This window comes from Indicator indicator, chromosome 5, assembly GCF_027791375.1.
Source record: "Indicator indicator isolate 239-I01 chromosome 5, UM_Iind_1.1, whole genome shotgun sequence".
Taxonomy (NCBI): Eukaryota; Metazoa; Chordata; class Aves; order Piciformes; family Indicatoridae; genus Indicator; species Indicator indicator.
In genome coordinates this window covers 18,649,069-18,721,157 of record NC_072014.1, presented here as the reverse complement: position 1 = coordinate 18,721,157, position 72,089 = coordinate 18,649,069, and the positions used below count along the sequence as shown (strand labels likewise).

At 38.3% G+C, this 72,089-nt stretch overlaps 2 protein-coding genes across 11 annotated transcripts; one reads left to right on the top strand and one right to left on the bottom strand.

Moving 5' to 3' along the window:
- The first annotated feature begins 23,858 nt into the window (after positions 1-23,858).
- Positions 23,859-42,888, top strand: HNRNPA3 (heterogeneous nuclear ribonucleoprotein A3). Of its 7 annotated transcripts, none has more exons than XM_054381067.1 (13): positions 23,859-23,928; positions 27,820-27,931; positions 31,513-31,635; positions 31,727-31,873; positions 31,957-32,167; positions 32,410-32,499; positions 32,563-32,670; positions 32,758-32,838; positions 33,837-33,983; positions 34,861-34,986; positions 35,073-35,144; positions 38,195-38,269; positions 42,756-42,888. In XM_054381067.1, exons 2-11 carry the CDS (start codon positions 27,866-27,868, stop codon positions 35,123-35,125), a joined length of 1,152 nt encoding a protein of 383 aa, XP_054237042.1. In that variant the 5' UTR covers positions 23,859-23,928; positions 27,820-27,865; the 3' UTR covers positions 35,126-35,144; positions 38,195-38,269; positions 42,756-42,888. The 7 variants fall into 7 exon arrangements, with proteins under 7 accessions (XP_054237042.1, XP_054237043.1, XP_054237039.1 ...); XM_054381068.1 differs by lacking the exon at positions 42,756-42,888 and adding an exon at positions 40,488-41,071 and having other exon boundaries at positions 32,578-32,670; XM_054381064.1 differs by lacking the exon at positions 42,756-42,888 and adding an exon at positions 40,488-41,071.
- Positions 42,889-43,326: 438 nt separating this feature from the next.
- On the bottom strand, positions 43,327-68,837 carry NFE2L2 (NFE2 like bZIP transcription factor 2). Of its 4 annotated transcripts, none has more exons than XM_054381440.1 (6): positions 68,766-68,801; positions 52,275-52,328; positions 49,066-49,335; positions 48,798-48,884; positions 47,974-48,153; positions 43,327-45,986 (listed from the first exon to the last, which is right to left on the bottom strand). In XM_054381440.1, exons 3-6 carry the CDS (start codon positions 49,330-49,332, stop codon positions 44,781-44,783), a joined length of 1,740 nt encoding a protein of 579 aa, XP_054237415.1. In that variant the 5' UTR covers positions 49,333-49,335; positions 52,275-52,328; positions 68,766-68,801; the 3' UTR covers positions 43,327-44,780. The 4 variants fall into 4 exon arrangements, with proteins under 4 accessions (XP_054237415.1, XP_054237414.1, XP_054237413.1 ...); XM_054381439.1 differs by lacking the exon at positions 68,766-68,801 and adding an exon at positions 68,252-68,290; XM_054381438.1 differs by lacking the exon at positions 52,275-52,328 and having other exon boundaries at positions 68,766-68,837.
- Between the last annotated feature and the right edge of the window lie 3,252 nt (positions 68,838-72,089).

Here is a 72,089-nt window from a genome sequence, read left to right as displayed (position 1 = left end):
ATCCCTTGTGTCAGTGCCAATGTTTGCATAGCAGTATGTAGCATGAGAGCATAGTGTTGTGGAATCCTGACTCTAATTAAACAAAATAACAAACAAATAATAATTTAAATCTTTTAACCTGGCTAAAAACCATAATTAATCATTGCTTTTAAAATGTATCCTTTGCCTCAAGGTCCAGATTCTAAACTATATAAATGCCAAGAAAGATAACTGCCTTAGAAAGGTAACCATGATAAACCAGAGAATATAGACACTAGATTAAATGCACTGTAGTACAGAGATGAAAATAATTATAAATAACAGACACTCATGGTTAGATGAGGCTCACATTGTTAGGTTTGTCAGTTTCAGAATGACACAACAATTTTTTGTTCAGAAGTTTATATTTTATATTATTAGACATTCCGGCAATTTCAATACTCTTGAACACGACTGTTGCTAATTACTAATTAGGGTTACTGCTACTAAAATAATTTTTGTTTTTCTTAAACATCTTGAGCTGGAAACAGAACTAAAGGATCTTTTATGATGAATAAAACATGACTATGATGAATAGAACAAGGCAAAACACTAACAGAAGACACAAAATTTTTATTCTTTTTTGACAATACATACTGAAATTCATATATACAAACTCATTCTTCCAGTTGGAGTCCTTTCACCAGACCAGAGTTGATTCAACTTGACATAGGCCCATTCACTTCAAAAGAAGAGCAGTGGTTAACACTACCGAAGGGTACGGCCATCTTATTCTACAATGACGCTGATGCATTCAAGAAAATATTGTGAGCAGGATAAATCTCCCATTTTGGCATCAAATTTTGCTGGCTATTTTGTGAGGCATCCTAATTATCCATGCTTGTGCTTTTAATAACAGTGTGCTCGGAAGTGAATGTAATCTGATACATTCAATTTGGATACAGATGAAAGCTGACCGGGATACAGATCTACTGCAAAACTACTGCAAAATACAGTAGCTTGTTTGTTTTGTGCTAGTTTTCTGATTCTATTTTTGCTCCCTGTGATTTACCATCAGTATTCTCTGGGTGATAGCTAAGGAAACAGATGCTGGGAATCTCTGTCCCTCAAGTTCCTGAGAGGAGAGCTCTGACTCACATTTCTGCCTAGTCTCTGCTTTGTACTCACACATGCAAGGGTGGCTGTGTGAAACTTAAATTACTGTTTGATTTCCAGTTTCTCATTGCCAGTTTCCTCAAACTTTCCACTTATGTATTTTACAACTTTACCAGTTTCATTTGAGCAGAATTTTATTACACGTTTCCCCTTCCAAAACCTGAGCTGCATGTTCCCAGGATAAAGTTAAATTCTTTTATTTTGAAGTGCTCTATTTATTTGAGATTTTCCAGTGAAACTGGATAGAAAAAAATGTATAAATCTGGGACAAAGTTAAAATAAATTTTAAACAGATGTTTTAGTCTGAATTTTTCCTCTACCACTTTGAACCAATGCATATATAGAACATATATAGAACTACTGAACAGAAATAAATATAGCCTGTGCCTGTTTATAAGGCTATCATGGAACTTTCCATTGTCTCCACGACAGTATGAAAAGGTTTGCTGGCTTTCATTGATAGACTGCAGTACTTAATATGGTACAGGAAGAACGCTATCTCCAGGTGAGACAGCGGCAGTGTTCTTCCCTGGGTGAGAAAAAGCACACGTGATTATGACCTAAAATGCAATTGCTATTATTTTGAAAATGTTGTCCAAAGCACAGCTTTATGGTGATGAAGGAGTTAAATGACATATTTTATTTCATTCATAGAAGATTTCTATTTGACTAGAATTAAAATCATAGTACAGTTCAGAGAAGAAGTCCAGGGTTGTTTAGCAATGAGTTGGCCTGGTTGAGTTTCTAGGAGAAATAGTCACAATATAATTAATCTGGTGGAACAGCTGGATACACAGACTGCAATTAAGTTTGCTTTGAATATTAACATTTCCACAGCAGTTGAAAAGAAATTATATCAGTCAATAGATTTTTGAATTAAGGAGCTTATAGGCAATAAAGCAAATTATTGTTGATATTGTAAAACTTGTTTAAATCAAAGGAATGATTACAGTAAATCCATGTACTTAGTAAATCTGTACTAGTACCCATTTCCAGTATTATAGGGGCAAATAAAAAAAGAGACTCATATTTCAGCTTCTAACTGAAGAGGCAAGAAAAGTTCTAAAACCATCAGAGTACTTCACTCCTTAAACTGAACAAATATGGACTGTTTACTGCTTCCTTATTCAGCATGCAAACAGCATAGCAGCACAGTGCATAACTAATATCCATAAATCAGAAATTTGTTTCTTGATTATCCAGAGATATAAGCAGTATCTCTTTAACAGAGCTGGACTTCTAACCAGATGGACACTGCACAAGAAACAGTTGAACAGTGGCACCCAGAGGTGAAAAGAGTTCTTCTGTTTGTATCTATTTCTCATCTCTTCCTTCTGTCATTTCCATCTCCTCTTTTCCAAGCAACAAATGCCAGAAAAAAAAAATGCCGCAATTTGAAAAAACACAGTCTAGAGTGCAAAAAACAAAGCCCCTACTTTGTAACAACTATTACAGTTGGGAACACATTTTTAAAACACATTTTACCTACATTTTTTCTCTAACAAAGAAAAGGACCAATATAACCATGGAAAATAGAATATTTTCAGATGCATCTCTTTGGATGGAATTTTGAAGCCACAAAGCCTTGTATTCACACCAAATTCTCTAGCTGGATTTACTGTGCAGGATTATAACAGGAATTTGACAATCTCAACACAAAAAATGGTGGACTTCAGGAAAAAGTAAAATATAGAATTATAGTTGACACAAACTGTCCACACTATCTCAGATGTTTTGACTTCAGATATTTGTAAGACTTATTGTATCACTGTCCTAAAAGTACCAGGATGAGCACTACGCCTCTGTGATAACCTTCCCAGGGTCCTTGACCAGTACCTATTTTTACATATGTACAAATGCATATATGCATTATAGCAATGCCACTTATTTATTTCACAAAAAGTTTAACTAAATACAACGTGGTGGCTACAAAGGTGTGGCTACCAGGCACCAGTCTCAGCAAGGCCCACTAAAATGAGGCCATTGATTTTAATAGAGAAGGCCATACACACTTTTGCAATTTGCAATGAGTGCTTGGAGCTTTCAGTTACAGTGGGACTCTGTACCTGGACTGAGCTGCTGCACATCCACATCCACACTCAGCATCTTCCAAACAAACTCCCACTTAAGGAACTATAATAGGAAGGGCTTTTGCAAAGCATCTAATCAAAAGAAAGAGGAAAAAATAACAGCAGGTGTTTGTTTTGCTTTAATTTAAAGACAAAGTTTATTTCTGTGGGCTAAATATATGGATTGGGTCAGGTGTCCAGAGCATTTCTGATTATTTTCCCCCACAGTAAGTAATTTTTTTCTGATCTGCAATTCACACTGGTTGTTATGGTAGTATTATTATTACCATTGTTATTATAACTATTATTGATTATCATGTAAGGAGCAGTGTTACTGTGCTGGGGAAAAAAAAAAAATTGAAGTTCATTTTTCTATATCTGCATCTCCAGCCCAAGCATGATAAAAGAGTTTCCCTAAATTCCAGACAGACGAAAATGTTTCTAAATTCATCTCTATATCCAGTGTGTTCAAGATTGCACTAAAACTTCTGTTCATACAAAAGTCATCGACCGAGATCAATTTCCAACAGTTTATAGGGTAGAACATTCCTCCACATCTGTCTTTCAACTAGGATCTTAAACAAATATGTGAAAGCAAATAAGGAAAGGAATTATCGCTGTATGCAAATTCCTATCTTCCCCCGTTTCATTTTCCTATGTCATCATTAAGAGTGTTACTATGTTCAGAAAAGGCTTGCTGCAAAGGCTGCAAGGGTCGAATATTCCTAGAGTGGTGCCATGGAAGCGCGAGTGCAGCGCGCAGCTCCGCCGTGCGAGCCGAGCAGGCAGCAATGTCGCTCTCCCCATAGCGCTGCCATACTAGCGGCTGCCGACAATCGCGTTATCAGCGCTGTAGAAGATGCTCAGTGCAACACGTACCTCACCTCACACCAGCGGGGGCGGCCGCCCCAGGGCGGGGCGGAGCGGGCGGCGGCGCCCCCTGGTGGCTGTGGCGCGGAGAGAAGGCCCCGGGTGCGGGAGTACGGTACACGGTACGGTGCGGGGGTACGGTGCGGGTGTTCTCCGCCACTAAGAGCTGCACTACTAAGAGCTAGCTCCGAGTGGGACAGTTTCCACGTGTAACCTGCTGCTTGTGAGAAAGCCTGAATAAAGGCACCGTTCCAATTCCCAAGGAACATCCATAGCATAACAGCTCAACTCTTTCAAACACTTCACACAGAACGTATTAGATTTACTATAATGTGTTGCAACATACAGTTTTACCTCAGATATCCAGAAAGTATTTTAACGATGCTAATTACAACCATGTTTCACTGTTTCTGGTGTTCAGTTTATGCTCTTCTTGTACATAAAGACAGAGATTTGGCTACACTGTTTTTGATTTTTTTGGTTCTAGTTCCCAGAAAATGTCACCTTAAACGTGATCTATGCCTTTTGAAACAAAAGTTACTCAAATGCATGGCTGGAAATAAAGAACTTAACAACAATGTTTAGACCATAGTTCCTCTTCCAGGATTATGCCATAAAGAGGTACAAAACCAAATAGTATTTATCACCAGATAATAAATAAAGGCAACACCTTTTAATTCCATAAAAACACACTGAAAGGGGAGGAACATTCTGTGGAGGGTCAGAACAAAAAATCAGTCCTTATTTCCTGCTATCAAAAGTAGAGAATTTCCTACATTCTATAAAAGCACAGGTGTGCTATTTCAAAATATTGGTCCTATCCCTACCGATAAAAGACACTTGCAAGAGAATATTCTTGTTTCAACATCTGAACAAAGGTAAGTGCAGTGCAAGCGATGGGGATTCACCCTTTCATCACTTAATCTTTTAATTTATCAACATCCCCTAAAAAATGAAAGGGTTTTTAAAAATGTCTGAGAGGAAAAGACATTGTCTTAACCCTTACTGCCTTACTTGCAGCACCCAAGCTGATGAGGAACTCTTACTCAATCTGTCCCTGTCCATCACACTGTTAACTGAAGAGATCTTCTCATACTTAATTGCACATTATGCCTCATAGCCCAATCACACGTTTTTCTGTTTTGCAAGCACTGCAGTTTATTCTGCTTGGCCATGGAATACAAGGCAAAAACAGATATACAGCTTTGCCTTGTAGAATTAAACACTGAAAATTACTTTTGTGAAATTTCCCTTATAATCTTCCCTGCTGCTTATGTGTGGAGCCAGAAATAAAACATCAAGCAAGTGAGCAGCCCAAACTTCTACCATTGTCAATAAAAGCATTAACTGTCTAAATATATCACCAATATGAATATATGATACAGCTTTTTATCATTTCTGGCAAACTAAACCGCCAAAAATCTAATCAATGGTCTATTTATCTAACCTGCTTTTCTACCACTCCATGACTTTCTACAGGAGCTTCCCATGAAGTACAATTCTAGAAAAAGCTATCCACCTTCACACAGCAGTTGGCAAATTTCACCCAAAGTATGATGGATTGTATCCCAATTTAAAACACTAACATGACTGTAAATGTCATTATTCCTCTTGTTGGCTAATATCTTGTTTAAAGCTTGATACAGGAAGAAATTTATTTTTTCAATTAAAAACTGAATTATCTTCTGAGAAAACAGTTGATAAAATGGAATTCTGCAAGAGGACTAGCTCAGAGAAAATATCATACATCGCATATGCAGGGCACAGACCTGAACTGGCTGTGCTCTGTACATGCAGAAAGACCTTTTCCATTTATAACTTCAGTGACTCTATGATTAAAAGGTTACAGAACACCTGAACAAAATTATTTGACATAATTAAACTACACCAGCACCATACAAGCAAACGAAATGGATATATATAAGTTGTACAGTAAATAAGGCAATTTTACAGGTTTTGTTGCTATTAAGCAAAGATCATTACAAATTTGAATTTAAATCTACACTGGTACCTCCTCATCCTATGCATTATGTAAATGTATATAAGCACATTTACTTAGTAACATAAAGTGATAGTCTGCTGACCATCTGATTTTAAATAACCCATGCACTTATCAAAATGACAGTACTATTTTCATAGCTGCTTGGATGTTAAAATAAGTTCTATTTGATATATAATGTTTATATTAATCCTTTTAAACATTTGCTGCCTTTCACCCCATAGGTGATCCCTGCAAAACGTGTCGAGTGATTTATTAGGGTCTGACCCAGCAAAGTGCAGAGAAGCCTCACATCCCACTGGCTTCAGGAGCAATTAAGGGCTTCTCCATACACCTTTCAGGATAACGCTCCAAGGATCTGGCAATCCTTCTGCACTATGATTTTGTTCAAATTTTTGTATACTAACTTTATTTATCATGCTTTCATTGTGCACTGCTGTCACATTACAGGTCTATCCAAAAACCTTCCTACTGAGCAAAATTTTTACTTGAGTTAGTATGAGTTTGAGCAGGAAAGGAATGCAGGCATGAGTAAAAGGTTTGTCACAGCTAGCTGTAATATGGCATAGATTACTTATGAGGACTATAAAGATTTCACAGTCTAAACCTAAAAAAATTATAGTTATCTTAGCTAATAGGTATTAATTAGAATATAGCAAAAATATTTCCACTATAATGAGTAGTTTGTAGAACTGAAATATTCACCAGTCTTACCTGTGTTTCTTCTTGAAAATTTCACTCTACTACAGAACATGTAAATCAATGGAAAATATTGGAAAATATCAATAGTAGTTACTTTGCTACTAAAAAGAAAATCCATTATTCTAATTTTTCTTGTTTACTGTTTGCCTTTATACTCCAGAATTTTCTCTTTTCTCTTTGATATTTTAAAGCCTGCATTTAGGCAGTCTGTTAAGTGATAATTATAATGAAAATCCCCAAGGCATTTGAAAGGATCCAAAGGATTTATCTGCCTCTGATTGAACTGATTGACTAAGTAAAATAGTATATTTTTTTAAATATATACTGCCTTTTAGAACACAATGTAAGAGCAGGCAGTATTATAACAGGTAGTCTGTTTTGAACACTACTAAAAAGACAGCAGAGCATTCTTAAATTCCAGTTTAAAAAAGGTGTTGTTCTTTCAGTTGTGGCTTTGCTAACAATTTGGAAGCACCCATTGTATTACTACTGCAGTGTTATTGAGCTAGTTTTATTAAGGCAAATTTATAGCAATGTTAGAAATTAATACCACTCTTATTTCCTCCACTGCCTGGCTTTATTGAATGCCATGGGGCATATTAATCAGTAAAGCCAAGTAGTGCATGAAATAAAAGTATAAATTAACCTGTAACATGAATGTAAAAAGGGGCTTAATAAAATAGAAATAAATAACACTTTAATGATAATCAACCTGCCTGGCTTAACCAAGCACATAGTATAATAATGCAAAAAAAAAAAAAAAAAGTTTAAATCATGATGCAAACAACATCATTTACAAAGTAACACTTAATTCACTGTATCATTTAAACACACATAAGACTGCACCAAAAAAAAGCACCGTACCAGCCTGACATTTCTTCATTTAAAATTCCTGCCAAATCTGGGAGCAGGCCCAACACATGATGACTATGAATGGGAGAATTATTTCAAAGCAGTTTCATGTTTTAACAGAAAAACAGGCTTTTGCATAGTATACTTTATAGACACACAAAATGTATCTCCAAATATCAGCTATAACCAGAACAGCCTCTTCAAGCCTATTTCACACAGGTGATTTATTAAGGGCTTGACCTTGCAAGTATGTGAAGTCATTTTAACCCGTCCTTAAATTTATGTTGTAGTTTTTCTAAAGACAGTGTATTCTGTGGTATAATAGAAGGAGGAAAGTCTCTACTCTCCATGATACAAAAGTACTCTGTCCAAAGAATTACTCCCAGTACACAAATTGATAAATGCAAGTCTTTGTAAAATCAAACCTAATTTTGTCGTCATAAAACAACTGACAGCTCAGCTTTTCTCCACAGTTACTTCATTTCCAGAGCACAAAGATTTGGCCACGTTGTCCTGCATAATAACCACATATATGAAAATACAAATATTTGCAAAACCAGGGGAAAAATAGGTCAAAATCTGCAGTTACCATAAAAGGCCAATGTGCACGCTCCCTCTGCTGGCTCTGCTGCTGCAGTTAACTAAGAACACACCTGCTGTAACTGCTCTGTTGCTAACAGCACTGGCATACATGTGTTACACCTTTGTTAGCAATGCCAACAAGAAAGGTAAAATGGGAAATTATGCATGAGTGACTGCACACATAACAATATGGATATGATACTAAAGTAAAGGGTTTACAAATACAAATTTATAATAGAAATGCATGGGAGTTCACTGCATCACAGTTGTGATATTATGGAGACATTCTAAGACAGAGACAACATAAAAGGTTTGGTGAGCTATGCCTGAGACACAGTTTGTGTGGATCTGTAATGTTGCAACCAGGATTAATTTAATTTTTTTTACATTGGCAAATTGTATAAAACAGGGTTGCAGACTGGTTATATTCCAGTGTACCCACAGTAAACTAGAAATGGTTAAGGATTTTATTTTGCAGAAAACATAATGGCACTGAACAGGAGGCAAGCTTAACATCTAGTCCAAGTGAGGTCTCTATACTCTCGGATGATGTTTGCTAGGATTTCTGTCAGCGAATGAGCTAAACCATCTGCAGCAGTTTCCTAACAGATGCAGCCAACTCCCATACCGGGCTGATATACCTTCTGACACAGAGATCTGTGGAGGGCTCCAGTGACACTACTCTGAGGGAAAGGCAGAAAACGCCACCTCTAGGTGCTCAAATGTGGTATCTTTCTGTAACTAATAAAAGCAGCTTTTGGAGTTTTGTGGTTGTTGTTTTCCCCCTAACGGGCCTTCCAAACACATACCTTTTCGCTTCAGAACTATTGTGAATCTTCTTTCCCCATTTCTCAGCCATGGTATCAAATCCAGGCACAACAAAACATCAGTGGAATTAAGTGACAACTCACTTTAGGTAGGTTTGTTTTTTTTTTAATCACAGTTTATTCTTAAAATCTGGATTCTTCTAAGTCCACTGAATTTAATCTATTGTACAGCTTTTTAAATGCATACATTTCAGAGAGTTACATGAGATGTAACATGAGATAAGGGTTCAGGTCAGAATATACTAGGTGTATATTATCTCAGTGCTATTATAACAAGACATGTTCTACAGCAGTAAAGAAAGCAAACTCTTAAATTTATACTTTATCCAGTAAACATGAAAAATTAAACATCTTTTAAAATTACTTTATTAAGAATGTTTTTGTGTCATTTCTGTCTTGTGGCTAAAGTATTCATTAATACATTAGGAGTATAATACCATGACAGCCAAAGGACTGCCAATCCAGAGTGATATTTCAACATAACAAATATTGGTCACTGTGTTTAGAACTCCACATTATTTTGTTTGCAAGTCAAGTACCTCGGTAATTTAGCCTCAGTTCTGATGGCATTATAGTAATTAGTTTGAATAAGCAACTTTTCTTTTTTAATGACAGCAGAGCTCAAATAAAATAAAATAATAAACAATAGCATAAATATAGCAGTTTACTCACATACCGATACAATGTTTATGGACAACTGTTTAATTTAAAACACAAAAAGAGAAAACTGAAGGTGGAGAATGCCATTTGTTGGTCTCAAATTCAAAGTGTGCACTGAGTTTTCAATAACTGTTCCAACTGGGCAACATGTGATAAATTGTCTAAAAAAAACCCCAAACCTTATTGAATCAACAAGTATGTAAATTTCAAAAGACTACCAATTTGCAGAATATCCTAAATAATTTAAGTAATAAATTAGGAGAGTGAAAGCTGTATTATACATTTTAAAGCAACTGTCTTGTAACATGAAGAAAACAGAAGGTACACATCAGTCACTACTATACTGTCTATGGAAAGTGCATGAAAAGGAAGCATATGATAAAAGTATGGTAGTGTATTTCAAGTACTTACATGCAAAGAAGCAAATGTGAGCCATGGACCCCTGAAATCCTTTCACACTTATCAGAATACAGTTTATTTTAATAACAGAAGATTTTTTTCTTGCATGGGTTAATATTTCAAGCATCTTTTTAAAATAAACTGCTTGTGTGTCTAAATCAGTTGATTAAATCTTATACAAAAATCATTCCATTTTCTTAATTCCCTTGATTTAGATATAGCCCTGTATTTTTACACCAGTGCAGTCATACAGATTAGACTGGAAGTAAGACTGACAGCTCTGCTTACTGCCTGCAGCTGTCACTAACACTAGATCTATCTTCACAAACATTATTACAATGTGTTCATCTGAGGTGTCCTTATTCACAATAGCTGACCTTCATGCCTACGTCTGACATTTAAAAAGAAAAGTTCTGCTTTACAACCTTCACTGTGCTTTCAGTTATAAATTACTTGTAGAGCATTAGTAATAATAATTGATTTTAGCAGTAAGTAATAGAGTTATAAACAGCTCCTACTATTTAATGAAAGAAATGCTTCATCTTCTGGTTTTATTTATTAGTATTCAAGAGCTTTCCACAACCTCACTGAGATCAGTTATTGCTTAATTAAACTAGAAAAGATGGCCTGCCAATGACTCTTTGTTCAAAAAAGAACCATAGAATTATTAATTTTTTTACATTTCTTTACAAATGTTCTTAAGGGTTATTTTCTTTTTCTACTGTGAGCTTATTTGAATACAGACAGTGCATGTGAATAATAAATTATTTGCATTTTATTTATATGTTAATAAAATACAGGATTTTTATCTTAGTGTGGTGCACCCATTACAAGTAAATACAATCAATGAAGAGTTTTACCCTGTATTGGCCACACTAGAGACCTCCTCAGCGTTCACAAATGAATCATTGCAGAAACTAAGCATCTTTTTGCTGCTCACAACTAAACTCTACTGAATTCTTCAAGAAATTTAGTTTTTTAGAAGTAAATGAGTGCCTACACATTCATAATGCATAAGAGCTGATGTTCACACATGAAAAACTAAGGACTAAAAGACTTCACTGGCAAATGGCCTGATGAATGATGCAATTACTCCATCAATAATGGTAGGTAGGTTTCAAATAAACAATATCCAATTAAAATCCAGCTAGAAAAATGATGGCAGCCACTGATTGTATTTTGCCCTTTTTGTCACAAGGTAGTGATAACTGACAAGTAAAACTTAATGTCACCTTATCATGATGCAAATAAAAATATACTGAACATGTCCATAAATGTCAAGCTTGAGACATTGTCTATCATCTTTCACCACTAGCTGGCACCATAGCTTTAAAAATGCAGTAATGTGTCTCATTTATCTCTTACTAATTAACAAGCCAGCTACCTAATTTTTAACAGAAAACAATTATTCAAAGCAAACAAGAAATATTTGGGGCTATAAACTAAAATGAGTCTGAAAGAAATATTCTCAGTGATAACTGCAAGATACATCCTGCAAAGGGAAATAGGGAACAGTGAACAGACTCAGAGGATGGTTTTATTAGATGAAAATAAACCATAATGTGCACAGATGGGAGAGTCTGATATTTTTGCTACTGGCTGGGAGATCGTACGGGTCAATATCTTGGGTTATGAAGACGATGAACCCAAATAAACTGCCTCCCTTACCGGGCTTTTTATCCCAAATAAACTCAGAGGCCACTTCAGGTTCATTCCCAAAGAAGCAGTTTTATTGCACCAGCTAATAAATTTCACAGTCTGTCTCCTTCACTGGCTTCCCTTTTCTCATTAAAGCCTGCTGCTTTCATTGTCTGCTGGTTGGATACTGATGCCATAAGAGGCAGAGATTCAGTTTCCATTCCCTGACTGCAGTGGTTCTGACATTGCCATAGATTTCACTGCCACGTTCTGCTCTAATTCTTTCAGAATAGTCACCACGGGCTGACTCAACACAGGCATTGTCACATGCACCCACACCCACACATAGCTGGGAAAGGGTAGAGAGATCAAGTCCATGAGGAGCAGCTAGGGAACTAGCGTTATTTAGTCTGAAGTAAAGGAGACTGAGGGGACACCTTATCGCTCTCTACAACTACTTGTAGAAAGGAGGTTGTAGTTAGGTGGGTGCTGGTCTCTTCTCCCAGGTACTAAGTGGCAGAACAAGAGGAAATGGCCCCATTCCTACCAGGGTAGGTTTAAATTGGCTGTTAGGGAAAAATTCTTCACTAAATATCTAGCTGATAGCTTTCTCCCTTTTCAAAGTGTCACAAATAACATATACTGTTAGTTACATAGGAAAAAGAGCATTCTATTTCTTACTCTGAAAAAGGTCACCTCCAGTATATTTTTATAATGATGTTTATGTCCTGACTAACAGGGAAATGGTGAACCTCATCTACACCTTCACTGGTACCTAGACTGTCCTATTTGATTGTCCTATTTGCATACTATAGTACCACCATCAGGCTAATTTTCACCCTGCTTTAAGTGCTGCCCTCCCATCTAGCCGAACAACAAACAGCAGCCCCCCAACACCAATAGCGAGGAGATTATGCATACAGACATCACCTACTTTGCCAGGATAATCACTAGTCTCATGAAAGCGCTGCTGTCTGAAATTACACAACCAGTTCTAACTAATGGATTGATTTGGAAGACTGTGCATGGAAAGACCTGGGTTAATGAACACAGTTACAATATATATTCAAACTCACATGGCACAAATTTTTCTTTTGAAAGAAAAACAAATGAAGACTGGAAAGTAATAAAAGGAATCCATCTAGATTAAGTTCTTTTGGTGTTTTAAATCTCTTGGATTAGCTTCATATTTACTAGTGAATTTTATATTTCATTGAAATGAACATTTTATGTTTTGTAAAGCCTTGCTTTAACCTCAGATTGGCTCGTACATACACAAACATTTCTTTCCTAATTTTATTTTGGAACAGACAAGAACGGGAGCATACCTGTTTCTCTTCTACTTCAAACAATACCATCTAAGGAACACAGATGAGGATCACATTTTTTCCTTCATAAGAGGGAAGTCTACATGGCCACATTTCTTCACCGTACCTGAACTTCTCAGATTCCTACCATTGGCAAGTTACACTTGCAAAGTTTATTCTATAGTTGAAGTTTTTGAGTATTTTGTGTAACAAAACTGTCAAAAACCAACAAATTTGTTGCTCCTTGTGTTTTAACAAAGCTGACACCCTTTTTGCATACAGGCTCCATAGGATAAGCATGCTGCAAACATCAACTAAACATCATGGTAAGAATGTGGTGGGTTTGCCTTGTTCCAAAGTTATTTTGACATCATTTTGTTAGTCCTGCAAATACTCAGCAGGACAGCTCCTTGTAACTGAGTTAATTCCATGGAATTCAGGACAGACAGCAATGTGAGAAGAAGGATCATAAACTGGAGAAAACCTAGTCTTAGTGAATGTTGCAGAGAAGCTTGTAACGGCTGCAGTATAATAAAAAAGGGTTAGAGTTAATCCACTGCTATCTGTCTTTATTTTGCTAACCCACTCGAGTGGACACCACAGCATTGAGACTACATTAATCAAAATTTGGAATGACCCACTTTTCATTGCAAACTGCAGTTATCTTTCTTTGCTGATTGGCCTTGACCTGTCAGCTGTATTTGGTACTGCTGACCCTGGGGGTTCTTTTGAAGAGCCTGGAGTACTACAAAAGGTTGTCTGACTCTGTTCTTGCTTGATTTAATTCATATTCTACTCAACATACCCGCTTTATTTCCAGTAGAAATTGCTCATTTAATTGCATTGTAAGTTTTATGGGATATGCCCCAGGCTGTGTTCTTTATGCCAAGATTCTCAGTATTTATATGTGGAATGAAGGGGAAAAAGAAAAGTCAGGCAGTTACAAAGCTAGACCAGGTTTCACAATACCAGTAATTTTCACTGCTTTAAATTGTATATAAAGCTGTTCTGGGGATAAAATAAATGTATATGCCACCATGTGAAGTTTATTTGACAAATACATTGTTTTTACCTTAATGCTTTCAAGAAAAATTCACCTATTTTTAAAGAATTTGGCAACCATTTCTTCAATGCTAGTATATATTAAGTCTAGTAAGAGACCTGTATTACAACTTCGCATCTAACCAATTCTGAAGTTTGTTGGATGAGAGCCTTAGCACTTCAAACCCAGACAGTTTGTATTGACAAAAAACAGTACTGATTCAGATACTACTACTGCAGTGGTATGAAAAGTATTCAATGCTCTCCTCTGCTAAAGGGATTAAGGTTTGATATCCCCAATATTGATTCTTCTGGAAGAAATTAAAAAATGGCCTAGTATAGCATACAGCTACCCTACTTGTGGTGTTTGCCCAAGCTAACAAGATCTTAAATCTGAAACTGCTTAGTCTATTTAGTTGGTTAATCTATGTATGAGGAGATGGTTTCACACATTATGCCATGCACAAACCATCACCTTTATTAGCACAAGGCAAATTGTACTCTCACAACTATCATTTAAGTTTGCTAGATCACTTGGACACTTATTATTAAGAGAAACATTAAATAATTTAGGAACATAATGCCAAAGATAACACAATGTAAACTTTTATTTTTGTTCATATCTTGAATGAATAGATTATTTCAACAAATACAACTGAATGTATGGCTCAAAATATTCTACTCTGCAATGGAACTGATACATCAAATCAGTATCACCATTATTATGAAATTGAAAATTTGACATACACCATTCAGGAATAATCTGGATCCTGGTTAACCAATTGGTTTTGTAAAGAACGACTCCTTCTTTACCAAGGACCAACAGCAATGGAATATTGTGTGAGGACTAGAAATTTGTGTACAATGGCAAAAACCCCATATTCAGATCTCAGAGCAAAACACTAATGTGGCAGTGCAAGTACACTGCATTTATTATAATCATTATTTATTAACATCCAATTAAATCCATCTTGTGCTATATCAGCCATCTTATTTTTTAATAAAAAGTATAAACTGAAGAAAAATATAAATTATAACAATTTAAATACTATTATTATTAATTTACATGTTTTTACAACATTTTTTAATAAGATGATTGTTATAACAGCAGAAGATACAATCAAAACAGAAAATAAAAGTAAGTTACAAAATGAGCAAGGCTGCAGTTCACTCATAAGTGAAAACAAAGACAGTATCTGTTCAGAGATTAGAATGCAAACCTGGAAACAAAACAACTCCAGATTGCGGAAAAATTGCAGCTCAAAATCTGAATTTTGTGAGCTAGGACAGATCCCTAGTGTAATGGATGTAAGCTTTGGTGGAAGTCTTTTAGTCTAGTACATTGATATATTTGAGAAAGTTCTATATGGATTCAAGTGTTTATTATGTTGCTATGTGCCCTTACTTGATACTAACTCCAGAGGAATTCCAATTAACATATCTGTAAATACAATTGCAGAAAAGTTCAGAGTCTGAAACTGATGAAGCATTTATATGGAAAGAAAACAAAAGCACTTATTTGTTTCCATAAGTTCATCAAGCCCTGACTTTCTTACATCATTTTCCCCTGCTAGATATTTTAAGAACAACAGAAAATCAAAATAAAACAAACAAATAAATCAAGATATTGTTTCAAATTACCTAGAAGCTAATGACTCTTTCTTCCTTGTTGCGCAGAATTGCTAGAGCAGTATTGCCAAGGAAGTAAAACAAACTGCATTAATACTTCAATATTCATCTTAACTGCAGTGGTAGTACATATGCTCCAAAAAAAGGAAAAACATACACACTTTCCGCTTCTGATGAATGTCACAAATTACTGATAACAACATGTGGCACCAGAATACAAATGAGCCAACAGCTGCAGAGATTTAAGTCTTTTGCACACTGCCTGTTGTCTAGTACCTGCCCTGCTGGAAGTTACAATCTTCACAAAATAGTAAGGAGAGGGGGAAATGTGAGCCTACACTTCAGCTGCTAAATCAATTACCATAGCTGAAGTCACAACCAATCTGCCAGGAGTTTAAAAAATTAATATTATAGAAGTATTCAAATTTGGCATTATGAAAGCAGCATTTGACAGATTTTGTAAGAAACACACAGATCACTAGGAAGTAATGGTGAGCAACTATGTACTTTTCAAAATACTCATAATTCCGTGTGTATTTATAACTCAGTTCCTCCCAGAATGGTAAAAGAACTGATTGTCACACAAAGACAGAACACTAGTCTACACCTCTTCCCAAATCATCCTACCTAGACTATGACCTTACAAGTTTCAGCCCATAATTTAGGAGTACCAAGGTGGCAGTCCTACAGCGTTACACAGCAGATTTCGTATATAGTCCTCAGTGGAAGCAGGAGCAGTAACTGAGCTCTAGGAAGAACAGCCATATCCAGGAGAGCCTGAAATGCATGTAAACCACTTGGAAACATACATGCTTTTGTTTTAGTGTAAATGGGATCTCAGATATGGAAGTCACAAAACAAAATAAAAACCAAAAGGCTTGAATTCAAAAGATGGACCATTGGCAGATTTTAAAATCAATAGTGACAGATTTAATCCAAAGGTCAAAACAGGAAAATTCTCATCTTATCATTGAAGTGAACAAAATAGAAAAAGGAAGAGCTGGTGGCTGATGTTTCAGCACTGCTGCAGTCATGTATAATTTAACACTCCATGACTAATCATACTTTTCTCTGTGGTCCCATCATAAGTTTTGCAATAATGGTCAAGATTTCTGGCTTCAAGCAGTCATCTTGGTGTATTACCTCACTGCTTCAAGCCTGGCATAGCAGTCCTGGTTTTCCAGTCTGCTTTCTGAAACTCCTAGGGGGGTGTTAGGTTAAAAATACAGGCAAGGTGGAAGCTTTGTTTGGGCACAGGACTACAGAACAGAAGAAAAATACCCAAAAAACTAATACAGTTAATACCATACCCAGCTTCATGAGAGGGAGGGAAGAAAAGCAACAGGTGTACTGGAGGGTTAGTACATGACATGAAAAGCAGTTAATTCTTGCTTAGCTAAAACAGTAACTTTTAATCACAGAAATACCCAGCTGTGCATTCTCTGTATTTAAACTTTAAAAGCAACTTTCTTGATTTGTAAATAAAATATTTTATCTGATAGACACAAAAATATAAGAAACTATTGTTATAATTGGAAATTCTGTGATACAACTAGATACAGTATTTAAAATGGTACAGCCTACTTGGTTGACTACACTTAGAAAGAAATGCCAAAGTCAGTGTCCCAGGTGATGTTTCTCTGAGTTGGCTTCACTGAAGTGGTACAAATAGACCCATTTATCTGTATATTTTTAGTAACAAGTCTCTGAAATGGCACCCAGAAACAATATAAAAATGGATAACATCTGCAAAGTTACTCAAGCTTGCTTAGAGTGTAGGCCTCGTCCTCTGTCAACATAAAGTACAAGAATGTACATCAAACAAGAATCTTGATTTTGTAACTGTAAAAGCCTTTACCTAGATTTTTTGGTATGTTTTGAGGACATTGTCAGTTTATTAAATCCCTTACACACCACAAAACCACATAACCATTTTAACTATATCTGGTACAAGATACTGTAGCCAACTCCTCTGATAACTGGATAACATATATTGATGAAATACATGTTAAATGCAGATGATACTACAGCATTATGGTTGCAAACATTAAAAAGTGTTAGGTTTTATATTACATTTTACCAAGATTGATAAGTTTCAGGACAAACTCCGTGAAAAACAGTGCTTATCTGTCATTTTTCCAAATGCAAAATGCACCATTTTAAATCTGAATTGTTTCCATTTATATAATGTTACTTGTTTGAATGTTACAGCCTTAAATGTTAACTTTTTTTAATGAATTAGATAGTTGACCTCATGTTAGATTTCTCTTGTATAATCTATCTGCATATATTACTGTCCTCGTATTAACACATATAAAATTATTAATTACATGGCAAACTAATTCCAACCATGTGTGTCCTGAAGGCAGAAATGTCATCAGGTTATATATTGCCATAAATATTTTCACTACTCAGCATTTTCCAGATGCCTTTTTTGCACATGACCTACAATGTTTGGTAAACAAGCATGTGCATCCATTTTCATGGTAAGTATTCTAGCATTACAGGGCATTTTTTTAAACTCCTAACACATTTTTCCATGGAATACATAACTTCATATACCTGAGGGCCCTGAATGTACAAATTACCAGCTGCAGTTCCTCACCTTTGGCTATATTCTCCCAGCAGTTTCAATATATTTCTCATAATTAAGTGATTTAATTAGACACAATAGATTGTGTTTTGACACTCTCTAGAGTTTTATTCTATTTGCCCATTGAACTCTGGCATTGGTCAACAAAAATAATTTTAATTTTAGTGAGAAAGAATTATAAGATACTTAGTAGAAACTATTATAATGCTTAGAATATTTGTTTTAATTATACCTACTCATATTTCAGAGTGTAATATTTTGTATTTAACAAAATATACTGCCACCTAAATACTAAATTACTAGGTTACAAGAAAAAACACCTTGGAATTCATTATGAAGACTTGATGACTTTTTAAAAACAGAAGTACCTTCAGCATTAGCACACGGTATTACTGGCTGGAATTTAAATTTATTTTGGCAGCTTTTGAAAGACAACCATATTCACATATGTTTCAATGCTATGTATAAAGAACTGTACATATGTCCTTGCATCACAAAAATCTCAAAATACATGTTATAAAATTAATAAAACTTTTCTCTGCAATAACAGACCAGAAAATAATTATCTAAAAAAATCAAGTCAATATATTTTGAAATATCTTGACTTTGCCGGGGGGTGTAATACTTAAAAGTGGAGCATAATTTACAAACAGGTTAAAACATAGCATACCATCAAAAAACATGATCCTAGCATCTTAAGCATAGCTAGCAGAGTAAGTACAGAAAAGGAATCATCCACATAGTTGTGTTTTTAAAAAATCCTGTGACAGTCATTGGCAAGGTAGCTCTTAGGATAGCTACAGTGTATGCCAGATACACAGTTAAAATTACGTTTTATATAAATCACAGACTCAAGAACGCATGCAAATTCAATTTAGGAAAAAAAGTGAGAGATCTTCATGTTTTGCAATCAGAAAAGGCATTTTGAGCCACACAAATAATGTGCCAGATGTAAGGCTAACTATTGGCTGAATAGTGACCATGTGTTTGAGCCATGCGGATGTGAAAACCCCTCCCAGATCTGCATTGCAGTCAAGGAAAGAACGAGATTTATTTCCCCCTGCCCTACTCTCTTGCACATACACATAGGCAAGCAGGAAATCCACCTGCAGTTCCTTGCCTTAATAAAATGCACCAAGCAATACTTACTGTTTAGCTAGCTACACAGTTCCTGCAATCTCATGTATTGCAATAATTACATACTGCTTTTTACAAGAACAGCAATTACCTGCCAAATTCTCCATTTTCCTTATTTCTTCTACATCTCAAGGTTTTGTTTTTTCTTTTCTTTCTGTGTCAACAAAACAAATCTCAATTAAAAATTATTCTTGAAATCTTGCACTGCTTATGTTTTCCCCAGTTTTGATGATTTTATCACACAAATTTTAGCACAGCTTACTTCTCATGAACTAGCATCTCAAACAATATATTATTTCATTTTACCTGGAGTTTTCAAATGTAACTGGCTATCATATTCTTTTTCTTCCCCTAGCAATACATATACTCCTTTCTAGTTGATGTACATTTAAAGAAAATGTATGTTTGCTAACAAAAGAAAAAAAAATCTAGCATAAACAAAGTATATTGCTTTTAAGGAAGCCTAACTTTACTCTAGAGCCTTGTGTAAATCAAGCAGCATAGAGTGTTAAGCATACTATTCTTTATCTCAAGTAAGCTCCTTAAATATGGTTGTTGACTCTTTAGCATGAAAACTCTATACTCTGTCAAGGGGATAATTTTGCTAGGAACAGAATTCCTCCTATTCTAAGATTTAGAAAAAAATATGTGAAATATTTGTGTAAAAGAAGTTACAGAGCCAAGTAAATTCTAACAGCATCTCAGCAAGCTATCTTCCCTTCACCGCTAGAGATTTCATTGTTTGGTTAATCCTAATATCATTCCCAACACAAGCTTCTTCAATTTTTGTCAAAAGAATTCAAGAAAATAAAGAAGAAAATTCAGATAAAATATATAGAGAGAAGGTTATAGAATAAAATAGGGTCTAATATGTTCATATTTAATTAACATCCAAAGAAGAGAGAAGAAACGGGAAAAATGTTTAGGAAAATATTCATTTTTAATAGCAATCCAAAATGCATAAACATTTTACATAGACATACAATTTGTAGAAATAATTAATTCTCTGTCCCAGAATAAACCAAAATATTCAAAGGGAAAGTGGTTTTAAAGTATTTTTAATTGAGCTAGTTGTTAATTGTTTGGTCTCTCTCGTTTCCTGGATCACAGCTCTAAGGTGTAGCTTTTGAGAAATATGTCATGCAAAATGATGTAAGGTCTCTGACAGATGGGGTGCAATGAACATAGATGCAAGAGTCTGGTGTTATTTCTCCAAATGTTGCTAGAAATTACTAAACTTGTTCTAGGCTGGTGGGCTTCAGACTAGCTCATAGACTGACATTATTTCAAATGCACCTTTATCAATTATTAAAGTTGATATAGGAGAATGTAAATTGAAGCAGCTCACATGTCTACATGCATTTAGTGACTTCCACATGAAAAAAAGCAGAGAGAAAGGGGAAATACTATCTCAGGCCACTGCAACTAAGTTGTTCAGTGACTGACAGAGTTATGGGGCATGGACAATTGAATTGGCACAATCTAGAGTCTTTAGGATTTGTTAAATTGGAAGTGTGTGTATACAAACGTATGTATACATGTGTGTATATATATGTGTGTGTGTGTATATATACACATATATATACATATAAACATTAACAATTTCTGAAATACAGCAAATACTGTAGAACAATCATAGTACTAATTATAATATCAAAAATCATGTTACTGGTTCTCTGTATTTTTTTCACTTAATGAAATAAAAGGCTTTCATGCACCCTGCACTGCATACAAGAAGAATTGCCAAAATGTTACTTTACACTAATATAGTATTCTGTCTTTGTTCAGCATAGGTCATCAAATTAAATCAAATTCAGAGAAGACAACAATTATTTCTAAATGAAGAAGACAGCAGAAGCCACAGTTGCTTGCACATCAGTCAGGTGTCTGCACTAAACCTTGGTCATGTTTAAATATGTAGTATTTCTACAAAAGGAGCTGAATGTTAAACAGTCTTTCGCCCTCAATCTCACATGAACATTTTACTATGCAGCATTCAGGCCTTCTTATTAAAATTGTATCTGAGTCCTTTTCAAAGAATGAAACTTAAATATATTCAAACCAACTATCTTTGTGAAGTTATCATCACAATATAATTTAATTACTAAGAAGTCCATTTTATATCTGCAGTCTTAGGGGCTTACAGAAAATGTATTTTGTACAGTTAATTGGCTCCATTAACATTATTAATGTGGAGACTAGAATTCAAGATCAATTTCACATTCGCATCTTAACCTTTGTGTAAGACTAAAAAACGATTCAGACTATTTCACCAAGAATATTTACATATCCAAAGATTCACTTTTACAAACAAGTGCCATGTAAGAATAAAGCAGTAACATCCTCCAACAAACCCACTACAAAAAATGCCAGTGAAGAGAAACAGAAATATGAGATTCATAAATAAATCAAAAGTTTTTCTTTCTTTTTTTTTAAACCAGGTACAAATTACCATTCCCCTGGTTTACAAAGAGGAGAGTACGTTTGCAAACACTGCTAAGAAAAAGAAAGGCGTGCTAGCCATCTGCACAGAACACCAATACTCCATCTGCTACATAATATGAAACTTCACCTGACCATGAAATTACATCAGCCAGAATAGATACAGGTGTATTAAATGCTACATTTTGTCTTAAGGAAATGGGTAATCCAAAACGAGTAGCAATATTCTGCAAGATAACAAAATTATAATTTTTCATTAAAGACCTCAAATGTGGCTGATTTTCATCAGCAACTGTGAATCTTTGTAAAATGTGCATCTCCCTCATTTACTGGCTTGTCTTTTATGTCCATGCAGTAAGCGTAACATTACAAAATTGTTACATTCTGTACCATTGATTACACATACAGGAGGAGGAGTATCATGAACTGAAACTACAGAATTTGAATGTAATCTGCCTACGGCTGTGCAACCAAATGAGACTGCAGGACAATTAGCTTCCATGAGTGACACTTAACTGAAATGAGTAACAATTAAACTAATAAAGGCATGGTATTCTTCAAACTCTGCAAGGCATCTTCTGTGTAAAATACAAGAACCTTTGAAACTAAGTGGTGTATTTAATCACTATTGTCTGTCTCAACAGTATTCTCAACTTGTGGATAGCAGGGGCAAGAGAACATGCAAAATAAATAACACATGTAAGAATTTTATTTGAAATAAAAAGTTAAATCATGTGGTGTACTTGGTTGGAAGATAACAAACTTTCGGGTTTGGCCTCAGTGCAAAGAGTATCTTGGAGGCTGCTGAGATTTCTGGTGTTTTCCTTTATAGGTTACCTACCTTCTCAGAGAGATGAAAATATAGGAATAACCTGAAAACTTTTTTCACCTTCTGTACACAATAGCAGTGAAAACACTTCTAAACCTATTGGGATTTCCTCTATTTAAAAAAAAATATTTTTAATTAATCAAACAGGTCTTGACACATCTGCATAAAGGAAAGACTATTTAATTGGAAACTCAAGGACTGCATTTTTTGTTGTTTTGTTGGGTTTGGGGTTGATTGTTGTTGTTTCTCGGTGTGGTTTTATTTTTTAGGAACTGCAGGGTAAAAATCTAAATAAATTAAATTAGCAGCCAATACTATATTTCCAGTGATTCATAACCCTTTGTCAGGCATTTTGTATGGGGCCTACTCACCTACAAACCCTTCAGTAAAATCAGACCAACTGATGTACTCCCTTATATAACTTTTTTTTTTAAGGGTAAGCTTTTATAATCGTTTCTCCTGATGTAACTTTCCAAGTAAGAAAAATTTTGTTATGTATGCTTTATTCTACACAAAGACCCTTTCTTTTAAACCCTTCATGCTGGTTTACGACAAAAAGACATTAGAAGATAGAAACACTCTCTGTTTAAGATACAAAGTTTGCAAAACTTATTGCTTGGATTTGTTTTGGTGTTCAACCAGAAATGCACTAACCTACCTTCACCTTCAAAAGGTGAGCGCTAAGCAAGTTTCTGAAAAGCGAATCTTTTCGTGGCATCTTTGTACTGTCTACAGCATAAAACCAATACGTGGAGACAAATAATAGTGGCCTCCCTCCTCTCAAAGGTCATGGACGCCTCATGCATCCCCTGACACTCCTGCAGAAGTCCTCTGTAACTATCAAATTCCCGGCTTCCCTTTCCTACAAGACGTTTTAACACGTCTTGTTAACAATCTCTCTCAAGGTCAATATTCTGGCTTCCTTTTCACCCAGCAACTCTGTGGCCGCAAGCCCACGAAATACCATTCTAAGCCTGTACTTCGGACTGTGGGCCCGCCTTCGGCACACACACAAAAAACCCCCGCAGCCAGCCGTAGCAAGGGTACGCTGCAACGCCGGCGGCCTGACGTAGAGAGGAGAGGCGGGGCCCGTGACGCAGCAGTCACGGCTGCGCGCTAGCGCTACCACCCCCGCAGCGGGCGGCGGTTAGTGCGCAGGGCCGGCTGCCGGCGTGGGACCGAGCAGGGCGGGAAGGCGCTTGACTGAACGCTGGCACGGTTATATCTTATCTTCTCTTGCTCGCTATTCCTTTTTTCTTCTCTGTCTACTCTCGCGCCTGTCCTTTGCTACCCTTTCGCTGGGGGAAGGCTGCTCGGCCGAGCGCGGCCCAGGGCTCGCGGCGCGGTTCGCGGGGGGAGGGGCGGCGGCAGCTGTGAGGAGAGGAAAGTAATAATGGCCGGTGCGTGCACGCGGCACCCAGCCCTCCCTTCTTCCTCTCGCTGGGTGGCTGCAACCCGTCTTTGCACCACGTGATCCCACTCCGCCCTCCTCATTTTTCCTTTGGCTCCATATTGGTATGGAAGGAGGCGAGTCTGGTCACAAAATGGAGGTAACTGCTCGCCGCATGTAGGGAGCGGAACTTGCTAGGCTAAGATAAGGCAAGGGTGGAAGGGGAGGTGAAGTCGCCTCCTTCCCCTTTCCTCCTTTGCAGAGGTAGAGCTGCGTTAACTCTCCGCGGGAGCCCTTAGGCGGGAAGGGGAAGGGCTGGACGCGACGGGCAGTGGGTTTATGTGCGTGTGCGCGTAATGGTGCCCCTTGGCGTTCCCACTGCCGCTCTGGAGCGACCGCTTTGTAGCGTTTCCGCTGCTATCTAGATAAGTTTTTTTCCTGCGACATGGCGGGTTTAGCCCGCAATGGCGGATGCTGGCAGGAAGAGGGAGGATGCGGGAGAGGCTGAGCTTCCGCCGTGGAGACCCTCGGGCGCAGCGACTTCGGCCGCCATTTTGCTGCGCTGCACTGCGTGGGTGGGGAAGATCTGGTCTTCGGCGTGGGGCAAAACTGTTAGTTGCAGATTCCTTCTCAGTTATCCTAAGGGACTCTGAGACACTTAGGCACGTATTCGAGGGGTAGTGGAGAAGAAGTGCGTCACTCCCATGAGTGTGTCATTGTTCTGTCCTCCCTCTGTGGCCCCACTCGTAAACTACCCGGAATAGTGCGGTAGGGATATTCTTTACCCACTCATTTTCTTGGTAACAGACTTCCATAGCAATTAAGTGCCTTTTTCCAATGTGCTGCTTCTCGCTGAGGAATACTGGTATACGTTGCAGCAGCTCCGTAATAGTCCTCACCCCTTCCTGAGGGATTTAGCACGTGTAGCGAGCTTTTGCTGCTCGGGGAGGTGGGGGAAGGAATAGTGCAAAGCTTTCTCCTTATGCTTTTCTCTCCTCCCCCAACCACACATGAACGATAGTTGCGGCATTTGGTGGCATCCCACCATGATCCAAGCGGGCAACAGAAAGAAGCATTCCTGTGCAAACGCTGGTTCAATTATTCCTCAACTTGAATGAAGTCGAGATTAAATGCAGGCAGGCGCAATCATTCACACCCTACCTGTAGGGAAATATTGTCATGATATCATCTCGCCTTCTTTTTCTTTACTCTCTTCTCAAACCTATGGATTTTTTTGCTTAGCTATTTCAAGTAGATCATGATAAGCAGAAGTGGTATGGGTTTTTTTTCTGGGATTTTTGTGGGGTGTGTGTGTTTGTTTTGTTTTTTTCTTTTGTCTCGACCCCTCTTCATTATGAACTGAAACCTTAGAAAATTCAGAGCGATCGAGTCACACTGTTTTCTGTTTCTACATTAAAAGCAGAGAACAAACTAGGTCCCTTGTCAAAAGAGCTAAAAATAATTAATATGTAATCAATTGTTTTAGCTGCTTCAAGGTTATTGAGTAGTTTGGCAAGTGGAACTTCAAAGCATTTTGACGTGCTTCAGTAAAGCTTGGAAAGTCGTTGCATAAGTTAGTAAGCTAATATCTTTGCATTTTTTCCTAGCAGATGTACCTGTTGGCATTGGGAATAAACTGCCAACATACTTAAGAGATTAAAATCTGTCGTTTCGCTACTTTAAATTTTGGATTTGGCAAAATACACTGTTGTATGTACATTAGGTCTAATTTTAGCTATTTACAGAAAAAATACACATCTCCATAGTACTCCCTGAAAGACAGGTGAATTTCCATTTTGGAGCCGTCTGTTTCACCTCAATTATATTGTCTCTGTAAGAGCTACAGTAGCATTTGTAGGTTCCTTTGATTAATGAGGCATGCCCCAATGATTTCTCATAACTTACAGATTTATTCTGAAACTACTTTCAGGTCTGTAGTTAAGTTGCAATGTGTATATGCTAGTTTAACTCAGTTGAATAAAACGTTCTTAATATTTAAAGTCGGCTAGCGTATGTTGTTGATGTTAAGTATTTAAAAAAAGCTAATAGTGACAGCTTTATTGATTTTGTGAGGCAAAGTAGGAACAGGGCTGTGTTCCCTTCAGCAGAAAGTGTGTATTAGCAGGGAGACAACTCGCTTTTGACTGTCTCTTCGCCAAGGTGGCGGGGACCATGCCTCAGGGCTTTTTGTTGGGCACCATGGAGTCTCGCTGGAGAAAGTAGCAGATGACAAAATCAGACAGGGATTTCATACTTCTCATTACTTAAAGTCTTTAAATAGGCTTATTCCTGTCCTCCTTAATAATTACCAAAGTTTTATTTTGCTATGCAGGTACTTCTTAAAGCCTTGAATTGCTAATGTTCTGTTTAGTATTTTCCCCGTGTGGCTTCAGGAATTGAAACAGCACAGTTGAAACAGTATCTTAAGTCAAACTGATGTTTGATTTAAAGGATCAAAAGCAGGTTTACCTTTGCATAGGGAGGAACTGAAGATAATGCAAACACTTTATTTCATAAAATCTTGAAAATTGTTAATGCATTAAATTATAATACTGTTTAATTTGAAGCTGGATTTTAACATGGAATTATTAAATAACGATTTTCACTCTTGAATGAAGTACATACTGGTCATTAGTAGGGGCCAGCCTGTCATTTATTATGCATTATTTGGAGGAAAAAAACTTACCAAAAAACCTCCCCACAATCCAACCAAACAAACCCCAAAGTACACCTAGTCTGGTAAATATAAATTGTTCTAATGTAGCACAAATATAGTTCCACAGAACCATGTTATTTAGTTGACAGTGTTTTGGCTACTGTAATAAAGTTTCAAAAAACATGCCAAGTAGTGATATTACAAAGATAATAAAGTAGAGCAAAATAAGAAGCTTAATAGTCTCAGAAAATTAGAAGTAAAAACTAAGGGGAATGTGATATTTTAAAATTTTTTTCCAGGTGGTGTGGTGATTGCTGGGGTTGTTTGTTTTGTTTTATTGTTGTTGGAATATTTACATATAGATTCACTCACTGAGTTTATCTGGTAAAAGACTTGATTTTTATATAGCATGTACGTAATTTTGTTAACATTTATTGTTAAAAGTTGTGTGTGTAAATTGTACAGGCTGGTAATCAAATTACCACTTGGAAGAAAATTAATGTAGATTACTAGTGCTAGAGATGGCCGAGGATCATCTGTTAAAATTTCTGATGTTGCAAGAATAGAATCCGTAAAGGATTCTTGCATTTAATACATCCTCTAGTGTTCCAGTTCCAGGCTGCCAGATCACTGATTACAGTAAGTTACACATAAGATAATTCTAATAAGAAATACTTGCAATGTGTTGAATATCATGGACTTTAAAAATCTAAGTAAGTAGAGTTTGATTTATGTAGTGAACTTGGGTATCAAGAGGTGGAATTTGCTGTTTGGGTTGTATTTTTGATAGTTACGCAGTATAGTAATCAACATAGGTTGTTTTCTGTGGATTTGAGCATTAATTTGTACCTAGTTAGTCCAACTGTTGTAAGAGCTTTACTAGGATAACAGATACTCTTAATCATGAGCAAAATAGGTTGAGGATTTTTACTCTACCGTTTTAAATACTTGCATCTTTTTTCTACATTCACCTCTTCTCCCATTTCCTCCTATAAAGCTACACTCATGCATTTTGCTTCGCAGGAATTGGGGTAAGTACTAACTTAACCAACCTGTTTTCTAGGTTTCCTACATCTAAAATAAAGGCTGAGCTAGAGTACCCTTCCAAAATGGCTGCTCTTAAGGAAGAGAGAGATGTGGAAGACTACAAGAGGAAAGGAAGACGATCCTCACAGGTGAGGGGATTTCTTTATTGAAAAGTAGCTTTAAGGGGAAAATATTTTTAGAAACTCCACAACTGGACCATTTCTATTTGGTGTATTTATTCCTAGCTTTTTCTTTTTTTTTTTAACCTTCACCATATTAGTGGAATAACTTTGAATTGTGGTATATTACTTAAAATTTTGAGGGATGAGATATTCAGTAGTGTAGGAAAATGTTGCTTTTCTAGGTTTCTGTTACAATGAAAGTGATGAAATGTATGCTTATGGTTAAAGCAAGGTGTTTGGTTTTTTCTAAACAAATTCATGCATCCCTGGAGTATCATCAAGAACTTGATTCTTTCATATCTTCAAAATCCTAGTATTAGAGGGAATGAAGACAGTTTTTTGGTGATAAAACATGGTTGCCTACTACTCACTGCAAACGAAAGTGAGGCTGTATAACGTAAAAATAACTTTTCTTTTGCTTCTAACAGAAATACTGTAGACTGAATAAGGTGCATAGTATAGAGAAGATGGTGGGGCTGTTCTGGGAGGATGGGAGCTAGTTACTTTGCAAAGGGCAGGGTGTGGAAATGGGAGTTGGGGAAAAAGCCTTGGTATCCTTCAGAAAATAACCTGAAATTTAAGATCACGAAAGAGAAAATATTAAATACTTCTACATAGCTTATAACAAACATTATCTGATTGCTTTGATTTGTTTTCTAACATTTTTCCAGGATGCCTGAATTTTTAACTAGTTTAACTTTTTCCAGGAATCATACTCCTGCAATCAATGTGTGATGGCCTTTACACTTGAATTAGAACCAACCTTGTCCCAGTTGCATGTGTGGGGTACCTCGTGGTTATTTTGTATTGAAGTGTGGTGGGTAAAGTCCTTCTGGAAGGAATGTTGCAACTGTCTCCTTTGTTTGGACTTTGGATAGAATGTAGCTGGGGTTGCTTAGCTGCCTGGTAAAACAGCTCTTGCAGTTTACCTGTGTGCAGTTGCCTTGTGTATTTGAAAGCTACTGAATTTCTAGAGAAAATGTTTCACAGCCGAAGTTGGTAAGGTGCCAGTTGTCTGTAAGGTGTCCCATTTCAGAAGGCAGTCTAGGGTTGGACTGCCTGAGGAACCAAGCAGCCTCGTCTTGCCGGTGAGCGTAGCTGTGGTGCCTAGGCACTTGCAGGTGTTTGTAGAGGTATGATGCACCAGAGGATTCTACTTGAAATCAGTGCCTTTAGACAGAAGTACTGCAGTGCCAAAACACTGATTATTCAAATCTCCTGCCATGTGAAGGTTAAGTTTATAGTAAACTCGGAATAAAGAGTGTATCTGCAGCAGCATTGTGAAAAGGTGTCAGGAGTTCTACAAAGATTAGGATTTTTACAGGAAACCCCGGAGGTTGTTAGTTGCCATTTATTATTTCCTCCTTTCCGAGAGGTGTACAGTTATTTCGCTGAGTGTTGGTGGTTTTAGGTAGGACGTAGCAACCAGAAGTTGGATTTTGGTGGAGAGAAGGGGTGATCCACGTGCTCCCCCGCAATCCAGTTTCTTCCCCCCCTCTTTCCGGGGCAGGGCCGTCGGGACTCCCCGCGGCGCCGCTCCGGCGCTGGGACGTGGCGGGCGAGACGGGTGCTACTGCGCGAGCGCGTTCCCGCTCTCCCGTGGCCCCTCCTCTCCGGCTCCATATTGAGGGTGGAGGAGGCGAGATCGCACACAAAATGGAGGCGGTCGGGGATGCGCAAAGCTTTGCTTTGCAGGAGGAAGTCGCTAGTCAGAGCTGGAAATAATGTTTTCTTCCTCCTTAGAGCCTGTTAATCTTATTTGGGAAGTCCTTTAAGCTGCTCGCGGGAGAAACGAGGCATATTATCAGCTTGCTGGCTGCAGGCAGGATAGGTGTTCTTACAACTACCCCCTGCCTGCCCTGACAAAGGAGAACTGCAAAATGGCGGCCTGGCCTGCAATATTAGCTTGGATAGGAGGGAACCTGCAGATGTTTTTGAAGTTATGTGATAGTTACACAGGGGAGGGAAAAGTGTGTTGTGCAAGGTTTTCTGTCCAGGAGAGACTTGTTATAATTGGCTTGCAGCAGAAGGACTGAGAAACAACATGTGTGATAGAGGGCAGCAGCACTTTGAAAGCTGTAGAGATGCTTAACCCCACTGAGAACACAATACCTGAAAAAAATTAATCTCCTGTGAAAATGTTGCTTTTTATATCTGTAGAGATATCCTGTAACAGGTATGTTCTGAATATATTTTCTCTTTGGTAGGAGAGGGAGAGGCTCTAACAGTGTTGTTACAGCCACATGAGAATGACAGTTTGTACGCATTGTTTTCTGTAATACAAACTGAATATCAAAAAACAATGGTTTCCTAAAGCCGTATGTAGTTAAATTATCTTTTCACAAGTATTGCTTCGCAGTATTCGTTGCTCTTCAGGGTGGTAAGGCTGCACTCAAATGGATGTACGCTTTCTGGACTAGCCCTAGCACCACCACCCACTTTATTTAAATTTTGGCAGAAGTCAAAGCACTTCACCTTCAGGTTTGAAGCACATCTACATGTAGAAGTCTAGGTTAATTCACTGCAGCAGAAACATTGATGCCTGTTAATGCATTCATGCTGCAGAATTGAAGTCATATGCAGCATAGTTAGCCTGCACCTTGTGCAGTGTTCTACATGCACAAAAGTAACAGCTTATTAAATAAGTGTTTTTTTTTTTTTAAATAAAAGTTTTAGACATGGGAGAAAGCTGTAAAACAGTTTTTCACAATCTGCTGACGAATGTATGGGTATATACCCTAACACCAAAAAACCCCAACACTGAAGCAAAGAAGAAACACTAAAGCAACTGTAAAGCCACTTTAATTATGCTGTAGAAAACTGAGCTCTGAAAATTGCCACATTTTTAGTTGTGGCAGGTCATATATGAGTGATACTGTCAACAACACTGAACAAGCATCTTAAAACAAGTTTAAGGTATCAGTTTACCAGTAGTTGTACCCACTAGTAGTCATTTATTAGTCATTATGCAGGATGGTTTTTAATGTGTAAAACACAGGTCCATGTTGGTTCACATGTACTGTGTATGTACTAATATTTGTTTTGCTTGTGTGTATTCAATTTGAAAATTATACTTAATTTTAAGGAATTAAAATTGTTAAATTTCTTGCAAAGTGCATACAAACAACTTTTTAAAATGGATGACCCAAAATGAGACACTGGATTTGCACAATAACTGTTTTTTCTTTTACACTCTTCATTTTTTTTATACCTCCTTGTGATTACGTTTTCTTTTATCTAGCAGTGCTTTATTGCTAATCCCTACAGAGCATTATGCAACCCAAACATGAGAGACATAAAGTGAACGCAGTACTGTGGAGTAACTAAATCATTTAGGATATTGAAATTTCCTTATTGTTTGCATTTGAGCACTCTTAAGTTGTTAATGTTTTAATTAAAATCACACCTCACTAAGTGTTAACTATGCTGCTGTCTAAACCCATTAGTGGTAATTGGTTTTATGTAAATGTATTTCACTCATTTGTCCTTACAATGTGCACAGATAATTTTTGTGGTTTTTATTCAAAAATATGCTTTTGATTTTGTAGGGCCATGAGCCAAAGGAGCCAGAGCAGTTGAGAAAGTTGTTCATTGGAGGTCTGAGCTTTGAAACAACAGATGATAGCTTGAGAGAGCACTTCGAAAAATGGGGCACGCTCACGGACTGTGTGGTAAAGTGTCAAATATTAGTTTGTGCTTTTGTAAGGATAGAGGTACATGATTTAGTACAGACACGCAGAATGCGCCCTGTGTTTTTTGTAGGTGATGAGAGACCCACAAACAAAGCGTTCCAGAGGCTTTGGCTTTGTGACTTACTCTTGTGTGGAGGAGGTGGATGCTGCTATGAGTGCTCGACCGCATAAGGTTGATGGGCGTGTGGTTGAACCAAAGAGAGCAGTTTCAAGGGAGGTAAGTTAGTGTTTCGGTTAACCTCATTTCCTAATCTTTACCTAATGATTTAAAACACTGATTGTAACTTTCTGGCATCGTAGGATTCTGTAAAGCCGGGGGCACATCTCACGGTAAAGAAAATATTTGTTGGTGGAATTAAAGAAGATACAGAAGAATATAATCTAAGAGAATACTTTGAAAAATATGGCAAGATTGAAACCATAGAAGTCATGGAAGACAGGCAAAGCGGAAAGAAAAGAGGCTTCGCTTTTGTAACTTTTGATGATCATGATACAGTTGATAAAATTGTTGGTATGTAACTCCATTGTGGGAAGTGACTCAGGGATAAAAGTGTAACAGTGGATTATAGAGAAATGTGTGTGGAATATAAGATAATGGTGTAACCAACTGCTTTATTTTAAGAAATGGGGTAGCTTTAATGTTCCCTTAGAAGTGTGGTCATGCTTTACAGTAGTTTTCTATGAGACTTGTACAGCATATTGCTTTCAGTGATTCAGTTTTCTAACTCTTGATTATTTCACAATTTTCTCTAGTTCAGAAATATCATACTATAAATGGACATAATTGTGAAGTTAAAAAAGCTCTCTCAAAACAAGAGATGCAGACTGCTAGCTCTCAGAGAGGTGAGTTTGGAGTTGTGCCTGGTTGTTTATGTGTAACCGGTTTTCAATTAATGTAATTTTAAGTAAAACATTTTGTAGGTCGTGGGGGTGGCTCAGGCAACTTCATGGGTCGTGGAAACTTCGGAGGTGGTGGAGGGAACTTTGGCCGAGGAGGAAACTTCGGTGGAAGAGGTAAATGACTAGAGTGTTTTATAGAGAGTAGAATTTTTGTTGTATTTCCTGTGTTAGTTGTCTTAAACAGTCTGTTCTCTGTTCCAGGAGGCTATGGGGGTGGTGGTGGCGGTGGTGGTAGCAGAGGAAGCTTTGGGGGTGGTGATGGATACAATGGATTTGGTGATGGTAAGTATTTTTTTTCTCATCCTAATGTCATAACTAGCTTTAAGTTTTACATTCATCATGGAAATGAAAATATTATCACTGAAGTGGACTTCTACGCTGTAGAGCTAAAGGTTCTTTTTGTGTTCTGCACAGAAGGATGGGTGTAAAAAGCCACATCCGTATAGTTATCCTTTTAAATAACCTCATATCATGCAGCAGATGATTATAATTATTGAACTAAATGAAATTTGGATGTTGGCTGAGATGACTAAAACTGCGTAAAGCAGTGACAAGTTTAACAGATAACCTTTTCAATCAACTGTAAGACTTTTCATGGTTCAGTAATATCTTTTCCATGATGAAGTTTGGATGAATATCCAAAATGCACCTGAAAAGACCTGTGGAAATTACCAGTGCCTATAGAAATAGCTTTTTTTCTGTGTTTGGGAGAGGCAGGAAATGAGGGAAATAGCATGTAGTCTGTAGTTCTGTCCCAGTTCTTTAAGCAAATGCATTTTGAGTTCTTTGGAACTGTTTCCCAGTTTGTAAGTACTCCATCAAAATGTCAAAGACTAGATCAGCATCTAGACTAACTTAAGTCTTTCAGATGTTTTATGTATATGTCTGGATAAAAACCGTAAACCAGAATTTTGACAGCTTTGTCTACTTCAGTCAATTCTGTTCAGAGGAATAAAGAGGGTGTTGCACAAAGCCATTTGTGTAAAGAGACGGTTTTTACATGTATTGGTTTTGGTGGTAGTAGCAGCACATCTGTGTATTCTCTGTGAGCCAAAATGAATTTTGTAAGCATTGTGCTTCTGAAGACACATAAGCTAATGTATGTGTGAGAGATGTTTGGATTAACTGGTTTAGAAATTACAGCACTAATGAATATAATACAGGGAAAACATTGTGGGATGTTGTGTGGTTCTGCTGGTGTTTGGTTTTTTTTTGTTAGATAGACCTTTCCTTACCAACATTTAGCATTAATGTGTTTATTTTGACTATTTTATTCAAAGGTGGCAACTATGGAGGTGGTCCTGGCTATGGCAGCAGAGGAGGTTATGGTGGTGGTGGAGGACCAGGATATGGAAACCCAGGTGGTGGCTATGGTGGTGGAGGAGGAGGATATGATGGCTACAATGAAGGAGGAAATTTTGGTGGTGGTAAGATCCTGGCTCTAAGTAGACAGTAGACATCCATGTTTTTTAGTCGGGTCTGAGTTGTACAATGCCTGAAGTATGCTACTGCATAAAATCAGTTGTACAGTTAGGTCTACATTGACAGTGTCATACGAGGAAAGGTACTGCATCGTTTTGCATGGTACTAATTGCTGCTTTTTGAAAAATAATAAATCTAGATATGGAGGTCAAGTAAGGGAATTTTTAAGCTTTTGAGCACTTTAGTTATGTTCTTGCTGTAAAATAGCAATTCACGTCATGTAGATCACTTTAACCTTTGTGAAGATGATAGATCTGAGTTTATATAAACTTTAATTGTTTGCTCCAGGTTTGGGGAATTAAGCTGCAAAATCTACTGCATAATTTTATTATATTCTCTAATGTTGTGTAAGTAGAATGCCTGTTACAGTTCTTTCATTTTATGAAGCGAATCAATTGTATATAATTTATTACATGCAAAGCGTTGGAAAAATAACAGTGAAACTTGTGCTTTCCTGAGTTTGGAGGCCTTAAATTTCTTCTGTTGTGTTAACTTCTGATTGCCTACTCAAACCTGTCTACAGTTTCTAATAACAGAATCACAGAATCTTTAGGTTGGAAAAGACGTTTGAGATCAAGTCCAATTGTTATGTTGTATGGTATTTTTCCTCATCATCAATGAAATACCAGTTTTAATCTTCAATGCTAGGGATCTTCTGTCATTTGTGCATTCTGAGTAGAGGTGGCATGCAAAATGCTTGCAATTCTATTTTAAATTGTTTTAAACTGCTGCAACTTACATGACATTGGATGCCATAATTTGGCATGCTTCGCATCCTAAGTGTTGAACAAAAGTGGTTTTATAAATCTGTATTTGTTTCAGGTAATTACGGTGGAAGTGGAAACTACAATGATTTTGGAAATTACAGTGGGCAACAGCAGTCTAACTATGGTCCCATGAAAGGTGGTGGCAGCTTTGGTGGCAGAAGTTCAGGCAGTCCCTATGGTGGTAAGTATGATTTTGTACAGCAAATATTTTTGGTTTAAAATTTCTTACTATTGCTGTCTCTCAATATGCACTCTGTTTTTTTGTAGGTGGTTATGGATCTGGAAGTGGAAGTGGGGGCTATGGTGGTAGACGATTCTAAAAATGCTACCAGAAAAAGGGTAGGTGTAATGCATATTTATAATGATGATTAATAATGTACAACTGTTCACTGAGAGTAATAATTTTCTTATCCTGTATTCAACAGGCTACAGTTCTTAGCAGGAGAGAGAGCGAGGAGTTGTCAGGAAAGCTGCAGGTTACTTTGAGACAGTCGTCCCAAATGCATTAGAGGAACTGTAAAATCTGCCACAGAAGGAACGATGATCCATAGTCAGAAAAGTTACTGCAGCTTAAACAGGAAACCCTTCTTGTTCAGGACTGTCATAGCCACAGTTTGCAAAAAGTGCAGCTATTGATTAATGCAATGTAGTGTCGATTAGATGTACATTCCTGAGGTCTTTATCTGTTGTAGCTTTGTCTTTCTTTTTTCTTTTTATTTTCCCATTACATCAGGTATATTGCCCTGTAAATTGTGGTAGTGGTACCAGGAATAAACAAATTAAGGAATTTTTAACTTTTCAATATTTGTGTAGTTCAGTTTTTCCACACTTAGTACAGAGAACTCTATAACAGAAATAAAATGTAGTCTAGGGTGTTTCCTTGTTAGATAATAGGATAAATGCATTTCTCAATTACTATTTTGTATTAATTTAACAATAGAAACACCTATTGATTTGCAGTCTTAAGGGGTCTAGTCTCAGTGTATATATGTAACTGTCATTGACATGAGTTACATAGGCATACAGAGGGAAAACATCTGTATGTTGCATTATAGTTTGTTTTAGATGTATAACTAGGATTGAGTTACTCAAATTAGTGTTTGTGAATTATAGAACTAAGCTTTACCTTAATGAAAACTTCAAATTACTTTTTGGTTTGTGCATATTTTTTAATTTGTAGTTCTGTATTAGTACTAGCGCTTCAAGAAAATAAGGCATGATAAATATTTTAACAAGACCAACTTTAGACACATTAAAGCTGTCTCCCGTCTCATTTGAGATGTATAAGGGATAACTGCAGTTGCTTAAGTCTTGGGTGAAGACAAAAAGAAACTTGCTTTTTACCTTTATATTTATTGTAATTCCCAAGAAGTTAAGGTGGGGGGGAATCAAGTGCCTGTTTCCTTGGGATATACAATGATTTTGTTTCAATAAAACTATACTTTGGGGAGGGTGGCTTGGAATTTTCATCCCCTTCCTTTGTCCCCATTTCCCTCTCCCTCACACCAGACTGCTGTTTCAATTAAATGAGGCGTCATAGTGACAGTAATAGGAATGTTCCTCAATAACTTAATGGCTATATACTTTCTTGCGTGCACCCTAGGCAATTTTCTGGACACATTCTTCTGACTGGGAGCCAAGGGTAGCACAGGTGTAATCACTGACAGCCCCAGGTAATGCGTTCCAAAAGCCCATTCACCGTGGGCTCTAAGTAGTATAGTGTTCAAGCTTCTCCCCTTGCAAATGTCTGTGCTCAGCTAAGAGCTCAAAAATAAAACACGATCTAGATGTATTTTACTGACTAGAAACACTTCCCACGATGTAGAATGGTACAATCTTGAGTTTCCACAGGCAGAATGATAGTGTGTTACAATTTTTATTTGATGCACTGGAGTGGCAAATCTTATCAGCACATATGGCTAGAAATTGTACTTCGTTCTCACTTCTGACCTTCAAATTACAGCACCGCAGTCTGTTCTTTTCTCATCTGATGTAAATTCTCTCAAGTGTTGCCAGGACAGTGCTTTTCTGTCGGTTCAGACTCAGAGGAGTAGGGACTCAGTCAATAGAAGAAATACTCAGACACTTGACAATGTGTATTGGCGTTACTCACACTTGGTTTCACTGCTGGGTCAATGTGCAGTATAAGGTAAATGCAATTCCAGTGTAGGAATGAATCCGCAAAGATGTATGAAATACTCAAGGCATATAATCAGTCATATTAATAATGAATTATTTTAAGAAGTAGTAAAATGAGTGTGTTGTTTGAAAAAAAAAAAAAAATTAAACAATGTTATTTAAACGCTGTTATTGGAGTGTATTTAGACTGCAGTACACTAAAACAAGGAACTGGTGTCAAGATGGTAGCCTCCCAACTGGATTTCAAAGTCTGCTTATTCTTTTCTGTGGGGTTTTTAAATCTAAAGTTAAAGCAAGAACTGGTGATTTTAGTGAACGCTTCTGTTGTTGTACATACAATTTGGGCTTGGGGTTGGGGGGAGGCTGTATTTCAATAAAGGCATTTTTTAAACAACCCATTTGGAGTTTTGAAAACATTGGAAACTAAACCACAACTCACTAGGGAGTGAGCCACCTAACTACCGACTTGCTTTGTACGTCACTACAATTAGAAGACTTGTAGACTTGTATGTGGGGCCTGCATCTGATTGCAGGGACAACTGGAGGATGGGGTTGATGTCCCTCTGACAATTGATCTGATATTTCTAAATTTTAGAATGTATTGACAGTGTTCTTTTTAACAGGGCCTCTTGTAGCTGTACTGTGACAACAATGTTAACTTTGAAAAATAGTGTCATAATAAACTTTATGAACAAGATCTGTATGCAACCTTTTAAGAGATGGATGTAAGTGACCACTTTGTAGGTGGGTGGGGTAGTTTAGCTGTTGTTTGTGATGTGGAAAAGTGTAAGCCATGAGGACAGTGATTAACCAGCTTCAAAGAACCTAGGATGTACTTCTTTGATCCATACTTTGCTAAGGAGACTCATAAGACAGGACTTCAGCAGCCTATTGAGTATGGAGAAGTCAGCATAATTAAAGAATGACGAGGCAGCAGGAGCAACAGCTTCAACTTCCAGAAAAGTGAAGGCATAAGATACTGTGCTGATAGTGAGCAGCTTTCCAAAGGCTAGTTAAATCTGCTTATCACAGCTGAAATATCGAAGAAAGTCTAGCCAAGAGTTCTTCACCTTTTGGAACCTCCTTGAGTGATAGCTACTTGAGTTGACTCAAAATCAATAGGTCTAGCATTTAGACCTGAAAGGAAGGGCAATGAGCATAGGTAAGGTTTGCCTTTAAAATTTTTTATGAATTATAAAGAGTAGTGGGAGGTTTTTAAACAAGGTAAGAGTAATTTCTTTAATTTTCAGGTTGAATGAGAAGCTGCTGCTTGACAAAATGGGGAATGTCTTGCACATCCTCTTCAACTGAAGGTTTCTGACTGGGTAAGATCTGTAGTGCATAGTAAAACACTTGTTTAACCCTTATTTCCTTCTAGGCTTTTCCTTGTCAGACTTAATATCAAGGGAAGCCTTAAGCTTTAAGGAACAAGTATTCCAGAATATGCTGTCCAGTGTTTCCTGTTCTAGATGGGGTTAGCTTGCTGCCATAATCGCTATTCAAGAATTTTCTGTTCCTGGCAGGTACAAAACTGCTGTGCATCTGAGATCAACAACATGAAAAATGTTTTGAAATACGTGCTGTAGTTACCATGGGGAGTGTTCTGGGGTGGGGTGGGAGAAATTGTGACCTTCAAGGAGAAAGCAGCACCTTACAGAAACCTGTTAAGGTGAAGACCTGGAATTGGTTGGTCACAATTCTCAGTAACATTGCTGCACTGTTGCTGCAGCAATTCTGTGAGGCATTTTGCATTGGTTCCCCTTCTAAAATGTCGGTCTTGGCTTACCAGGTGTTTTTTATTTATCTGTGTAAATCCAAGAGCTCCCTTTTTGGTGCTTTCAGGCAGGGTTGTTTAGCAGAGGCAAATACTCTCATGTAATGCTGACCTGAAAGCATTACTGCACTTACACATGGGTTGGCAATGAAAATTATCATGGAATCCGCTTTTTATGTACACTGGTTCTTAACTCTTGGAATATGTACTTTCTTTCTTGCATACTTGATGGTTACAGGTCTTGGATATTTTTAACTTCTATTTAGTAGTCTTGTACCTATTTACAACATGCACAGAGTTGGATGTGGTATTGTGTTTGTGAATTCAGTTTCTGTTCTAGTGAGTTATGCTTCAGTTTTTCAGAAAAAGTCAAAGGGAACCTGTGCATTTCAGTTCAACTTGGGGCTTTAGGTTTGTTCACAGACCGATTCGCATGTTTAAACTTGTTACCTGCTGCCTGTAAACATCCAGAGAACAAACTTGAAATTACAGCATACAACTAAAAGTCAACTTGGAAGTAGTTTATGGTGGCAATGTTGAGATTTTTATATAATTGAGAGCTGCTTAATGGAAATTCCAGTGACTTTTTTTTTTTTTAAGTGAACCAAATGTTTTTTGCTTAGCCATGGTTGAACCAAAAGTTGAAAAGGCTGCAATAAAGCCACAGTCTAGTGCAGGAAGCTAGGCAGCTTGTTGCTGAGGTGACAAGCTTGCTTTCTTAAATGTAGAGGAGTAAAACCTCTGCTAGGCAAAGTTGCCTTGTGAGCTCACCTAGGCACATAGGTATGTAGCAACAGGTAACGGGGAGTAGCAGTGTACATCTCAGAATTACTCATTTGAAAGCAAATGCTTTTTTTTTTTTTTTTTTTTTTTTTTTTACTTGGAGCAGGGGAGGGAGAATGTCACAGCTTTTTTTAACAGTAAAGTCTTGACAATGCTTTAAGAAGATCTCCAGCTTATTCTATAGTTCTCATTACTAGGCCTGTGTATAGAGCAAACCTCTACTTTTTTTGTAACAGGAGTGAGGGGATTCTATGATGCTGCAGACTTGTTTTCTGTATAGACCTGTACTCTGTATAAAACCAGAAATTCACTGTTAGTATTGTTTTCATGCTTGGATTTTTAACACTTTTGTTAGACTATCTTAATTATACTCCAATATGTTCAGAGAAATGAACCTTGTCAAAGGTAAATACACATGAAAGGTCCAGTGTATCTTCGTCTAAGAGGCACTTCCAAGAGTTAAGAATGTTGGTTCTTCTGTAGTGGCTGCTATTTTCAATAGCAACTGTAAATGGCAATGGAGAGGTAAAGTATTGATCCCTAAGCTGCAGGTCTACAGAAGTTTTATTTGGTCCTTAAACCTGTGTGTTAATCTAAAAGCAAATGGTACTTCCAGGTATGAACGTCTTTCCCCAAAAGGGGCCTGTGTTGATGTGGATGTGATAAAGGTTTTGTTATTAAGGAATGCTGAAATTAAACAGGATCTTAACTGTGATTTCACGTAAATATTTAAGGTGGGAAGGGGAATGCTCCTGGTCTTTCCACGTGTTGGTTGTGTGATGTACTGGCTTGCTGTCTTTGGTTCCTGTTTAAGACATTAACATGTTTTCATACACTGTCTACACTGTGGTGGAATATTCACTTACATTATCAGTCTGTGGTCTCTGACAAGTGTTTATATCTTAAATTGTGTGGAGCATGAAAAATCTTGTCACTAAAATTCAGATATCTGATGGGTGATTCTTTTTCTGCTGTGGGTGCTACAGGTTGACATCTCTATCTAAGATTAACTTTTTCCTGAACTAAAGTAATCCAAGTATCTCCATAGAAGAAAAATGGCCTTCATGTAGAAGATAATATCGCAAGATTGGAAACAGAATAATATGTTGTAATAACTGGCAAAGACTTCAAGAGGAGTGGTGCTAGTGAGCTGAACTTGTGGTTAAACAAGTTTAAAAATAGCATGCAAATTAAAATTTTCAGTATAATCCATAATGGATTGAAATTTGTTAAAATACTGGCATTTTGTATCAGAATAAAGTGTATATGGTCAGATGACTTACAATATAAATTCTGTTGCCATCACCTTTTTTTTGGTTTTAGTGCTCTGAGGAACACAAAGTGGTCTTAAGTTACTGCAACACCTTATCTTACAGGATCATCTTCACAGCTCAGGACTGCCAAATCAGAAAGCCTTGGTTCAGCTCAGCTTTACTATAATAATAGTTTTAAAACTGAATGTTATGATCAAGAAAAAGTGGTCTTCACATGCTGACTTGTCAGTGTATCAGTGTCACTAAGTCACACATTGGGGAACATACTCTGTACCCCGGTAATAATAAAATCGAGATCATTTGCAACATACTTTCACATACCAAAATAATGTGGAGTATTTTTTTCCTTGATGAAGATGTGTGTTTATTTGAGTACAACATGCACTGTTAAATGCAAGTTTTGTTCCAAGTTACTTCAGGCTCATGCTTTGCCTGGCACAATTCAAAGGAGGTTGTGTTCTTTTCATCTTTGTAATGGAATGAGTATCCTTCTATGAGGTTTTAGGCAGGTGGGGGTAGGTCCTGGGTTAAGATAGGAGGGAAAATGACACACCACCACCCCCACCCCCACTGTCTGGGTTTTCACTGGAAAGGAGATAATATAATGCACAATCATCTTAGCCTGTCTACAGCAGAGCACAGCAAAATACAGAAGCGGCAGCAGAAGCCATTACAACCTGCTCATCAGAAAAGACCAACCCCAAAAACTGGAAACCAGAAGCAGCAACCACACCAGGAAGCCTTATGTTACAAGCTGAACTTCAAGCTAGCTCTGTGACGCTTTGCTCCAGCCAGCACTTTCATTTTCAAGCTGGCATGATGGCAGCATGGTATTGAATATTGGCAGCAGATTGAACTCAACCCGTGACAGGGTACTATAAATACAACAGCCCCTGTGAAAGGTGATACTGTTTGCCTTTGGCTTTCACATTAGTGCTAAAATGAGGAACAAATCAGAACTGGAGGGCAGGGGCTTACGGGGGTCTTTTGTAGCCAACTTGTAACTAAAGCATTTCTGTTGGAACTAGAGTGTTTTTCTTGAAGTCGTACATTTGCTAGCCTGGTGCATGACTGGGTGGACCCAGGAACTCTTTGGGTTCTCTGCTTTGCCAGCAGACCTATGTAGTGGAGCTACTGTCTGCCAGTGTTGACAGACTGTCCAGGGCCATCATTCAGTGTGCTTCCTCCTTAATGCCTATGCTCTAAAGCGTCCATCCTTAAAACATGGATTAGACATACTTCCTTTAAGTATCAGCAGTGTCTCACCCCTAGTGTTCACCCTGGCTTGGCAATTTCCTTCCTTGACAGTGGTGGCAGCAAAGTCAATAGAGGCACATTTGAACAGCAGCAGCAAGAAAAATAGTTGCACTGTCTTTGATTTTGCTGGTGATTTGGCTGCTCTAGCTGCAGCAAATAAATTTACTTCATCTATCAAATCTGGCCTCTGTAAGTCTTCAACCATTAGTGCTGACCATTTGCCTCAAAAAGAGGAGTATCTTGCATTGAGTGGGATGGACTGACAGGCAATTAACAAGGTACCACCCTCAAAGTGTAAGTTAGGGCACCTGGATTTGCATTTCCCTGTCTTCAGCAAAAACATGTTACTACTGGTATTGGGAAGGGTTCCTAGCGCTTCTGGGGATGTAGGAAATCCAAAGCAACTTTTTTTTCACGATCTTGTTATATCTGCAAACATTTTTATGGGACATGACCTCATTTGAAAGCTTGCAGCAAGTAGCACAGTGTAAGAAGTACAAAACTTGTGTTTTTCTCTTAAGATAGGCAGGGCTGCAATATCCAATAGTCCCAGGTACTAAAGTCTTTCTTCTGGCACATGGCTGTTACACCTGCCTTTTAAAGAGGTATAGAAGAGAAATCATGGTTCCTGGCATTACACTTCCCTGGAACAAAACTAACTTCTGGGTGAGGCTCTGTTGCTGCTCTGCTTTCCAACCCCCTGCTCTTCTCTGGTTACCTAAGGTCAAACTGCAGCTGAACTGCAAGAGAGAATGTTCACACCAGGTACCAGAGAGGCCTCTGCTGTTCTGAAGTGGTAAATCGGTTAAGAAGATGGTCACAACAACTGGAAAGAAAAAACTTTGGGGCCATAAAAGCAAAAGCTGATGATGATATACTACTGTGACTAGGTGGACAATAAAATACCATCTGAAGTTGTGTGTGCATGTTTTCAGGGAAAAACAAAATCAGTACCTATGGCATAGCCTCCAAGCTAGTTAATGCTGTTCAGGTGAGAGGGCCTGAAGTTACTGGAGAGCACACAGTCAAACCCAGACCTTCCACAGGATCCTGTGACAGAATATTATTCATCCACACTCTAGCTTTCTGGTGGTTTTGGGTTTTGTTGGACATTTAGAAGGTCTAAAAAAAGTGACACAGAAGGGAACTGGAATTACGATAACCTAAAATGCTTAGCCAGGAGCTGAGATACTTCCTGTTGGAGATGCAACTCCAATGTGGTTTACAAGTTTAGGAAATAATCTTGAAACTGAGCTCCACAACAACCATACCATTTTATTTAGCATAACTCTATGATTAATGAGATAATGGGAGGCTGGCTTATTAATCCAATGTACTTTTTTAAACCCTTTTTCCTACGTTACTGGGGCATTGTGGGTCCTACCCTACCCATTTTTTTAAAATGTACCATAAAGTCTTGCAAAACAACTTGGTTTTGCATCCTACTATATAAAATTATGCAGAACATTGTAATGGAGAAAAGATTTCTGGAATTATACAGGAAAAAAAAACAAAACCCAACACTTCTCAGATTGAACACACCTTTTAGAAGTTTCATACGGAAGATGTAAGAGGAGGATATGGTTTTTAATAATCAGATCAATGTGTATTACAAATTATGCATTTTCTGTATTCAAAAATTCCACAACGATCAAGTACAATGAGTTCATTTGACAAGTGCCATGTATTTGCCCAATTCTCTCATAAATCTCTTTTCAACTCTACAACACTTTTCACTTAATCAAGTACAGGTTCCAAACAGTGCCATTGTTTGGCACTACCCCTCCTTCCATAAGCTCCAAAGCAACAGCAGTGCCAAAGGCTGCATGCTGATCCAAGGCAGATGGAGAGCGCAGTTCTAGGATTATTCAAGTGTACAAGATTTTTAGTTGAAAAAAAAGATAATGCTGACACTGTCTTGACAGATTTTTAAACTCCTTTGGAGGAAAGATGGCATCCTAAGTAGTGTTTAAAAACCAAAACAAATTATGTAAACTTCACACAGACTTGACGCTTTGTGTAACACGATCCTTCCAACTGGCAGTTAAAATTATGCTGAATGAAGCATTAGTACTGCTGACCATGCTATGTCATACATCTCCGGTTGTTAAGCTCATTTGCTACAAGAAGACTTAGCCTTTGAAAAGTACTGAGGATTTCCCTTCTTTAGGGAAATAAATCTGTATGAAATAGACTATAAAAAAGTTAAATGAAGTGAGAAAAATAAAAACCCAAACACTCAGTATCAACTTTTATACTACATTAAAATTATATATTAAATATAAAGCAAGTATAAATGTGTAAGAAAAACAGGAAACAAACACTATTGCATATTTATAAAAAAGTGTCAAAAGCCATACTGTTTGTCTTGCAAGAAATTATATTTAGAAGGCTAAAATCATTTATATATATATATATAAAAAAATCTATGAATATAACAAGAGATAGGAACAGTACATAAATATGGTATCTTCAAATATTTACATGTATGTGGAAACCAGTCAAAGTGGTACCATAAGAAGGAAATGTCTGTTATCAAAGTGAGATTACAAATTTTGCATACGTCCGTCTTCATTACACAATTAGTTTTAAACTTGCATCTTCCATAAACTAATTAACTTTTAAAATCATAATTGCATAGAATTACTTTAAAAATATTACCTAACTCTACATTCCACCTCACAGTAAAAACTATCAGGATCATGATACAAAAATAACAACTTGAACAGTAGCCAGCTGTGCTGCTCTTCAAAGTTTAGTCTCTGTCTTCTTGCTTTTAGGCACAAGAAAGATATTGCCATCTCTAGTTTGCTGCAGTGAATATTCACTGGGAGAGTAAGACTTTCCATCTTCATCACGTAGCATGCTGAAGACTTCAAGGTATAAAGTGGTTAGTTGCTTTTTCATCTGACGAAGGCTTTTGTCATGCTCTCCTTTTTCCTTAAGCAATTTTTCTCTCTCATCTTTCAGATTACTCAAGTCTTGCTCCAGTTCCACTATATTTTCCAGTTTTCTTTTACGGCAGTTTTGGGCAGCCACTTTGTTCTTGCCTCTCCTGCGTATATCTCGAATAAGTGCAAGCTGGGCTTCATTGAACTGCTCCTTAGACATCATTTCATTGAAGTCATCAACAGGGAGATTGATGATTTTTTCAACAGGAAAATGGATCTGCAGAGCTTTTGCTCTTTGCTCATCTCTTGAGAGATGAGCTTCAAGGCGGCTTGAAGGTTTATCTTTTGTGAACGGAGCCTTGGGGTGGCCTGGACCAGCAGGAGGTTCTTTCTTTGGTGTGTTTGTACACCGCAAGCTAGGTGTTCGAGTGCTTGGCCCCACAGAAGAAAATACTTGATCCTGGAACTGCAAAGAGTACAAGCTCACATTGCTCTGTGACACACTTCCAGGAGCACTATCCATGTCTTCCATGTCAGAATCACTGCAACCAAAAGTCTTATCTCCATAGGCAGATTCAACAGAGTGTACAGGTGACGTGACACTAGAACTTGCATTTAATGAAATGCCAGAGTCAGAATCGTTACATTCTGGCACAGTTCCTGAGTGGTCTCCATTAAAAGCTTTACACAGTGAGAAATCAGAAAGATCAATAGGTTCACTTAGAATTTCTGCAAGCGATTGACTGATATTGTTTGTTGCTGCTATATCACCGTTCACCTTTGTATCAATAAAGGTGGTGTAGAAATCCTCACAGAAATCAGAGTTTGACGGGGACATATCATTTAAAGAGTTCACACTTGGCTGGCTGGTGTCTTCTGGTGGCAAAACGCTGGAAAAGGGGCCCTCAATACTACCCAGGAAATCTGGACTGCAGTTAACATCTTTCCTCGTGATGGGTAATGAGCTGTAGTAATTATAGCTGTTGTGCATCTGGGTTGGCTTGGTTTCAGGGTTTGTGATTGTGCTCACCTCAGCCAGGTTATCATTTTCAATGTTAAGACACTACATGGGAAATGCAAGAGAGAAGTTGAGCAACACATCTCCAATTGACAAAACATTTTTCTATAACCCACAAACATCAAATATTTTAATCACTCAATATGCACATAAAATGGGCATTACAACATTGCTATAACACGGATGACCACACTTACTACAGAGAGGTAATCTTGCAAGAAGATTAGATACCTAAGCAAGAGCCACTTGTTCTGGACAAAGGTATTTAGAGAGCTATATGAGAACAGAGCTTCTCAAACTCACAGCAAGATACTGAAGTGCTCTAAGGAAGCTGCACAGTCCTTTCCTGCTCTGGTAAATTGCTAGCAGAGATCCTGGAGCTACCACGTATGGACTCCTCTAAAGCACCACTGCTAGGAATGGTACAAGTACAGTAAATGCAAAATTACTGAACGAGACTTAGTGAGCATTGCTTGTGAATAATTATTTAACACTTAATTTCATGTATCCTCAAAAGCCAAGATTCCTTTAAGGTTACTGAATGAAGCAGCTGTACAATGCAGAAGAATTTAACTCCGGTGAGGTAAAACCAGTATTAACATGAAGTCTTGTAAACATTGAAGCTCACACTCAGCTGGCTTATCTAAAAGCCAGTGGAGTGAGTTAAAGCCTATTACAATGATGGGCTTTCACTGGTACAAGACCAATTTTCTCTCCAACAGGGTGACAGTTTCTTAACTGAAGCTGAAATAAGTGTGCCTGCTGTCCCCTAAGAATTGGGCAATTACCAAAATGATTCTGTTTCTCTTTAAGAAGGGACCGCACACTGATTATTTAACCAGAGATCATTCAAGGCTGAATGGTTTTGAATATGAGAGATCTTTTCTATTCTTCAAACAAAGTGTAGAAGGTGATGCCTTTATTATCTCACTTTTTAGAAGATTATTCAATTACTATTCCTCAGAATTGAAACCACAGATAATTTTGGGTTAGTTTCTTAATGTATTCTCAGTATCACTGCTGCCTCTTCACAGTCAATTGCCTTTGTTACTCTGTGGAGCTTAGAAGCCCACGTTGGCAGTAAAGACTATGAAACTTAGGAAAATTTTGGAAGTAGTAAGAAGATGAAGGGAAAATGTATATTGTCAGGAAAACACAGTTCCTGCAAACATTTTGGTTTTGTTTTTTTTTTTCAGTATGATTCAGATTTACAGGCTTCCACCAAGCATTTATCCCTTGTGTTAACAGCACAAAGCAGAGCAGCATCATGCTGAAGCATGATGTTATGCAGTAATAAATTTGGAAATAAATTTAATTTTATGTTCAAATCTAAGGAAAATGTAAGTAGAAACATAAGGATAGGAGGAAAAGCACCCCTAGATGTCCTCTGTAATGCACAATTCAAATACAGTAATGTTATTTTTTCCCTTTGAAATATTCATGTATATTATATAATTAGTGCTTACTAAACATACATAAACACTATAGAACTATACCTGACCCTTTCATATATATAAATATATGTTCTAGTATCCTTACAAAAACCTTTTCCTTAGATAAAAATTGAATGCAAAGGAAACCATAAATTACAACAATAAGACACTTAAAACCCAAGAACAAACAAAAAACCCACCCCAAAACTCATTATAATAATACTTGCAGAAACAATTCCCCTTGTAGATCCGTAATTCAGAGGCAACCAGTTTTAAGCAGCTGAAACTTCAACCATTGTCATGCAGACAGAGACAAACAAACAATGATTTGCTAAACATGGGGAAGTTCTGATTGGGAAGGTAGATTGTGTTTTATTAAAGCCTTTAGATAAGCAACTAAATTCCTTCCTCCTACATATTTTCCAATGTATGGCTTTTAAAAAATTAAAGCTTATACTGAGTTATAGACATCCTATATGTGTAGAATCCAATGATAGTCAATCACCACCTGTTGTTACTGTACTGCATTCTCCAGAATAACATACTCTTCCAAAATATCATGCCATTGTTTTCAGATACTTATCATATTGAACATTTACCTGTAACTCTGGAAGAGATAATAATTCTTCCCAGACTTGCTCTATGTTCTGCATATTCTCTGCACCAGTGAGTGGAACTAGAACAGGTGAGTCAGGTGGCTGAGTCTGATCAGAGGAAATGACAACTGGGTCGTTATCAATCTGAGCAGGAACCAGTGACTGAAATGCAGCTGAAGCAGCCTGGAGTGTTAAAAAAAAAAGTTAACCCACCCCCAACAACCAAACAAAACAACAACAAATAAATAATAATAATTAAAAAAATTCCACTCAAAACTCAACTTTTTGTTTTCTAAATAAAAGAATATTTTACCATACCTGTAGAACAGACAGGTACTTGTTAACAAAAACATTTTCTGTAAACAATGAAATAATATAGACACATTCCCATAAGAGGGCATTTTCCTATTAAGAAAATAAATAGGAGAAAAAAAAAAATCTAGAAACTTGCTGGTGAAGGGTTTATCCTTACACAGAGTCTGGGTCAGCACATGTATATAAAGCAACTCAAATGCACTGACTCTCAGAGAGCTGCACTAAGCTCATTGGAACAAACTGATGAAGGACAGTCCTGTTATTTGCAGTAACTGCAGTAGCTACCATCAGCTGGCATTGCATAATGAATACTGACTGCAGGAACACAGGAGTTCGACTCCATGCCCTCTGGACACAGCCCTACTTAAAGCCTACTACACTGCTTTACTCTGGTTGGAGTCAGCTTGAGGACAAAACTCAGTATTATGCTGAAGACAAATCTCAGGAAGAGAAGACAGGAGAATGATCCCTGAGAAGGTTGGTCATGACACTGCTGTTTTGAGCAGTTTTACCTCATTGTCATCTATAAATGGGAATGCTTCTGCCAAGACCTGCATGCAGTCATCAAAGGACAATGCCTCTGCCTCTGGTTTTGAAGTCTGTGGTTTAAATAGGAAAAATTAGGAAAAAAAAAACCAAAACCAAACATTAGTGCATCCTTGTAAAATTAGAGCAACAAATTCTAATTCATTTTAGGTGACCACTAACATTATAGAATCATAGAATTACGTCTTCCCATGAATGGAAGAAGGTTTAAACACATGCACAAGCAGAGTTTACCTGTGAAAAACTGATTGGTTGCTCAGTATTTTCCGGCTGAATGCGCTGAGCTGGCTGAACAGGAACAAATTCACCCGTCTCTTCGTCTAACTCCAGCTGAGCCAGCAAGGCTTTCTCCTGCTCTTTTTGCAGCTGCTCTTGTCTTTCCTTTTCAAGTTTCTTCTGTTTCTCAAGTTCATACTCTTTCTGTCGTTGACTAAAATCAAAAACCTCACGCCTCACCCCAAGGTCTATATCTTGCCTCCAAAGGATGTCAATCAAGTTCATGTCCTGTAATAGAAATGCTTTTTTTAAGCAAGCATCCTTTGCAGCAAAACTGGTTTACAACAACAGCAAAGTTTTAATTTACGTTTTAAACAGGTAGACTCATGTAACTCAGGCTTATTCTCTTAATCCTACAAAACTACCTAAATAAAACATGGGTCTACAGAACCTTTCAGTTGGTTACAATTGGTAAGGTAAAACATGAACTAGCCAAAGGACAGATATAGTCTTCTTTCCCATGTTAGCTCACAGAACACATGAAGCTATAGAATGACGTCCCATTAAGAAAGTAATTTTTTAGGTGAATAGAAATGCACACGTTTGCCCATGTAAATTGTTTTCAGATTATTTTATAAAACTGTAAAGCCTGACTAAAAACAAGACAGAGGCTGTCTGAAGTAACTGCAATAGCCATACTGCAAATTGTATTTCAAAATATTTGTTCCATCCTAGTATTAAGTATTAATTTTAAAGAGCAGCAGAACAAGGCTTCAGTCAGAGGATAACCTGGTTTAAAAGTCAAGAAGTGATACAACATCACTCTAGCATTAAACACAACTGTTAAGGCTATTACTAAAAAAACTGTAATTTAAAGCTTAGTCTAAGCTGACGTTCCAAGTGCTGTTAGTTTGGGCAGCTGAGTATAAACTAAAGGTCAGTAGGTGTCAAATACTGTTATAATCAGTTTGCCTCTGGCTCATCACAGAGTCATTATGAGATAGCTGACAGTGACCTAAACTCTTGGGCAATCTGCTACCCTTTGCACCTATAGTGTTTCAGAAGGCAAATTACTCTCTCTTATATAAGAAAAATCAACTGGTTAATATTAATTGATTTGGCTGTAATTTATTTTAATTTATTGCATGAAGTATTTTTGGGGGGTGAAGGGGCTTAGTGGACTATTTTGGGTTTTGTGCTCTTCAAATTTTCAGTAATTTTAAGGGTTGAAGCTTGGCCTGTTTTCTTCTGTGAAGACAATTAACAACAACAATGAAAAAAATCATTAATTTGAATATCAGCTGATAGAGAATGTTAATACTTGGTAGCTACAGTTGTCAAATGGATAAATGCCAACAATTTCTAGCTGGTGCCTGGGAGTTTTGATCTCATGGCATGTTTCATTATTCTGAAAAACACTCTTTAGCAGCAGCATGAAAAAATAGTGTTCAATGCTGGGCATTCCTGTCACACTAGCACACCAAAAATAATGTGACAAACAGAACTTTACTGATTCAGTTCACAGTTCTACACCTAAGATATATTTATTTTGCTATTATACCAACCTAAAACATTCCCTTATCTCTAAAGCCTATTATCATATGAAAGAAGCAAAGTAACCTAAAGGCCAAGTCATGTTGCCATTCAGAACAATCACTTCTGTACAACAAAAAGCTTTAGGAGAACCTCACATTCAAACAAACCAATTCCATATTCTAATTTCTTTGTTAAAAATTCTATACCATTAACACTCATACTTACATACAGCATGAAACAATTCTACCAGTTACTTAGAAAATTACCTTTCTCTAGTCAGTTATATAAAGTATCTGTGTGCAACATAATGCAGGCATCCCAAATATAAAGACATTTTTAATATACTTTGCTGGGAGAGACCAAACTCAGCTTGAACAGTCAGCAATGAAGAACTGGCCAAGACAATGTTTGGTCTCTCCATATTGGCAGGGTAAAATGAACTAATTAAGTTCTGTGGTAATTGGAGATACTGCAATATGGTATAGTTTCATTAAGGGCCAGTAGTTTACCAGCTGCTCACTGACTCCTTCTGCAGCAGATTCAAAACTGTTTCCTAGTCACAGAGCATTTGCAATATGTTCTGGATAAAACTGCAGGATCTGGATTTTAGGGCTCACTTCTGAATTATTCATTTACAAGGCACCATTAAAAATGTGACTAAAAAGATTTTTTGTTGTTGCGTGTGTATAATACATGAGGCTGTGTCTTCACAGATTTTTTTTCCTCCCTGAGTTGCAACAGACCACAGCACAAAAATAGCAGAACTGGTGCTCAGTTTCAGTTTAAATCATGAAAACCTAACGTGACTAAAATTACATACATAACAATGAAAAAGCATGACATGTTTTCCTGAAGAAGAAAAAAAAAAAAAACAAACATGTAGCCTTTGTGCAAAACCTTAAAAGCACAGCCACTAAAATTTTCAGCTGTACCACTGGCTGTATCAATGAATCACATAAGTAGGTTTGGGTGCTGCCTTGTTTGCAGGATGAGAGAGTTCCAAAGACACCAGCTGGCCAAAAAACCTCTACACACTTCTCTGTGTGTGTGTGTGTGTGTGTGCGCGTGTGTGTGTGCGTGCAGTGGTCAATTCAGCAAGTGGAATTATTTTTTTAATTAATATGCTTGCACAGTTTGTAAGATCTCAGGCTGTTTGACAAACACGACAGCATAGATTGGCTCCTTGTCACTGTGTTTCAAGGGACTCTGTTTAGCCCTTGGGGACTTTTACCTCTGGCAAAGGGCTGAGCCTTGCTGAAGGGTGTTGCGCTCTACGCTGGAGAGAGATGCTTGTCAGGAACACCTTTTTTCATTTAATTTAGTTGTGTTTGTGGCACATAAAACCAAAAGGGTAGGGTTTTTCCAGTTGTCATCATATAACTAAAAATGAGCCCTCCTATTTCCAACATGAAAACTTCCTAGATAAATACAGCAATATTAGCCCTAACTTCAAATAATAATTCAAGTAGTTACCCTTCACATGAATGAGTTCCATGGAAGAAGTACTCTTCTGTTTAACATGCTTTTAAGTAATATCACCACAGAAGCACACCAATTTAAATATTAACCTGACATTTAATATTTATGTATCATTTCAGACAATTCTTTTAATTCCTACTCTCTTCAAGAAAAAAAAAATTTTGGAACTTAGTCCAAAGCCTCAGGTCAAAGTTAATGGAATCAGCACTGACCAGTGACTCCTAAAGAGTAAATCACAGCTCCCAGCATGAAGTGATGGCAAAGAACTAAAAAATAAAAAAAAAAAATTAAATTTCAGTCTAAAGCAAATATTTTGCTATTGTGTTACTTGAGCCTCCCCCCGCAGCCTTCCTCTTTGAATGATTTCTCTGCCTTGTTGACCACTCACACATATGACATGGAACTAACCCACAAACAGAGGCAGGCACTCCATTTTAGGTTTATCACTGAAGCATTTTTCCCCCTACCATTGTGAAAGCATCTATTTAATGCCAGGAGTGTTTAAGCAACACTATGAAAACCTACCTTACTTTTTGCCTGTGCAGTAGCTACACTATCCTCTGATTTCTAGATACCTCAACACCATATGCTGGTCTCAGAAAGATCCAAGTGGAAGGACGAGAGAACGCAAATTCACATCTGAACTTGGAGCATGTGAGCTGTGAGTCCTGTGAAAGACTCATCTGACCCAGGGCTTGTTGCTGCCCTTTGGAGCCATGCTAACCACTTCCCTTAATATCAGACATATTTACTGTAATGGCACCAGCGGTCCCTCATGTGACAGACTCCACAAGTGCCCGTTTGTTCTTTCCTCCATTGTGCAATTCCTTGAATTGCATCCGAGGAAATGATGGTTTTGGCAGAGCCAAGAAGCACCACAGGAAGAGCCAGGCCTCCTCTGCTGGAGGAAGGACCTGTGTCTGGCAGGGATTGCAGCTACAATACTTCCCCCTCGCCCACAGCTCAGCTCCTTCCCACTGAACACCAGGGCCTATGCTGAGGAGAAATACTTCAAGGTATATAAATGTATGGATTACCATCATCCACCATTTCTTACTTCTGGGAAAGAAGTATGTTCTAAATGTTTTTCCTAAGCAAGCAAGCAATGTGAAGAAAATATTATAAATAAAATTAAATCAATTTCAACAGAAAAAGAGCCTCTCTCAACAGACATTGTTTGCTTTACCATGATTCATGTCTGCAGAAGGCACTCTTTACTCATGGTTTGATTTTTGTTGTTCATTTAGTGATATGCTCTTCCACCACACTGATAGCTTAGTTTGGACACATAAAGGCACTTTCAATAAGATAAACATAACTGTTAAACAACTCACATTAAGCCACCATCTGGCCCCCAGTGGAAATTTTCATGTTTTAGATTTACGTATCAACATTTGCCATCTGGGCAGAGCCTGTTATACGTTTTATGAGAAAAATCTGACTATATTGTAAAGTTTGGCAATTAACTCTTTTTGCTCCTTAGCAAAACAAACATGTCTGCAGCAGGGTAAACAAAGGCAAGAGACCCTGTTTTCATGTTATTTTCATAGACTGACTTTTGTGCTTTAAACAAAACACTATTTAGTTTATCCGACTGGTTTTATGTCTGGAATATAGACCCTTTACAGGTGACACTAGTAAAGTGGAAACATCCAGTGGCTCAAGTGTCAGCAAAGAAACAATTTCATCTCAGACAGAGCGTTCAACCTGTTACTAGCTATCCCCTCAATGAAGAGCTCATTGTGGGGTTTGCACATTTACTACTTCGTCATGTCTTTTGCAACACAAATTGAGAGAACCCTAGCAGAATCTCTCACCAGACAAGGATTTGTTTTTCTTTCCTGTGACTTGTTAGCACCTAACTCTAAGAAGAAAGAAGATTTCCCATGAATGAAGCACAGAGCTACAACCAGCAAGCCATGACAAGAAGGAAAACACTCCTCTAAGTTACTCACAGAGAAAAAGCAAACTAACTCCTAAATCCTGCTTGTTTTCGAGAAAGTGAAAGGAATTAACAAAAAGCATCTTAAATTTTTGGTGTTCTCAAAAAAAATGTGGGAAGTGAGGATCAATGACCTAAGACACTAAGTGATAATGGAAGGGAGGAGATCAAGTAATAAAGCAAATGCAGGAGAAGGCACTGGAAGCATCTTACCACTTAAGGAAAGCATAGGCACTAGAAGCAACAGCTGAAGGTCTTTTCCTCATTATCCTCCAGAACTGATGTTGTTCAAGCAGATTTTAAGAATTATTTATAAATTACTCAATGTTTTTATGTGAACTCTGAAACCATGGTAACTAGTGGTTTGTTTCTGAAGTCTTTTTCAAGGAAGCGACTTACTCAATTACAGCTCATAATTACAGAAAAAAAAATCCTGGACACAAGCCTCATGCTTCAGAGAAAGCACAGACAACAGATAAAGTTAGCCCCACACTGTAACTTCTTTCAAAGCAATTGAGTTTTGAAAGTTGACTCCCAGTTTTCAGTCCCTTACAACTGGAAATTAAAGAACAGAAGTTAATTCAAGAATGTGGAAAGGGCAGTGAGGAGGTAACAAATTCAAACAAACAGCAGCCCTTAGGAGAAGAATGGGGGGAAAGGAATGGCAAAAGCTATTTACACTGGAGGGCAGAGGGGTACAATAGCAATTTTAGATGTCTGGATTTAAGATTCGGAAATGTGACAAACCAGACAGCTGTCAAACAAAGCCATGCGACAGCAACCTGTGATTTGTGAATGCATGAGGTTAAATCCCTGACTGCTCTGTGGAGCTGCCTACTGTCCCATGTTCTTCACCAAGACCTTGCTGGCAATCTAGAAGGATGGTGTGCTTGGGTTGGTTATAAGAGGGTGTCTTTTTTTTCTGTCTTTCATAACTGTGCCATTCACTACCAGTGTTATTGGACTGACAATAAAGCAGTATGTCTTGACATTAAACCAGCCTGCTGCTGGTTCCTGATGCCCATTTGCTCTTCCAGACACTAAAGAGTTTTTAGATGCCTAATATATTGGTCAAACTTTGTTTTAAGCCCTGACTGGGTAACTTATCTTAAAAAGGACTCGAAAATGGTTGGAAAGACATAATTCTAAAGAGAATTTCCACTCCATGTCTATATAAATATGTTGAAACATGTTGACTGTGTGTCTTGGGAAGCTCAGTCCCTGAAATTAAAGTATTTGTAAGCAAATTTCATGAAAGAAACCTCTAGAATATTTTGCCAAGGCAGGAATGGGATTGTAGTGTTTCACTACCTAAAAGTGTTTAGCTTTTATTTTCTCCTAACATATATTTCAGACAGTACCTGCCACTGTATTTCATCAGGCTCTCCTAATAAATGCCAAATTGTCAGAATCTATTCTTAGAAATTAGTTTAGTTGAAAAATTCCTTGGCTGGATTGTCTGCAGTTCTTAAAAGTTTCATTAAAAGCTTTGGCCAACATTCTGACAAAGATGGGAAGAGTCCCTGGAAAGCCAGAAGAACAATCTTCCCCTGAAAGTGCAATTCTGGAAACTACCCATTCACTCTATCAACCTTCACTCCAGATATAACTTCTTTGAGAGGCAGATAATTTATGTATTTCACCTGAAGAGTCAGCTTCCAAGAACGGTATCAACAAAGGCTACAACTAAGACCTGTATAGCTCACAACATGTGATATATCCCATGTGATATATCCTATGGCAAGCAAGCTTTTCAGACTGCCAAGGAAAACATACTTTATACACACTCCAGTAGCAGGGAAAAGGCAGGTATTTTAAAACCTGAAGAAAGCAAAATGGGCAAGAATGTAACTGAAATACAGAGTAACTGTCATAAGCTGTTTATGATCATTAACGTACTAACTTCATTTCACCTCCACAACCTGCAAAACCGTAATGCTAGCAGCAGAGCAAGACCACAGCAGGTAAAATAAAATGGCTCATCAGAAAGACAACGAAACAAAGGAAAAGGAGGGGCGTGAAGAGCACTTCGACAATGGTTCTCTCCTTCAGCTGCAGAATCAATCAATCCTCACCTCCCTGCCACTCCTCGAAACACTGAACTTGTGCGGGAGTCTCACAGCTTTCCCTTCCAGCCTGGGGCACAGCAGCTCGAACGACATTCTCCTTTCTGCCTCATTAATCTCTGGACTCGAGTACAGATGTATATCCTTTTCCCACCACACTCAGTCTGCCTTGAGGTGACCGTTAGGAGTACAGCAGAACAGGGGATTTTTTTTTTTTTTCCTCCAGTGCTGCAGATCGTTTTGCAGACTGTTTCATGCTCTGTCTCAGACACTCCAGAAGTACCTGTGTTTTCCTAATTTTAATCAATACATATTTTAGAAGGTAGCTTTAAAATAGAAATAGTTTATTATGGAGTATGTGGTTTCCAGAGACTGAATGGTCCCAGGACTGATCTTGCCTCAACATCTTTACCAAAGGAAAAAAAAACAAACAAAACCCAACAACAAAAAACACACACACAAAAACACCCACACAAAAACACCACCAAGAAAAGCAAGCAACACCCCAAAAAAACCCAAAAAACCCAAGAAAGTGCTGAAACCTACTGTCTCATTTGCAATGCTTACAGAAAGCAAAGTCTTACATATGGCATTGGTGCTTTTCTTTGTACAGTGTAAGATTTTTCAGAAGTTATTATCTAGTACTGATAGCCCGATCTGTCCTGCATTGTATCTGCTATTTCTGCCTTTGCCTAAAGTAAAAGATCGAGTGAGGCCTAATGTTGTGAGCTGGTGATGATGAATTTTTCTTGAATAAATTTAACTATGCCCATATTTACAAGTGCTACCCTGACTGCTAAGTGAAAAGCCCAAAAGGCAACATCCCATTTCTTTAAACTTAGTCCTAAAACTTTTGACATCTCCGAGTACATTCTGGAACATCAGTATCTAAAGCAATGACTCTGACATGTTTTCAGAGATTCGCTGTTTCCATTAGATAGGTTCCATTCTTTTTATCCTTGATTATACATTGTGTTACTCTAAATTCCATCTTTTTTCACATCCTCGTTGTGGTCCCTTCTACTGAAATTCTGAATCCCTCTTTCAGCTTAACAGAGCCATTTATTTGCTACTTCATTACTCTATCTTACATCAGAGCATTACAAAATGATGAAGACACTAAGTACACAAAGTCAATATGTATTCAAGTTACAATCTAGTACACAAGTTGCATAATGAAATTGAGAGCCTCACAAAAACATGGGATTGTTTTATAAATAAGTGGATTAGTCTATTTGTTTTCACATGCTTGATACATCAACAAAACTGGGCTGTGTGCCCCACCAAGTAAACTGAGTAGTTCTGTTGTGGCTGACTTCCTAGCTGTTGTCTAATCACTATGTACTGCACACCACTTAACTCCATTTTGAAAGGTATTCAAATAGAAACCATCTCAGATAGAAGTCTATTTCATTTCAGGAAAAGCTGGTCTTAGTGACTTCATGTTTGGGTTTTTTTTTTCCTCCCTAGTTAAACTCCATCATAAGAAAAAGGACATTTACTAAATTTTGTCATTTACACAGCAAAAAATCCTTACCTTACACGTGAACAGAAAATGCAACAAATACACAGCATCTGAAAATATTGCTGATCTTTTAAGCATAGGAATACAAAAGCCTCTCTGTCCTATTTCATTTTATATATTGTACCTACAGTACTTGGAAAACAATTACCTGTTAAATTATCATCTTCAAGCTATCCTGCTGTACCCAGCCAGGCATGTGCTGTGTACAGACACTGCTGCAGGTTACTCATTAGTTTATCTACAGAAGGATTTGTTTATAATAATGGCTCAGTCATCTGGGAAACAGGATCCAGCCAAACTATAGCACACTCTTACGTCCAATAAACAACAACAAAGAACAACCATGAAAAACCAAACAAAAATGGAGAAAAGAAACTAACAAAACTACAAATACCTTATCAGGTTGTATTAACCTTGGCTTATTATCTCTTATTCACTATTTTGATTTCATCAGAATTACATACTTTTTAGAAAAGCCTGTTTCAAACCACTCATGAAAACAGTGTACCTGTGAGTCAAAATACTCTCCAGGATTATTCAGGACCTTTCTTGTATTACACATATTCACTGCACTGGGGTTTTACTGTAAAGACTCCATTTCTACCTGTCATTTTGCTGATGGCTGGGCAAATTATGGGGACAGGCACCAGATGGGTCATTACGGCTGCACTACAGCCTGGATGTGGAAAAGTATGTCTCACCAAGTTTAACTTCAGTGATCTCACAAGCAGCTCATTTTGGTTTTGTTCATGGGCTAAACTACAATGGCACACAACTGGACTACCTGTGTGTTAGAAAGCAATGAGGTTCACTAACTGTACTGCCAGCACACATCTGTTAGCCATCCTTCAGAAATAGACATCTACTCCAGAAGGCTACATCAAGGAAATTCTTCCACACTTCCAAGCTGAGCTGATAAAGAATGAGGAAGGATGCTTTCAAACCCAGAGAACCTGTCACACAAACACCTCATCAGCCTAGAATTACTATCTCAACTATACTTAAGCTTTTAGTCTTATGTTTGAAGGAGCACAGTTTGCTCCAGAGGTGGTTAGCTGTGATGTGTTCGAAATACATCAGCCACATCTAGGCAGGACGTAGGTGCATATGTCCCACTGCCCCTGTGGGGCATGGCTGTTAAACACCTTTGTGGATCAGAGTCTTTAAGTTAATGTGTAGTCTTTACACACATAATTTATATGAGTGCTGTGAATTTAGTGTCAGTGCACAGTTTTGAATAAACAAACAGGGTCATGTGTTGGGTTTTTTTGTTTGGTGGGGTTTTTGTTTTGTTTCTGGAACGTTCAACTTCAAACACACTTGGAAGGGTTATTCAGTTTCTACAAAGAGATGTAAGATGAAATGTCAAAAACCCCCAAGCTACAAACAGAAAAAAAGGCATAAACCCACATTGCTATTCAATTGCTCACCACTGGACACTATGAGACTCTAAGATTTGAGGAAGAAAGGCCAGTGTGGTGTATTTTTGCTGTGGTGACACTAGCTTTCCAAACAAGTAATTCATCATTAAATGGTTTATTTGACACTGCACAGCCTTCATTAGTGACACATGGAAGACTTGCAGTAAATATTAATACCATTCAATTGTGAAGACCAAAAATGTTCTCCTTAAATTTCTGTGAAACATCACATAAATCATCATTTAATGAAAGGACTTTGTATAGCTTTTCCCAACTTCCTTCATCCACTCCAAGATACATGATCAGAGTTGTTTTTTTCATAGAATGAGGCAAGGATACATTTTATTCATTTTCTTAAGCACTTGTAATTCATGTATTTCTCAGCAAAAACAATCCTCTAAGTCAACAACCTCCAGAAAGCTTTCAGGAAGCTCTTCCACTTTGAGGTCCTGAAGAGTTAAACAACTCCATCAGGAAGCTCTAGAAGGGCCAGGCAAACACGTCAGATATCAATATGACAGTTTATTGATTTTGTACACAAAGACAGCTTTTGCTTAAAAAAACGTAAGCCCACTGAGAAACTGAGTGCTTTGTTTTCGTGAGGTACAATTCAGCTCTTAAGTTTTTAAAGTCTTATGTAGTATTTAAATTTATAAATTCTGTAAGCAAAAGGACCTAACTGATCTTTCAAGGCATGAACCAGAGTAAGCAAATGGTTTTATATCTCTTTCCCAAATATATAAAAGCAGGAACTCTCAATATCCTCAGAAGAACAAGCAAGCCCCCAAAGCAGTAATCGTTTCCTTCTGTCCAAAGCAAAAGCTTACACCACCCACCACTTTCCTTGGGGCTCCTGTGTCTGTCCCCCTGGAGTACACAGGAGGCTCACAGCCTGTACAGCTATTATCACAAGGATGACTCTTTTGGCTTTCTGATTAAACGGGTAGATATACCTAAGAAATCATGGTAGAGGCAAATTCCTGGTATGTGTCCCCTCACACACTCTACCAGTACCTATGATGGCAAACCTGAGACTGTTCTCCACAAGCAAACAAGTCAATAAATCTCTTCCATCCCTAGGCAGCAAACACACTCCAGGCATGTTAGTACAGTCAACAAACATTTAATGTCAGGGAAGGAAGAGACTGTTCAGTTTGGAAGTGTATAACAGTATGCTATAATTAACAGACTGTTTCTAAAAATCAGCATTTACAGATGATTTTCCTAGAAGACATTACAGAAGACTTGACTACTTTCCAGATATAATTACAATCAATTTGTGGAACAAAAATTATTAAGGTCACCAATTTTAAAATAAGGAAGTAAAGAATGCAAAGAAAGTAGCAAATTTGGATCTTAAATAGCTTTCTGGTTTTAACTAAAACACTTTTTCTTCCTTATGCCTCAGTAAATACTTGGGGGAAAAAAAATCAGATTATAGTAAATCATCAAAAATGGCAACATTCTAAAATTTCTCTATAGCACAGTTGACACAGATCTTTTTAGGATAAACAACTACTCAGAGTCAGCTACGAACTGTTGCCATTACTACTTGCATTTTGTAAGACCTTGTTCATCATCTCTGCCACATACACACACACTTTATCAAAAACTCTCATCCCAAGCTTCATTCTAAATTTAAAGTAGTTCTGTGGCTCTGACCTTAGTAATAAGAGTTTTTCAGAGTAATTTCAAGCACTCCATTAACAATTTCATTATTTAAGTGGCTCCCATTTTTCATTTTGCCAGCAAAAAGAAACATTGCAATATAAAAGACGTCTAGATGTGTTCACACTGGTTATCAGCTGAGCAATGACTCCAGAGAACGTTAGGTACAGACTAGAATCCTTAAGTGGCAGATGATAAAGGATCACAAATCAAGCTGGAAAACATTCCACAAAGTCATAACAATTTATACTGCTTGAAGAACTGACCTGGTAATGTTCTATGATTCTAAATACTAAAACCAAATTAGAAAGCACACTATCAGAAGTCACTGTGCTGTAATTCTCTTGTTACAGCATATACAGATATGAGGCAAGTAAACATGATGCCCATTTCCATAATGAAAGAATTAAAATTCTGTCAGAAGTCATGACTTAGTTTCAAATGCAAGTTATGGTTTGGGTTTTTTTTTCATATTACGCTGATTTTAATAGTACTATTTTTGTTACTGAAGTACTTCCATTTTCATCATTAGGTATCTTAAATCCTATTTGTTTCAAAAGTTCACTCAGTTTTGTTTGATATATTTTAAAAGTATCACAGCCAACTAACCCCAGGGTCTACAGTACACTTGTTCCAAGGACACTTAGTGTATTATTTGAATTGGTGCATACATGTTAGTCACTACTTCTGCAACAGGGTGAAGAGAAGCGTTAAGGTAACAAGCTGGAGTGGAATACTCCCACTGACATCTCAGATGACCTCTGACACTCAAGTCTCCATGTTCTCTTTCCAGCCATGAAGCTTCTGAAGAACTGTTAGCCATGTGAGCTGAGCTGTACCAATCTTCAGAGCCACCTATTCACCTCTGCCCACCCTCCTTTGCCCACTGTTTTTTTACCCAACTGATTGCAAAACATGCCAACTAGTCACATAGCTGCATACAGTCCTACTGGAAATACCTTGTTATAAGCCCAACTCAGCCTTCTTACCTAACAGCACATAACTAATCAAACAGTTCCTGAAGACAGAAAGAGGAACTGACCAAGTGTCCAGGCCGAAGTGGCATAAAAACACAAGTGCCAGCCGTGGAGCTGATAAAGACAGGCCACCCTACATACAAGTAAGCAGCATTCAGAGTGGTAGACCTCCATCAACAGTGTGCTGCCTGGGGAATGGGGATCTTCCAACAGCCTAAGCAGCCCACGAATTGCACCACTCAAATTATAGCAATACAAAGGAGGTACTAATTTTACAAGGATTCAAACAGAACCCCCTAGGATCTATTATAGCTCTTTATGGCTAAGAAGTGGTGATTATCTGAGCAGGAAGCAAACCAAAATCATAGTAGCTTTGCGTATAACTCAGCTGTAGAAGGCACTGCTTCAACATTGAGTGTGCATTAATTTCAAACACAGCAAATAGGCACAGCCTTAATCATAAAACATATCTCTTCTTAAAGGCAGCCTCTATCAATCTAACTCCTTCTGAGTCAATTTCTCAAGCATGCCAACCTCGTTTTGCAATCATTCTCCAGGAGTGGATTTTTTTTCCTTTTATACTTAAGAGACAGCATGTAAAACTAATACAGCAAGCAACAATAAAACTTTGAAACTGCAGAGGTGGGGACAATGAGGGTAAAGTTGATATCTTTATGTTTCATAGTCATACAGAAGATACTTCCTTAAAAGAGATGGTTTCAAACTGGTCTTACGTAACTTACTGCTGCAACATCAAACTTTAAAGGAACTTTCTCTTCCTTTCTCTTCTCCTTTTTAATTACATTGCTCATAATACTGCAAAAGTTGGGCTAAAAGTCAAGACTGAAAGACAAGCACAAAGTTGGGTGGTCTCAACTCCTTCAGTACTGCAATAGCATTAACAACAAAGATACATTTCTTGAAATGGTTTAGTTTAATTGTAAAGACAGGAAAATTTGATAGTCATTTAAAGCACCTTCTAAATAGCTAAAGATAAACATTCTACATTCCTTATTCCAGTATAAAAGCTGCAGCTAATCAGGTCAAACCCAGAAATCTAAGCTGACAATCAAAAACTTAAATTAGATCCCTAGTATCTAAATTGCACTCATTTAAGTATTATTTCTAAGCTATTATCGATTCTACCACAGCCTTGCCAATTATTACTTGTGCTAGGGATTACTAATATACCACTAAGTAGCAGGTACACACTGCTTGTAAAACAATGCTAACTTCACTTTGAGTTACTAACATTCTTATTTACTCCCTTAAGCTTTTTGACATCGCCATGGCAAATATATTGAAGCCCTTAAATTAGTTCTTTCAAAGTGAGTATTAAAGTAGAAATTAAGAGCCAAAAAAAGCCCCTCTATCAACACATAACATTTAAAAAAAATAAATCTATGTGTCAGTTAGTGAAAACTGAGCAAGTATTTGACCAAGAACTCAATGTGGCTAACGACAGAAAACAGACGATGCTTCAGAAGATGAAGACAAACCTCTCCTGTAAAGCAGTCAAATAATTAAACATTTTTATCCTTCCTTGATGTTGTTACAGAACTGCTTATTTATCCAAGTTAATTTTATTTAAATGCACAGTTCTGAGAGACTTTGCCTCTATTCGAAACAGGCACTGTTGGACTGCGCAAGTCAAGGTAAAGCTAAACTAATATTCAAACAAGATACTCTGCTGGGGAATGTATTCTTTTTATTTCCTTATTTAAAATGTGACAAACTAAAATGTGTCTAAAAATCACTGAAATTCTGAGAGCTGTCCTTGTACTTGCTTTAGCGCTGTGCTGCAGGAAGCAGTAATACTGTTCTTATACTTTAGAAAAACTTCAGTGCTATATGATCCATTAACTTATTGCTACTGCCAATTAATAGGTGACTGTCACTAGCTTTGCTTTTCCTGTACAGGAAACAGTTACTGGGTAGGAAAGATAAAAGTACACAAAGCCTATCTTTACTTAAAACGTGTTTGCCGGTATCTGTTTCAGATAAACCTTCCACAGTTTAAAGCTGGGTAATAAACACACAGATAGCATTGCTGGCTTAACTTCTGACTGGTTTAATTATTTACCTCAATAAAACAAATATGCCGTAAGAATATTACCGTTGAGCAATCCTGGGAAGGATTTAAGTTCACTGTGTTATCAGCCATCTATGGATAACACAAAGTCATGATTTCCAAATCCTCCTACTTGACTTTTCATTGGGCTGCATAGAAAGATTTGCTTAGGTAGTAGATGAAGAGTTTCCAAAACTAGTTAAACTAGATTACCACCACAAAAAAATAACTGGTCTGGCCAACACACTGTATTCTTTTTCCTTCACCTAAAGCTGTATGCTGTGGCATAACATTGTTGTAATATACTGTATCAGAAAACTGAACAGACTTCAAGCCATTTCAATTTCTCTAAGAATGTGTGATATTCAAATAATAGGTTACTTAGGGTTGGAAAGAGATTGGAGTCCAAAATAAACTTTAACTAGGTGATTAATCCAGTAGCTTTGGAGGACTTTTTGCTGGCTGCCACTCAAGCACTGCAGCAGAGGATTAATATTTAATTCATGGCGACAGGTTACCACCTGGACTTGTACTGTACTACCCTCAGCCAACACAATCATTGCAAATAGATCAAGCTTTGACAAACTGGCCTAACTTTAGCAAATGGTTTATTCTTTTAAAGCTTATCTTTATAATTTCAAAGAGCAAAAAAGGAAAGAAGTAGAATTCTAGACACAAAAATCAAATTCCTTCTCCCCAGTGAAGTACACATGAGTGCTACAGGCATGGGCATATTTGGCATCATTTACTGTCTTCATCTGAACTTCGTATACTTTGGCCTCCTCCCCTAAACTCATCCTTTTCTGGGCTTGCAATCAACTCTTCAGTCTCATTTAAAAGGCTAATGCACTCCAAAAATTTTCAGTAACAAACTCTGACAGCTGGTGCTGGTTTGGGGTTTGCTGATTATACTGAAGGACCAAACAACAATTTAATGCCTCCAGAGAAAAAAATTATAGAAATAGAACCATCGAATGTTTTAGGTTGGAAGGGACGTCATATAGTTCAACTTCCTCCCCACAGTGATCAGGGATGTCTTTAATTAAATCAGGTTGCTCAGAACCCCATCCAACCTGACCTTGAATGCTTCCAGGGATGGGGGTTCTACCACTTCTCTGGGCAACTTGTTCCAGTGTTAAAGAATAGTATGAATTCATTTTACTGAGAATGTAAATAAACAAATATTTCACTTAGCTCCTTCCACTCCTAGTGCTCCTCTACATCATCTCACAAAGCCCAGCATATTCCACAAAGGTATCTGAGATTTAATGAAATAAGTATATTCAATATGCTATTGCTATATTCATTTTAGTCAGGACCACAAAAGCAGCAATACCTATCAAACAGGTATTTTTATGCTTTGCAAATTTAGAACTTGAGGAAAAGAAACCAAAATAAATCAGAAGGGTATATAGATGTAACAATAAATACAGTAATATGATACATTTTTAACAAAATCCTTATCTTTCAGGATTATACATAACCTGCAGCATTCTTATTCAGGATAAATATTGCATTGCTTTGTTTTTTTTTTTTCCAGTTAGGAAAAAAAAAGGGACAGAGGGCAAAAATTTATTCTTGTTCACAAACATTAATGGGAAAGATACACAGACCTTCCTAAGCACCCACACAACGCTATAAAAATGTCTTAAACTCTTTCAAGCACACAAGATCACCCAGCTGCCCTCTGCTTACACAGAATGTTCTTTCTCATCCCAGTTTGGTCTCTTTCAAACATTACCCAACAAACTTTGAAAGCCAATCTGTTCTCCACTTTTGAGTGTTAACCACAAACTTCTTCAAGTCCTATTTTCAGATGCAATTAACTTCTTGCACTTCCATCAATTTTCAGCATACCACCTTTTAAAGACAACCTACAGAACAGTGATCATATGAAGGATATTTACTACAATAACAATAATAACCAATTATCTGTTCTCCTGAAGGGACTGACACAGTCAGCTCCTATTAGTCTACATTCATTTCCGCCAAGCATACTGCATTGCATTACATCTACCACTGCCTTAATTGAAGCTATCCTTTTATGACTTTGAAGGAAAGCTCTATCAGTGCAGCTCAATATCAAGGTGAGCACAAAAGAACTGAGAGGGTCAAAATAAATGTACAATGGAGCTTGTGATACTCTCTCATCCACTTAAACTTGACCATAACTTTAGTAGATAGCATTACATTAAAAATATACCTCATTGAAATTTATCTGCATAGATAAATAGGTATTTCTATAGCTCTCTTGATCAGATATTCCTATTCAACAAGGTCATTAAAATTCATTATCAAGTAGCAAACCAACCAACCAAAAAAAAAAAAAAATCAATGCAAAAACCAAAGAAGTATTGTCAGGCTTGAGCAGCACACATTTGTCTTTGCCTGCAGAACCTACCTCGTATGGAAATGATAGCTATTAGGGAATATAACCCAAACATAATAATTTGATAATTTAATGCAGCATGCTCCCCAAAAAATTAAAATATGTGCAGTTCCTTGGTAAAGCCCTTTAGTCTAAAGGGATCATGCTAATTGAGCTGGAGACTCTTTAGGGCAGTTCTCTAGGTAGAAAAACTCTAACAGACACTTTATTTACACAACCACTCAATTGTTCACCTACTTAGTTTTGCCAGTTAGTAAAGATGATCTTACTTCAGCCTAAGTGCAACCCACAACTTCATTCTTTCTGTTGTAAAGTGAACTATTTCTGCTCTCTTCTTGTTGTAAGGCTTAAAATTCAGTAATTGATGAGTGTGTTGAACTGTTTTACAGGTAACCATTTCAGTTATCTTTAAATTTAAGAGAACAAGCTACTATGACATCATCATGCTTTCACAAGTATGATTTGAAACATCTTGATATTATTCCATTGAACTCTTTTTTCTTAAGTTGTTCTGATGTCTGTTGTGTAACAAGCAACATCTCATTTCACCGCCACATACAGAGGTGCAACCTATTCCCAGGCAGAGAGGTACAGCAAAGAAATACCTTTTTCAAGAATATTTAATGTTTATTGCATTGCCGACTCCCACAGAAGTATGTAACAGAAGTGGCAACTCTACATTCTTCTTAAGGAGACAGATCAATCCCAGCCATTCACATTCACTTTTACTACTACAACAACTGCTACAACGCACACAAAAGAGTAAGAGTTTGTACTCTTTATTTCCACAAGTGCACACACTTCCCCATCACTGGCTTGCAGAATCTGAGGGGCTAAATGAAGACTGTATTCCCCATCTCTCAATTTGAATGAGCATTTTATGGGAAAGGGTATTTAAATTTGCCATTTTATAAAAACGTTTTAAACTGTATGTTAAAGATGGTAATCATTTACTATTTTCTAAAATGCAGTGCCTTTTCAGGCTAGGTCTACAAGAAACCAGCAGCTGTTGAACTGAGGAAAAAGTGCAACAGGTGGCTTGATCTGACAGAGCAGGTAAAACAGTAACAAAAACGAAGTTTGCTAGCAAAGCAGTCACAATGATTTGGGCAAGCAGGTACACAGGAACCAGCCAATCAAGATTCTCTCAGAAATGAGAGCAAAAATTGTGTAGCTAGATCCTATAGGCAAAAAGAAATTCCCAAGCTGTTAATATAGCATGGGCCAAGAACCTGATTTTTATTGCAGTATTTTCCAAGAAAACGAGGAGGCAAGGTGGAGGTCACAGCCATGCTACTCAGGGCTAGAACAACAAAGAGGCCAGGCAGAGCTATGAGTGGCCTAAGACAGAAAAGCAATATTCAGAAAAGATGCATTCAGTGAATCAAAAAAGGCATATCCAACACACTAATGAGACATTACCTGTAGGAAGGACACATCTACATATCCTAAGGGATGGGCAGACAACATTAAAAGAAACTCTATTGCATATACTGTAATGACATACACTGAAAGAGCATCAAAGTTTGAGCCTTGATTTTTAGACTTTTTAGAAGAACTTAAACAGCTCCAGACTAAGCTTTAAGTATTACATCTTTAAACTTAACACTTAATGGACAAGGGTATGTATCCTATCTAAAAGTCCAAGAATAAAATATGTAATTATTATGTAAGTTTAACATGGAGCTGTTACATTTTCACCTCACTCTCGTGCAACTAGTTTGCACTACAAAATTACTTAAGTTTTGTAGGCTTTCAGAAGAGGCTTCGCAGCACAAGAAAAAAAAAACAAAAATACAGAAAAATACTCCTAAGCCTCCGAGTCAAGACCCCAGAAGCGCTGACTCAAACCCCGCAAGTGATGCTTCCAACAGGCGGAGGTATAGGGGACCACTCCGGTCACAGCCCCTCACCAGCGGCCCAAACTAAGGCCAGGGTCTCCCTGGTTTAGACTTCTCAAGCAACGTGTGACAGGCTGAGCCAAACCCGAAGCCACCCCAGGGAAGTGCATGATTGTGCAACAGCTCTTTGCCGGGCCGGGCCGCTCGCACGCCAGCGGGGACAGGGCCCCGGCGGGGCAACTGCGACGGGCAGCCGCGCTTTAACAGAGGGCAATCTCCGATAACTCACCCGAACAAGGAGCGGGAGGCACAGGGGCACGCCAGGGACAGCGACGCGAGGCTGTGCTCGGGTGGAGAGCCCCTCTGGCGATGGGCACCTTCTCAGCCGCTCCCTCAGGGGTCGGCTCCAGCTCCAGCCCCCGCACCCTCCCCGGTTCCTCCCACCTCCTACCCCGGCCCGAGGCTGCCCGCACCGGGCAGCTGCCACAGAGGCGGCTCCCGAAAGCCCTGACTGACCTTTTCGCCCCCAGCAAGGGCGGGAAGAGACCCGACCCTAACCTCTCCCCCCGGTAGAGCGGGTGCCGAGGGGGGCTACCCACCGCGGCCCCGCCCCGCTCCCACCGTGACTCCGCCCCGCTCCCACCGTGACTCAGCGCCTTCGCAGGGGCGGAGCAGTGACACGTGCTCCGCCGACCTCGTGACCGCCCGCCCCACCCGCGCCCGCAACCCGGCCGGCCCCGCGGGGGCAGGGAGGGGTGCTGGCTCCCCCGCCTCCGCTCCTGCTCCGCCGGCTGTGCGCTCACCCGGGCGGCGGGGGGCAACTCGATCTCCATCGCGCGGGGCCGGGGTCCACGAGGAGGCCGGTACGGCGCGGTGGCGGCTGGCCCGGCACTGCCTTCTTGACTCTCTCTGGCGCCGTTTGGGGACGAAAGCCGCCCGACCTGGGCTGGGCCAACGGCCGCCCCCGTGCTCCGCCCCGCCGCCGCTCAGCCACTCAGCGGCTATGGGAGCCCGTGGAGGCGGCTCCGTTCCTGGCAGGGGCGGAGGCCGTGCCGAGAAGCTGATGGATTCGCAGTGCTTTTGTGGCCCCGACAGCTGAAACCCAGTTTCCGGGCGTCTCCTTCCCTGCGGGGCGAGATCCTGCCCTGCTCCCGGCTAACGGCCGGCGGCGTCTTGGTCCGGTCATACCGTGAGGGCGTCGTGTTTCTTGCGCAACCCCTCGGGACTAGGGACAGTTTAGTGTGTTCGCCCTTGTGCCTTAGCGCAGCTGCCCGTCAGCGTGTGTCCGACTGCTTCGCATTCAGAGCGCTCCTCATCTTTGCGTAGTCAAACGGAGAGCCCAGCGCTGGTGCGGGAGAGATGGGAATGACGGCAAAACCCGTCGGGCCGTGGGTGCTGATGCAAATGAAGGGAACGGCAGGGCGAGACTGATCAGCCTGGCTGACCCCTGACCCCCTGTATCGACTGTCTTCCGCCGGACAAGTGGCCAAACTGGCAAACCAGACGGAACACAGATAAGGGGATTTGGGGTTTGATACACATACCGTTTGGAATTTACACTTTCTGACACGGCCTCTCACCCCAAGCAGTAATGTCACTGGACCTGGTAACATTTTGCAAGCCTTTTGACTCCTCCAGCATCCATACAATGTGTTTATCATATTCCTTAGGTGTAACAAAGCACATGCCACAGCACACCTAAAAATAGGGAGGGAATGCTTTTGTGTGGGTGGGTCACAGGCCTGGATCTCTGCCCCTGTGTCGTAGTTACCAGATTACTGGAGTGGCTTGTCTTAAGTCACTTGTCATTATTTGGTAAATGTTGCTAATCAGAGAACAAGCTCAATTCCACTTGGAAATACAAACAGCAGTCAATTCAATCCACTGAATGTAGCTTAGGAGAGGTTATGACTGCTGCCATTGTGTTTATAGGCTGGCCGACAGTGTATGACAATACAAACCATTCAAATGATCCTTTCGTCACTCCCTGAGACCACATTTGAGGCCATTTTCAATGATGTAATTTAACCCAAAAGTGTGGAATTAGGACACTTACTAGCATCCAACTCTCCCTTTGCAGGTGCTTATTTAGTCTCTATGACTTGTAGCCAAGTGCTGCTATGGTCAGCAGAGAACTGTGCCTGCTTTGGGTATTCACAACTGTTCGGTGGTGTTAGCGCAACCTCCTAGTGTGAAGATCTTGTTTTAATGTTTGCCCTTCAAGGTACAAGAGTGTGACTTTACAATTAAAAAAATAGCACATGTGTATTAATCTGATAAATCTGTAATATTTTTTAAAATTCCTTCCCCCATCAGGTTGCAGGTAAGTGTCTACCCAATAGTATTGTTTGTTGCAATTATATGAAATTGATAAATCACTTTGAAGGAAGAACCTGTAACCTAAGTAGATTTATTATATGCATTGTTTATGACTTTACCTGACAGAGTGGGACCACTTGCTTTACAATGAATGTTTAGTTAAAACACATTCACAGGACCACTAAAGATATTATGGAGGTCTAAGCAGAACATGTGCTGCATCACTGAATAACTTGAAGGGGCACTGAATAACTTGAAGGGGCTCTTCTAAGCAGTCCCTCCCCAGCCTTCCTCTAGGTCCCAGTGACAACCATGACACTGAGTCTGGATGTAGCACTGACTGACTCATGTGTGGCTGTGCCTTGGCTGTGTGTGACAGCCCAGGCTGGGCAATTCCATGCTCTTCACCTTGTTTTTAGACAAACGTTACAAGAACATGAAGAAGAAAGAAGAGCAACAAAGCTGGGGAAGGGTCTGGAGAACAAGTCTGGTGAGGAGCAGCTGAGGGAACTGTGGTTGTTCAGCATGGAGAAAAGGAGGCTGAGAGACCTCGTGGCTCTCTACAGCTCCCTGAAAGGAGGTTCGAGTGAGGTGGGGGTTGGTGTCTTCTCACTAGTATCAGGTGACAAAACTAGAGGAAATGCCCTGAAATTGTGCTTGGGGAGGTTTAGGTTGGACATGAGGAACAATTTCTTTCCTACAGGAGTGGTCAGGTATTGGAACGGGCTGCCCAGGGAGGTGGTGGGGTCAGCATCCCTGGAGGTGTTCAAGTAATGTGTGGATATGGCATTTTGGGACATGGTTTAATGGTTGTGGTGGTATTGGGCTGATGGTTGGACTTGATGATCTTGGAGGTCTTTTCCAACAAACAGTTCTATGATTCTAAGCTTTTCAGAATCATAGAATCATTAAGGTTGGAAAAGACCTTTAAGATCATCAAGTCCAACCATAACCCAGCTACCATGATCACTAAACTATATCCTAAAGTGCTACACCTACATGATTCTTGAACGCCTCCAGGGATGGCAACTCTACCACCTCCCTGGGCAGCCTGTTCCAATTGCCTCACCACTCTCTCAGTAAAGTTTTTCCTAATGTCCAGTCTAAACCTCTCCTGGCACAACTTAAATCCATTTCCTCTCATCCTATTGCTAGTTGCTTGGGAGAAGAGACCAACCTCCTTTCAGGTAGAAAGCAGAAAGATCTCCCCTTAGCCTTCTCCAGAATAAATAACCCCAGCTCCTCATATGACATGCCTTCCAAACCCCTCACCAGCCTCATTGCTCTTCTTTGGATGTGCTGCAGAACCTCAATGTATGTCCTATACTGTGGTGGCCAGAACTTAACATAGCACTCAAGCTGTGGCCTCACCAGGGCCAAGTACAGGGGCACAGTAACTTCCCTACTCCTGATGGACACGCTGTTGTTGATACAGTCGAGGATGCCATTGGCTTTCTTATCCACCTGGGCACACTGCTGGCTCATGTTCAGCTGGCTGTCCACCAACATCCCCAGATCCTTTTCCACCAGGCTGCTTTCCAGCAGCCTGTAGCATTGATTTGGGTTGTTGTGACCAAAGTGCAGGGCCCAGTATTTACAATGCTACGGCTTTGATTCCTTGGAGAGAGAGTGCATAGTGACAATAAATCATTTGTAATGAAGAACCAGCATCAAAATTGTATGTATATTTCTATGCTTTTTTTTATAGTAATTGTATTCTGTGGTCTGAAAGTGAATCTAACTGAATCCAATGTAAAGGACTGTTGGAGACTCTGGAGAAACAGAAGTGAGCTGTTATGAGTTGAAAA

Bases quoted from the DNA above. Each gene is read 5' to 3' on its own strand.
- NFE2L2 (XM_054381438.1), bottom strand. From the start codon at position 68,795: ATGGAGATCGAGTTGCCCCCCGCCGCCCGG. The intron at 49,336-68,765 runs GTGAGCGCACAG...TTTCTATTACAG, and splicing joins AGTTGCCCCCCGCCGCCCGG to GACATGAACTTGATTGACAT. The intron at 45,987-47,973 runs GTAAATGTTCAA...TTTCCCATGTAG, and splicing joins TATCTCTTCCAGAGTTACAG to TGTCTTAACATTGAAAATGA.
- HNRNPA3 (XM_054381067.1), top strand. From the start codon at position 27,866: ATGGCTGCTCTTAAGGAAGAGAGAGATGTGGAAGACTACAAGAGGAAA. The intron at 27,932-31,512 runs GTGAGGGGATTT...TTGATTTTGTAG, and splicing joins AAGGAAGACGATCCTCACAG to GGCCATGAGCCAAAGGAGCC. The intron at 32,671-32,757 runs GTAAATGACTAG...TCTCTGTTCCAG, and splicing joins AGGAAACTTCGGTGGAAGAG to GAGGCTATGGGGGTGGTGGT.